The sequence below is a fragment of the Pinus tabuliformis genome, chromosome 5_2, assembly GCF_031772625.1.
Source record: "Pinus tabuliformis cultivar Carrire ecotype Pingquan chromosome 5_2, CPIR1, whole genome shotgun sequence".
Taxonomy (NCBI): Eukaryota; Viridiplantae; Streptophyta; class Pinopsida; order Pinales; family Pinaceae; genus Pinus; species Pinus tabuliformis.
The window spans coordinates 18261476-18333564 of NC_142306.1; the positions used below are offsets into that span (position 1 = coordinate 18261476).

Consider the following 72089-nt stretch of genomic DNA (forward strand, 5'->3'; position numbering starts at 1 on the left):
GGGTTAAGGGTTTATGGTATGGGCTTTAGGGTTTAGGTTATGGGGTTTGGGGTTAAGGTTTACTATTTAGGGTTTATAACAATTTAGTAATTCTTTTAATAAAAACTTATATAAAAATTACAAAATACTTTTTTAAATGTTATAAAATGCTTAGGGTTTAGGGTTTAGGGTATGGGGTTTAGGGTTAACGTTTAGTATTTAGGGGTTATAACAATTTAGTAAATTCTTTTTTTTTCTAAGTAAAATTAGTCTATTAATATGTACAGAAAATTATAGAGAGGACAAAGCCTCGACCAAGTATATCATGTAATATCAACAAAAACGCCACTGCCCCAACATTTGGGAAACCAGTCCAGCAAGAGTATAAACTCCAAAAATGGAAGCAAATCTTGAGTCAAGACCCCACAAAAGACAGTGAGATGTTACCATGATAGGATACCAGAAGCCAAGGAAAACTATCAAAAAACAAAAAGACCAGTTAAAAAACACCTGGGCAGCCACAGCTGGTGACATGCTAACTCCCGGCAGCCTCTGCCGATTCTCTGTCTGTCGCATCTTGCTACCCGGAAGCCACATCATAGTAGATGAAATCATCAGAGATGGGTTCCTCGATGATTGGGCATGCCCACTCATCTGACACGTTCCTGGAAACACTGCCATGTGGCTCTCTGCCACCGCCATCGTGAGTATCACCCCCATTGCTAGGTGCAACCTGCATGGTATACCCTTCATGACTCGAACCACCAGAGGGGCACGTGGCAACAGAGCTGCCACCTTCACCCTGCTGAATGCCACTGAAGTTCAGACCATGCAAGTTGAATAGGCTATCATCCATGCCATTCTTACCAGTATCCCTGCAGTTACTACATCTGGGAGCAACCTCCAGCGGCAAGTTGGAATTGTCAACCTGAGAGACAATTAGAGTGTTTTCTTCAGAGAAGAAGATGGATATAGTAGAAGTAATGATAGGCCTGTTCAGGGAGATACAGAACTTGAATTGGGCAGAGTGGGGAGCGAGCAGAAGGGATGGAGGAAAATCATCTATGTGGATAACAAAGTCACCATGAGCAACCCCGGAAGAACGAGCCCGACCTCGCCTACGTCTGGTATTAGGATATCTACCCTCCCTAAGAATTGGAGGGTGATGCAGTTCAGGAGAGGGAGAGGATGTGGCGCACTCAAACAAAGGACGAGAACTTCCTCCCCTAGTACCTCCCCTACGACTTCTCATTCGGTGCCTAACCATGCTGATGTTGCTGGCTGAGCATGCTACAGGAGCAGTGATAGGAGGGACAATGACAAAGGGAGCACGAGTAGAGGGAATGTGAGGTGAAACAGGGTAGAGCTGGGTAGAGATTAGAATGTAAAGAGCCAAATGAGAGTGATGAAACCCATTACCAAAATCCGCACAGCAAACAATCCAACATCGACGGCCAGTTGCAGTGTGAAGGCTGGGCTCATAGGCCTGAGGCGGACAGATGCTGTAGAACAGGGGAGATGGTGCAGGAATGAAATGAGGTAAATCCATAACCCAACAATGCATACCTTTTTTTCGATTCGGACCTGTATTGAATACAACATGCAGAGAGTCTTGAAGGCACCTGTGGGAGATATGGGGAGGGGCGCCATCAGACAAGTGGCCCGTCCCCTCACCACCATCCTTCAGTAAATGCATTAATTCCGTAACGTGTCACCCACATCCGGGAAACAATTTAGTAAATTCTTTTAATAAACACGTAAATAAAAATTAATAAACACTTTTTAAAATGTTATAAAATGATTAGGTTTAGGGTTTAGGCTATGGGGTTTAGGATTTAGGGTTGATAACAATATAGTTAATTCTTTTAATAAACACTTAAATAAAAATTACAACTCACATTTTAGAATGTTAAAAAATTCTTAGGGTTTAGGGTATGCGATTTAAGGTTGAGGTTTGGGATTTATGGTTTATAAGAACTTATAAAAACTTAAATAAAAATTACAAAACACTTTTAAAAATGTTATAAAATGCTTAGGGTTTAGGGTTTAGGGTATGGGCTTTAGGGTATAGGATATGTGGTTTGGTGTTAAGGTTTTGGATTTAGGGTTTATAACAATTTAGTAAATGCTTTTAATAATCACTTCAATAAAAAATACAAGACACTTTTTAAAATGTTATAAAATGCTTAGGTTTTATGTTTAGGGTTTGTGATTTAGTGGTTAGGTTTTAGGGTTTAGGGTTAATAACACTTTAGAAAATTATTCTAATAAACATTTAAATAAAATCTACAAAACACTTTTTTAAATGTTATAAAATTCTTAGGGTTTATGGTTTAGGATTTAGCGTTTAGGGTTTAGCATATGGACTTTCGGGTTTAAGGTATGGGGTTTAGGGCTAAGTTTTAGGATTTAGGGTTTATAACAATTTTGTATATTATTTTAATAAACACTTAAATAAAAATTACAAAAAACTATTTAAAATGTTATAAAATGCTTACGGTTTAGTGTTTATGGTTTTGTGTATGGACTTTAGGGTTTAGAGTATGTGGTTTAGGGTTAATGTTTAGGATTTATGGTTTACAAAAATTTAGCAAATTCTTTTAATAAAAAATTAAGGAAAAATTACAAAACACTTTTTAAAATGTTATAAAATGCTTATGGTTTAGGATTTAGCGTTTAGGGCTTAGGGTATGGGGTTTAGGGTTAAGTTTTAAGATTTATGTTTTATAACAATTTAGTAAATTCTTTTAATAAACACTTAAATAAAAATTACAAAACACTTTTTAAAATGTTATAAAATGATTAGGGTTTAGGTTTTAGGGTATGGGCATTAGTGTTTAGGGTACAGGTTCAGGATTGAGGGTTTATAACAATTTAGAAAATTGTTTTAATAAACACTTAAATAAAAATTACAAAACACTTTTTAAAATGTTATAAAATGCTTAGGGTTTAGGGTTTAGGGTTTATCGTATGGGCTTTAGGGTATGGGCTTTAGGGTTAAGGTTTAGGATTTATGATTTATAACACTTTAGTATATTATTTTAATAAATACTTAAATAAAAATTTCAAAACGCTTTCTAAAATGTTATAAAATGCTTAGGGTTTAGGGTTTAGGGTATTGGGTATGGTCTTTAGGGTTTAAGGTATGGGGTTTAGGGTTGAGGTCTAGGATTTATGGTTTATAATAATTCAGTAAATGCTTTTAACAAACACTTAAAAAATTTACAAAATACATTTTAAAATGTTATGAAATGCTTAGGGATTAGGGTTTAGGGTTAAGGTTTAGGATTTAGGGTTTATAACAATTTAGTAAATTCTTTCAATAAACACTTAAATAAAAATCACAAAACACTTTTTAAAATGTTATAAAATGCTTAGGGTTTAGGGTTTGGGCTATGGGGTTTAGGGTTGAGGTTTAGGATTTAGGGTTGATAACAATTTAGTCAATTCTTTTAATAAACACTTAAATAAAAATTACAAATCACATTTTAGAATGTTATAAAATGCTTAGGGTTTAGGGTTTAGGGTATGCGGTTTAGGGTTGAGGTTTAGGATTTATGGTTTATAACAACTTAGTAAATTCTTTTAATAAAAACTTAAATAAAAATTACAATTTTTTTTTTAAAATGTTATAAAATGCTTAGGGTTTAGGGTATGGGCTTTAGGGTATAGGGTATGGGGTTCAGGGTTAAGGTTTTGGATTTAGGGTTTATAACAATTTAGTAAATTCTTTTAATAAACACTTAAATAAAAATTACAAAACACTTTTTAAAATGTTGTAAAATGCTTAGGGTTTAGGGTTTAGGGTATGGGCTTTAGTGTTTAGGGTATGGGGTTTAGGGTTTATAACAATTTAGTAAATTATTTTAATAAACACTTAAATAGAAATTACAAAATACTTTTTTAAATGTTATAAAATTCTTAGAGTTTATGGTGTAGGGTTTAGGATATGGGCTTTAGGGTTTAAGGTATGGGGTTTAGGGTTAAGTTTTAGGATTGAGGGTTTATAACAATTTTGTAAATTATTTTAATAAACACTTCGATAAAAATTACAAAACACTATTAAAATGTTAAAAAATGCTTAGGGTTTATGGTTTAGGGTTTTGTGTATGGACTTTAGGGTTTAGGGTATGGGGTTTAGGGTTAATGTTTAGGATGTATGGTTTATAACAATTTAGTAAATTCTTTTAATAAAAAATTATGTAAAAATTACAAAACACTTTTTAAAATGTTATAAAATGCTTATGGTTTAGGGTTTAGCGTTTAGGGTTTAGGGTACGGGGTTTAGGGTATATGGTATGGGGTTTAGGGTTAAGGTTTAGGATTTAGGGTTTATAACAATTTAGTAAATTCTTTCAATAAATACATAAACAAAAATTACAAAACACTTTTTAAAATGTTATAAAATGCTTAGGGTTTAGGGTTTAAGGTATGGGCTTAAGTGCTTAGTGTATAGGGTTTAGGGTTAAGGTTCAGGATTTAGGGTTTATAGAAATTTAGAAAATTGTTTTAATAAACACTTAAATAAAAACTACAAAACACTTTTTATCACGTTATAAAATGCTTAAGGTTTACGGTTTAGGGTTTAGGGTTTAGATTTTAGGTTTTAGGGTATGGGCTTTAGGATTTAGGGTTAAGTTTTAGGATTTATGGTTTATAAAAATTTAGTACATCCTTTTAATAAACACTTAAATAAAAATTACAAAACATTTTTTAAAATGTTATAAAATGCTTAGGGTTTAGGGTTCAGGGTATGGGCTTTAGTGTTTAGGGTATGGGGTTTAGGGTTAAGGTTCAGGATTGAGGGTTTATAAAAATTTAGCAAATTGTTTTAATAAACACTTAAATAAAAATTACAAAACACTTTTTAAAATGATATTAAATGCTTAGGGTTTAGGGTATGGGCTTTAGTGTTTAGGGTATGGGGTTTAGGGTTAAGGTTCAGGATGTAGGGTTTATAACAATTTAGTAAATTGTTTTAATAGACACTTAAATAGAAATTACAAAACACTTTTTCAAATGTTATAAAATGCTTAGGGTTTAGGGTTTTAGGTATGGGCTTTAGGGTTTAGGGTTTATGGTTTATAACAATTTAGTAAATTATTTTAATAAACACTTGTTAAAATGTTATAAAATGCTTAGGGTTTAGGGTATTGGGTATGGTCTTTAGGGTATGGGGTTTAGCGTTAAGGTCTAGGATTTATGGTTTATAACAATTTATTAAACTCTTTTAATAAACACTTAAATAAAAATTACAAAACACATATTAAAATGTTATAAAATGCTTAGGATTTAGGGCTTAGGGTTAAGGTTTAGGATTTAGGGTTTATAACAATTTAGTAAATTCTTTTCATAAACACTTAAATAAAAATTACATAACACTTTTTAAAATGTTATAAAATGCTTAGGGTTTAGGGTTTAGGGTATGGGATTTAGTGTTTAGGCTATGGGGTTTAGGGTTAAGGTTCAAGATGTAGGGTTTGTAACAATTTATTAAATTTCTTTAATAAACACTTAAATAAAAATTACAAAACACTTTTTAAAATGTTATAAAATGCTTAGGGTTTGGGGTTTAGGGTTTAGGGTTTATAACAATTTAGAAAATTCTTTTAATAAACACTTAAATAAAAATTAAAAAACACTTTTTAAAACCCTATAAAATGCTTAGGGTATAGGGCTTAGGGTTTAGGGTATGGGGTTTATGGTTTATGGTATGGGGATTAGGGTTAAGGTTTGGGGTTTAGGGTTTAGGGTAAATGCTTAGGGTTTAGGATTTAGGATTTATAAGAATTTGGTAAATTCTTTTAATAAACACTTAAATAAATATTAGAAAACACTTTTTAAAATGATATAAAGTTCTTAGGGTTTAGGGTTTAGGTTTTAGGGTATGGACTTTAGGGTTGAGGGTATCGGGTTTAGGGTTAAGGTTTAGGATTTAGGGTTTTACAATAATTTAGTAAATTCTTTTAATAAACACTTTAGTAAAAATTACAAAACACTTTTTAAAATGTTATAAAATGCTTAGGGTTTAAGGTTTACTATTTAGGGTTTAGGGTATGAACTTTAGGGTTTATAATAATTTAGTAAATTCTTTTAATAAACGCTTAAAAAAATAATTACAAAACATTTTTTAAAATGTTATAAAATTCTTAGGGTTTAGGGTTTTGGTTTTAGGGTATGCGCTTTAGGGTTTAGGGTATGGGGGCTAGGGTTAAGGTTTAGGATTTAGAGTTTATAACAATTTAGTAAATTCCTTTAATAAACACTTAAATAAAAATTACAGAAAACTTTTTAAAATGTTATAAAATTCTTAGGGTTTAGGGTTTAGGGTACGGGGTTTAGGGTTAAGTTTTACGATTTAGGGTTTATAACAATTTAGTAAATTCTTTTAATAAACACTTAATTAAAAATTACAATTTCGCTTTTTCAAATGTTATAAAATGCTTAGGGTTTGGGGTTTAGGGTATGGGGTTTAAGTTAAGGTTTAGGATTTAGGGTTTATAAGAATTTAGTAAATTCTTTTAATAAACACTTCAATAAAAATTACAAAACACTTTTTAAAATGTTATAAAATGCTTTGGGTTTAGGGATTAAGGTTTAGGGTATGGGGTTTAGGGTTAAGGTTTAGGATTTAGTGTTTATAAAAATTTAGTAAATTATTTTAATAAACCCTTAAATAAAAATTACAAAACACTTTTTAAAATGTTACAAAATGCTTAGGGTTTAGGGTTTAGGGTATGGGCTTTAGGGTTTAGGGTATGGGGTTTAGGTTTAAGGTTTAGGAATTAGGGTTTATAAAATAAACACTTAAATAAAAACTAAAAAACACTTTTTAAAATTTTATAAAATGCTTAGGTTTTAGGGTTTAGGGTATGGGTTTTAGCGTTAAGGTTTAGGATTTAGGGTTTATAACAATTTAGTAAATTCTTTTAGTAAACACTGAATTAAAAACTACAAAAACTATTTAAAATGTTATAAAATGTTTAGGGTTTAGGTTTTAGTGTTTAGGGTATGGGCCTTAGTGTTTAGGGTATGGGATTTAGGGTTATGGTTTATAATTTAGGGTTTATAACAATTTAGTAAATTCTTTTAATAAAAACATATATCAAAATAACAAAGAACTTTTTAAAATGTTATAAAATGCTTAGTGTTTAGGGTTTTGGGTTTGGGCTTTAGGGTTTAGAATATGGGATTTAGGGTTAAGGTTTAGAATTTAGGTTTTATAACAATTTAGTAAAAAATTTAATAAACACTTAAATAAAAATTACAAAATAAGTTTTTAAAATGTTATAAAATTCTTTGGGTTTAGGGTATGAACTTTAGGGTATGGGATTTAGGGTTAAGGTTTAGTATTTAGTGTTTATAACAATTTAGTAAATTATTTTGATAAACAGTTAAATAAAAATTACAAAACGCTTTTTAAAATGTTATAAAATGCTTAGGGTTTAAGGTTTACTATTTAGGGTTTAGGGTATGGGCTTTGGGGTTTAGGGTATCGTGTTTAGGGTTAAGGTTTAGGATTTAGGGTTTATAATAATTTAGTAAATTCTTTTAATAAACGCTTAAACAGAAGTTACAAAACACTTTTTAAAATGTTATAAAATTCTTAGGGTTTAGGGTATGGACTTTAGGGTTTAGGGTATGGGGTTTAGCGTTAAGGTTTAGGATTTAGGGTTTATAAAAATTTAGTAAATTATTTTAATAAATACTTAAAGAAAAATTACAAAACTCTTTTTGAAATGTTATAAAATGCTTAGGTTTTAGGGTTCAGGATTTGTGCTTTAGGGTTTAGGGTATGGGGTTTAGGGTTAAGGTTTAGGATTTAGGGTTTATAAGAGTTTAGTAAGTTATTTTGATAAACATTGAAATAAAAATTACAAAACACTTTTTAGAATGTTATAAAATGCTTAGGGTTTTGAGTTGAGGGTTTAGGGTATGGGGTTTAGGGTTAAGGTTTAGGATTCAGGGTTTTATAACAATTTAGTAAATTATTTTAATAATCACTTTAGTAAAAATTACGAAACACTTTTTAAAATGTTATAAAATGCTTAGGGTTTAATGTTTGCTGTTTAGGGTTTAGGGTATGGGCTTTAGTGTTTATAATAATTTAGTAAATTCTTTTAATAAACGCTTAAAAAAACTTACAAAATACTTTTTAAAATGTGATAAAATTCTTAGGGTTTGGGGTTTGGGGTTTGGGGTTTAGGGTATGGGATTTAGGGTTTAGGGTATGGGGTTTACGGTTAATGTTTAGGATTTAGGGTTTTATAACAACTTAGTTAATTCTTTTAATAAAAACTTAAATAAAAATTAGAAAACACTTTTTAAAATGTTATAAAATGCTTAGGGTTTAAGGTTTACTATTTAGGGTTTAGGGTATGTGCTTTAGGGTTCAAGGTTTACTATTTAGGGTTTAGGGTATTACCTCCCCTACGCTTCTCATTCAGTGCCTAACCATGCTGATGTCGCTAGCTGAGCATGCTATAGGAGCAGTGACAGGAGGGACAATGAGAGAGAGAGCACCAACAAAGGGAATGTGAGGTGAAACAAGGTAGATCTGGGCAGAGATTAGAATGCAGAGAGATAAATGAGAGTGATGAAACTCATTAACAAAATCCGCACAGCAAACAATCCAGCATCGACGGCCAGTTGCAGTGTGAAGGCTGGGCTCATAGGCCTGGGGCAGACAGATGCTGGAGAACAGGGGAGACGTTGCAGGAATGAAATTAGGTAACTCCATAACCCAACAATGCATACCTTTTTGCCAATCTGGACCTATATTGAATACAGTGTGCAAAGAGTTTTAAAGGCACCTGTGGGAGATATGGGGAGGGGTGCCATCAGACAAATGGCTCGTCCCCTCGCCACCATCCTTCAGTAAATGCATTAATTCCGTAAGGTGTCACCCGCATCCGGGAAACAATTTAGTAAATTCTTTTAATAAACACTTAAATAAAAATTAATAAACACTTTTTAAAATGTTATAAAATGCTTAGGGTTTAGGGTTTATGCTCTAGGGTTTAGGGTTAAGGTTTAAGGTTGAGGTTTAGGATTTATGGTTTATAACAACTTAGTAAATCTTTTAATAAAAACTTAAATAAAAATTACAAAAAACTTTTAAAAATGTTATAAAATGCTTAGGGTTTAGGGTATGGGCTTTAGGGTATAGGGTATGGGGTTTAGTGTTAAGGTTTTGGATTTAGGGTTTATAACAATTTCGTAAATGCTTTTAATAATCACTTAAATAAAAATTACCAAACACTTTTTAAAATGTTATAAAATGCTTAGGGTTTAGAGTTTAGGGTATGGGCTTTAGTGTTTAGAGTATGGCGTTTAGGGTTTATAACAATTTAGTAAATTATTTTAATAAACACTAAAATAGAAATTACAAAACACTTTTTTAAATGTTATAAAATTCTTAGGGTTTTTGGTTTAGGATTTAGGGTTTAGGGTTTAGGATATGGGCTTTAGGGTTTAAGGTATGGAGTTTAGGGTTAAGTTTTAGGATTTAGGGTTTATGTTGGACACCTAATCCTAAGTGGGTTAGTGTGGAAGTCGAATGGACAAAAGGAGTCCAAGAGACCTTGGGATCTGAAACCCAAGAGTCACATATTTGTACTATAAATGTATATCTATTGTTAATAAAAAATGTACTGAATGATTTATCTTTCATATTGTCTTTACTGTCCATATGTGTTTAACATGGTATCAGAGTAGGCGTATTCCTACCCTGCATAATTAATGTGAGCCATTTGTCTTATGGCCTTTCTGTGCAGTCATTTCTACCATCAATTCTGCATCTCAGGAATATTTTCTCACGAATATTTCTTCAGCTAAATGTTAGCTGCTCCTGGTGCTGTCCAGCACTGTCCAAGCGGTTCTTCTGACATGTCTGTCTGCCATATTTTTACCTGCGCTCTCTGTCCATAAGCGTTTCATGCTCTCTCACTGATTCATAAAACGTCTCTGACTATTCAGCTCTCACTCATTCATAAACGTTTCTGACATAAACGCCTCTGTCCTGCGTCTCAATAATGTTGATTCTCTGCGCCCTCTGTCCTGAGCGCCTCTGTCTTGAGACTGCACATTGTCCATAGTTATGCGCTGTTGAATGTGCGTTTTCTGATATTGAATACGCACTGTCCTGGCCAGAGAGGGACTCAGTGGTAACAACTGCATAACCATGATGCTCAAATGCCCTTCCTTGAAGAATTTACATACAAGAAATCCCGGAATCTGACAGGTGCCCTGCTGTTTTCCACAACTTCTTGCTGACTGTTGCATGAACAACAAGCTGACGTGTTGCTGACTGTTGGTATATTTTAACGCTGGCTATGAACGCTGTATACCCTTCAACGTTGTGTGGTTAAAGGCTATATATTGGTTCAAGGGCGGAAGAGGTCCCAAGCGGTGGAGAATTTTGGTACCAGAACGTAAGTTTTAGTTTACATACCATGACATGGCGACGTGACAGCCCGCCGGTGTTTCGTTCCTGTCGGCCCTTCACTCACACAGGCTCCATACTTGTCTTGAAACTTTGCCTTCAATCAAATTTTCTTGATTCTTACAGGATTTCCTTATTTTGTATTTGTTGTGTTGGCATCTTCATTTCTTCTAATTTTCATCTGTTTATGAGACGTGTGACCTCCACTCCTTGATGACAGTGACATGTTTCTGAGATGATTGTGTTAACAGTGCCCGTGTGAACTACGCGGGGTTTCTTGACAGAAATCTGCCCATTTACCTGGATGTGAACTGTCAAACTCATTATGCATTAAATTGTATACACTCTCTATGAAGACCATGGTCGTGTCTTGTGCTAGGACTGTTTATGCATTGTTTTTATGTTGAAAAGGCCGATTTAGCGTCAAGACCAAGTTCATAAGATGCCCGGGTTCGGTTCCAGCGTCCCCGTCTGTATAACTTGACCTCCAGAAAAGGTGATACATGGATATAAAAACAGAAAAAAAACAGTAGTGACCTAATCAACCCACTCATGCAAAGAACTGCAGAATCTGTGTTTGGAACTATGGCAGTTACGTTGGCCGTTCGATTCTCCATTCAATGATGTAGTTTTCATTACTGGCCCTGGAGAAAATAAGTCACCTTAAAGAGGTTTTCAGGGAAGGCACTGAAGCTGAGCAGCTACATTTTAAAGGAAGGAAGGTGCTATCTGCAATACTGAAGCGTATTTGATGAATCTGCTTCTCGTGTTCGTTGTTTGATGAAGCTATTTGATGAATCTGCTTCTCGTGTTCATTGTTTGATGAAGCGTGTTTGATGAATCTGCTTCTCGTGTTCGTTGTTTGATGAAGCTATTTGATGAAACTGCTTCTCGTTTTCGTTGTTTGATGAAGTGTGTTTGATGAATCTTGCCAGTTTTGAAAGATGTGGTATATATTTGTTGGAGAGTGTTGAATATTTTAGGGCTGAATCGATAATGTGCTGGAGTGATTCTCGTTCCCTAGAGCGATGCCTCCTATGTATAATTTTCAGTGAAAATGTCGCATATATGCGATATTATGGTGAATACGATGTTGTCTGCCATTGAATGCACATAAACAATTCCGCCGGATTGTGGTACTGGGAGGTGTATGCTCTGTGAAGACCGTTTGGTATTCTATGGTATGTATGTTGCACTATATTGAACGATGATGTTTGCTTTGGTTCTTGAACTATTTTGAAGACCGTTTTACATGTGTACATTGAATAATGGTACGCTGAAAATTCATTTAAGAGGACCGTTATATTTTGACTAATGTACGTGGGAAATAGTGTGTGAAAATTGGGTGTGGTGTCATGAAAACCTATTCCTGAAAGGCTGATATATGAAAACTCTGTTGAAGCTGTGGAACATTTTCATTATATACAGATCGTTTGAAACAATGAAAAGTTTGAATTGTGCATTGGACTATGCATAAAATAAAAAAAATAAAAAATTAACGTTGTGCGTTTGAATAGTGTTGAATATTAACGCTGCGTTACTGATGGCTGTTGATATGATGTGCGTTTGAATGGTGTTGAGAAGAGTCCATGTGTTTCGTGTTGAGAATATATGAATGGTGATGAGCACATTCCAGAGATTCTTGCAGGAAATGATCTTGAATGTGATGATTTGAGATCCATTTGTGTTTCGGATTTGGGAACTTGTTGCTGATGCAGCAAGCCTTGATAAGTTGACTGCCATTGCTGGGAATTGAAGAAGAGTTGTGGGTGATGCGCACCATAAAAAGGATTTTGTACGCTGATCTTTTGGCATTCTCTCTTACAATCTATCGACCTGGAGCTGTCTTGAAAATTTTTCTTGGAGGCCGAGAATTCTGAAATGGTTTTGGGCTTATCTTCTTGTGTTATGTTTTGGTAGGGTTCCACTGGGTTTTCTCAAGTTTACTTCACAAACAGCTCTGAGAAAGATTCACACCCTGTTTTGGATTGATTCTTTCAGCATTTTGGCTTCTACTTGAAGGACAAATCTGAAGTATATTTGGGCTACAGACTACAATCAAACCGAAGTTCTTTTGGAGTGCCTCTGATAATTTTCGGCCCTTTAGGGCACCTATCTGAACAATTGCATGGACCTACGGCCTTGAATATTTGGCATATGTTTTTGAGGATTTCACTATCATACGAATGTCTAAGGCTAGTTTTCCTTCTCCAAAATTGCACAGTAAACTCTCATATGATATCTGTGATTCCTATTTTCAGGCCTGTGGTTCAATATAACTTTGTATATAAGGCAAAGAATATTAAACCTTGAAAGAGATTTGTCTATCAAAGCTTCGGTAATTTTGCACAGAATAAGTTCCTGAATATATATATATATATATCATATGGTATGAAATTACATGGTATATGGAAGTATATTGAAAAGCTACATACTTGAAGATTTTTTTTGAAGACAAAGGGGTACACCAATCAATTTTTTGCAGTGATATTATTATCAAAATGGATAGAATGGGTGTTGTATTAGAATTACTAAATACTCTAATACATTCTACCATGGACAATACAATTATGATTGATAAAGCCATTGTCGTAAACATTCAAATCTGTTTAAAAAATGTACAAGAAAATATTGAGTTTTTGCAGCTGGAAACAAAGCTACAGCAGGAAGAATTACAGCAGTGGAGTCATCATTCTGAACCTGTTTCTGTTCAGAAGATTGAAACAGACTCCCATAAACAGCGAATCAATAATGTTACAGTTCATTCAGATAAAGAAGCAAAGTTACATGCAGATGTAGAGGTTCAGTCTGCACTTCCCAAGCCCATCATCAGACCTTGTGAACAGCTTGTCCACAACAAGCACAGAACTAGTCTTGGATATGACAAGGACTTTTCCTTTCATATTCCAGACTATGCCAAGCCCATTCAGTTTCAGAGTGCTGGATTCATTTATGACAGTTCACCTGCTCCTCATGACAATTCAGCTTCAGCTGTTCCAGATTCTGCCCCTCTTCTACAGCAACAACAACAACAAAAACAACAGATCGTGAAATGCCAACACTGTGATCGAGTTGGCCATTTGAAAGATCACTGTTTTGATCTTCAACCATGTAAGCACTGTCATAAAACCAGTCATTCTTCACACAGATGCTTCAGAAACAAACGTCCTGCAAGAACAAAGATTCATCTTGGATGGATCGCTTCTTGGCAATGGGCATCACCAGCCAAGAAGATATTCCAAACACATGTCAAAACTTGTTCCAGAGTATTGAACAACCTTGCAGTTGAGTTTTCTCCATCTTCTCACCTTGTATCTGACAGGGGGGGAAATGATGGTCATCTACAAGCTTCAAAGTCACATCAAGCGAGCCTGAGCCACAACCTGCCACACCAGTTTCAGAGTTGTAGCCAGAGACAAAGATGCCCGTGAATAGATTGAGAACACTTCCTCTAACAGAAGACTCCAGCTTCTTGCCAGTTTTGGAAGAGTTCCAGGAATTGCATTAAGCATTCTAGAGTTGTTGGTTATCCTTAAACCATCACAGGTTGAGACTTCCCTTTTCAGGTTGAAGTTTTACCTTTTATGTGGGGTGAAACCTCCCTTTTATGGTTGAAGGTTTCCCTCTTTAAAACAATAGGATCACTTCCTCTTGCAGAAAACTTCAGTTTCTTGCCAGTTTTGGAAGAGTTCCGGGAACTGCACTAAGCGTTCCAGTGTTGGTGGTCATCCTTAAACCATCGCCCTTTATACCAACATTTCAGAGAGCACATTCAGCCTAGTGCTGCCATGCATTTTTTGCACATTTTGTATTACACCTCTCTTCTTGGAATCATACATAACCCTTCGGATTAAGGGGGGGAATGTTGGACACCTAATCCTAAGTGGGTTAGTGTGGAAGTCGAATGGACAAAAGGAGTCCAAGAGACCTTGGGATCTGAAACCGAAGAGTCACATATTTGTACTATAAATGTATATCTATTGTTAATAAAAAATGTACTAAATGATTTATCTTTCATATTGTCTTTACTGTCCATGTGTGTTTAATCGTTTATAACAATTTTGTAAATCATTTTAATAAACACTTAAATAAAAATTACAAAACACTATCTAAAATGTCATAAAATGCTTAGGGTTTAGGGTTTAGGGTTTTGTGTATGGACTTTAGGGTTTAGGGTATGTGGTTTAGGGTTAATATTTAGGATTTATGGTTTATAACAATTAAGTAAATTCTTTTAATAAACAATTAAGTAAAAATTACAAAACACTTTTTAAAATGTTATAAAATGCTTATGGTTTAGGGTTTAGCATTTAGGGCTTAGGGTATGGGCTTTAGGGTATAGGGTATGGGGTTTAGGGTTAAGTTTTAAGATTTATGGTTTATAACAATTTAGTAAATTATTTTAATAAACACTTAAATAAAAATTACAAAACACTTTTTAAAATGTTATACAATGCTTAGGGTTTAGGGTTTAGGGTATGGGCTTTAGTGTTTAGGGTATGGGGTTTAGGGTTAAGGTTTAGGATTGAGGGTTTTTAACAATTTAGCAAATTGTTTTAATAAACACTTAAATAAAAATTACAAAACACTTTTTTAAATGTTATAAAATGCTTAGGGTTTAGGGTTGAGGGTTTAGCGTATGGGCTTTAGGGTATGGGCTTTAGGGTTAAGGTTTAGGATTTACAGTTTATAACAATTTAGTAGATTATTTTAATAAATACTTAAACAAAAACTTCAAAACACTTTCTAAAATGTTATAAAATGCTTAGGATTTACGGTTTAGGGTATTGGGTATGGTCTTTAGGGTTTAGGGTATGGGGTTTAGGGTTAAGGTCTAGGATTTATGGTTTATAACAATTTAGTAAATTCTTTTAATAAACACTTAAATAAAAATTACAAAAAACATTTTAAAATGTTATAAAATGCTTAGGGTTTAGGGTTTAGAGTTAAGGTTTAGGATTTAGGGTTTATAACAATTTATAAATTCTTTCGATAAACACTTAAATAAAAATTACAAAACACTTTTTAAAATGTTATAAAATTCTTAGGGTTTAGGGTTTAGGGTTTATTGTATGGGCTTTAGTGTTTAGGGTATGGGGTTTAGGGTTAAGGTTCAGGATGTAGGGTTTGTAACAATTTAGTAAAATGTTTTAATAAACACTTAAATAAAAATTACAAAACACTTTTTAAAATGTTATAAAATGCTTAGGGTTTATAACAATTTGGAAAATTCTTTTAATAAACACTTAAATAAAAATTAAAAAACACTTTTTAAAATCCTATAAAATGCTTAGGGTATAGGGTTTATGGTTTACGGTATGGCGTTTAGGGTATGGGGATTAGGGTTAAGGTTTAGGATTTAGGGTTTATAACAATGTAGTAAATTATTTTAGAAAACACTTACATAAAAATTACAAAGCACTTTTTAAAATGTTATAAAATTCTTAGGGTTTAGGGTTTAGCGTTTAGGGTATGTGGTTTAGGGTTAAGGTTTAGGGTTTAGGGTTTACAAAAATTTAGTAAATTATTTTAATAAACACTTTAATAAAAATTACAAAACACTTTTTAAGTTTTTATAAAATGCTTAGGGTTTAGGGTTTAGCATTTAGGGTTTAGGGTATGAGGTTTAATGTTAAGGTTTAGGATTTAGGGTTTATAACAACTCAATACATTCTTTTAATAAACACTTAAATAAAAATTACAAAACACTTTTTAAAATGCTATCAAATGCTACAGGTTTACGGTTTAGGGTTTAGGGTATGGGATTTAGGGTTTAGGGTATGGGGTTTAGGGTTACGATTTAGAATTTATGGTTTATAACAAATTAGTAAATTCTTTTAATAAAAAACTAAATAAAAATTACAAAACACTTTTTAAAATGTTATAAAATGCTTAGGGTTTAGGGTTTATGGTTTGTGGTATGGGCTTTAGGGTTTAGGGTTAAGTTTTAGGATTTAGTGTTTATAACAATTTAGAAAATTCTTTTAATAAACATTTATATAATAATTACAAAACACTTTTTAAAATGTTATAAAATGCTTAGGGTTTAGGGTTGAGGGCATGGGCTTTAGGGTTTAGGGTATAGGTTTAGGATTTAGGGTTGATAACAATTTAGTAAATTCTTTTAATACACACTTAAATAAAAATTACAAAACACTTTTTTGAATGTTATAAAATGCTTAGGGTTTAGGGTTTAGGGTACGGAGTTCAGGGTTAAGGTTTAGGATTTATGGTTTATAACATTTTAGTAAATTCTTTTAATAAACACTTAAATAAAAGTTACAATTTTGTTTTTAAATCTTATAAAATGCTTAGGGTTTAAGGTTTGGGGTATGGGCTTTAGGGTTTAGGGTGTGGGGTTGAGGGTTAAGGTTTAGGAGTTAGGTTTATAACAATTTAGTAAATTCTCTTAATAAAAACTTAAATAAAAATTACAGAACATTTTTTAAAATGTTATAAAATTCTTAGGGTTTAGGGTTTAGGGTTTAGCGTATGGGCTATAGGGTATGGGGTTTAGGGTTAATGTTTAGGATTTACAGTTTATAAAAATTTAGTGAATTATTTTAATAAATACTTAAATAAAAATTACAAAACACTTTTTAAAATGTTATAAAATGCTTAGGGTTTAGGGTTTAGCATTTAAGGTTTAAGGTTTAGGTTTTAGGGTATGGGCTATGGGGTTTAGGATTTAGGGTTAAGTTTTAAGATTTAGGGTTTATAACAATTTAGTAAATTATTTTAATAAACACTTAAATAAAAATTACAAAACACATTTTAAAATGTTATAAAATGCTTAGGTTTACGATTTATGGTTTAGGGTATGGGCCTTAGGGTTTAGGGTATGGGATTTAGGGTTAAGGTTTAGGATTTAGGATTTATAACAATTTAGTAAATTTTTTTAATAAACACTTAAATAAAAATAAAAAACACTTTTTAAAATGTTATAAAATGCTTAGGGTTTAGGGTTTAGGGTATGGGGTTTAGGGTTTTCGGTATGGGGTTTAGGGTTAAGGTTTAGGTCTAGGGTTTATAACAATTTAGTAAATTCGTTTAATAAATACTTAAATAAAAATTACAAAACACTTTTTAAAATGTTATAAAATGGTTAGGGTTTAGGGTTTAGGGTTTAGGATATTTGCTTTAGGGTTTAGGGTAAGGGGTTTACGGTTAAGGTCTAGGATTTACGTTTTGTAACAATTTAGTAAATTATTTTAATAAACACTTAAATAAAAATGACAAAACACTTTTCAAAATGTTATAAAATGCTTAGGGTTTAGGGTTTAGGGTATGGGATTTAAGGTTTATGGTATGGGGTTTAGGGTTAAGGTTTAGGATTTAGGTTTTATAACAATTTAGTAAATTCTTTTAATACACACTTAAATAAAAATTAGAAAACACTTTTTTTAATGTTATAAAATGATTAGGGTTTAGTGTATGGGCTTTAGGTATGGGATTTAGGGTTAAGGTTTAGGATTTAGGGTTTATAATAATTTGGTAAATTCTTTTAATAAATGCTTAAACAAAAAATTACAAAACACCTTTTTAAATGTTATAAAGTGCTTAGGGTTTAGGTTATGTGCTTTAGGGTTTAGGGTTAAGGTTTAGGATTTAGGCTTTATAACAATTTGGTAAATTGTTTTAATAAACACTTAAATAAAAATTACAAGACACTTTTTAAAATGTTATAAAATGCTTAGGGTTTAGGGTTTAGGGTTTAGTGAATGGGGTTTAGGGTTAAGGTTTAGGATTTAGGGTTTATCACAATTTAGTAAATTCTTTTAATAAGAACTTGAATAAAAATTGCAAAGCACTTTTCAAAATGCTATAAAATGCTATGGGTTTACAGTTTAGGATTTAGGGTATGAGCTTTTGTGTTTAGGGTATGGGCATTAGCGTTAAGGTTTAGACTTTAGGGTTTGTATCAATTTAGTAAATTCTTTTAATAAACACTTAAATAAAAATTACAAAAATTTTTAAAATGTTATAAAATGCTTAGGGTTTAGGCTTTAGGGTATCGGCTTTAGGGTTTAGGGTATGGGGCTTAGGGTTAAGTTTTACGATTTATGGTTTATAACAATTTAGAAAATTCTTTTAATAAACACTTAAATAAAAATTACAAAACACTTCTTAAAATGTCATAAAATGCTTAGGGTTTAGGGTATGGGGTTTAGGGTTAAGGTTTAGGATTTTGCGTTTATAACAATTTAGTAAATTCTTTTAATAAACACTTAAATAAAAATTACAAAACACTTTTTAAAATGTTATAAAATACTTAGGGTTTAGGGTTAAGGTTTAGGATTTAGGATTTATAACAATTTAGTAAATTCTTTTAATAAAACCTTAAATAAAAATTCCGAAACACTTTTTAAAATGTTATAAAATGCTTAGAGTTTAGGGTTTATGGTTTATGTTATGGGTTTATTGTTTTTGGTATGGGGTTTAGGGTTAAGGTTTACAATTTAGGTTTTATAACAATTTAGTAAATTGTTTTAATAAATACTTAAAGAAAAATTACAAAATACTTTTTAAAATGTTATAAAATTCTTTGGGTTTATGGAATGGGCTTTAGGGTATGGCATTTAGGGTTAATGTTTAGGATTTACTGTTTATAACAACTTATTAAATTATTTTAATCAAAACTTAAATAAAAATCACAAAACACTTTTTAAAATGTTGTAAAATGCTTAGGGTTTAGGGTTTAGGATTTGCACTTTCGGGTTTAAGGTTAAGGTTTCAGATTTAGGGTTTATAACAGTTTAGTACATTCTTTTAATAAACACTTAAATAAAAATTCAAAACACTTCTTAAAATGTTATAAAATTCTTTGTGTTTAGGCTATGGGATTTAAGGTTAAGGTTTAGGATTTACGGTTTATAAAAATTTAATAAATTATTTTAATAAACAATTAAATAAAAATTACAAAACACATTTTAAAATGCTATAAAATGCTTAGGGTTTAGGGTTTAGGATTTTCGCTTTAGGGTTTCGGGTTTATAACAGTGTAGTAAATTCTTTTAATAAACACTTAAGGGTTTATATTGGGTATGGGCTTTAGAGTTTAGGGTATGGGGTTTAGGGTTAAGGTTTAGGATTTAGGGTTTATAACAATTTAGTAAATTCTTTTAATAAAAGCTTGAATAAAAGTTACAATTTTTTTTTTTAAATGTTATTAAATGCTATGTGTTTATGGTTTAGGGTTTAGGGTATGAGCTTTAGTGTTTAGGGTATGGGGTTTAGGGTTATGGTTTATAATTTAGGGTTTGTATCAATTTAGTAAATTCTTTTAATAAAGACTTAAATAAAAATTACAAAACATTTTTAAAATGTTATAAAATGCTTAGGGTTTAGGGTATGGGGTTTATGGTTAAGGTTTAGGATTGATGGTTTATAAGAACTTAGTAAATTCTTTTAATAAAAACCAAAATAAAAATTACAAAACACTTTTAAAGATGTTATAAAATGCTTAGGGGTTAGGGTTTAGGGTATGGGCTTTAGGATATAGGGTATGGGGTTTACAATTAAGGTTTAGAATCTAGGGTTTATAACAATTTAGTAAATGCTTTTAATAAACACTTAAAAAATTACAAAACACTTTTTAAAATGTTATAAAATACTTAGGGTTTAGAGTTTAGGGTATGGGCTATAGTGTTTAGGGTATGGGGTTTAGGGTTTATAACAATTTAGTAAATTTTTTTAATAAACACTTAAATAGAAATTACAAAACACTTTTTTAAAATGTTATAAAATTCCTAGGGTTTACGTTTTAGGGTTTAGGGTTTAGAGTTTAGGATATGGGCTTTAGGGTTTAGGGTTAAGGTTTAGGATTTATTTTTTATAACAATTTTGTAAATTCTCTTAATAAACACTTAAATAAAAATTACAAAACACTATTTAAAATGTTACAAAATGCTTAGGGTTTAGGGTTTATAGCAATTTAGTAAATTATTTTAATAAACAATTAATTAAAAATTACAAAACACTTTTTAAAATGTTATAAAATGCTTATGGTTTAGGTTTTAGGTTTTAGGGTTTAGGGTATGGGCTTTAGGTTATAGGGTTTGGGGTTTAAGGTTAAGGTTTAGGATTTAGGGTTTATAACAATTTAGTAAATTCTTTTATTAAACACTTAAATAAAAATTACAAAATACTTTTTAAAATATTATAAAATGCTTAGGTTTTAGGTTTAGGGTATGGAATTTAGTGCTTAGGGTATGGGGTTTAGGGTTAAGGTTCAGAATTTAGGGTTTATAACAATTTATAAAATTGTTTTAATAAGCTCTTAAATAAAAATTACAAAACACTTTTTAAAATGTTATAAAATTCTTAGGGTTTAGGGTTTAGGTTTCGGGTTTGGTCTTTAGGGTTTAGGGTTAACTTTTAGGATTTATGGTTTAGAATAATTTAGTAAATTCTTTGAATAAACACTTAAATAAAAATTATAAGCCACTTTTTAAAATGTTACAAAATGCTTAGGGTTTAGTATTTAGGGTTTATGGTTTAGGGTATGGGCTTTAGGGTATAGGGTATGGGGTTTAGGGTTAAGTTTTAGGATTTAGGGTTTATAACAATCCAGAAAATTCTTTTAATAAACACTTAAATAAAAATTACAAAACAGTTTTTAAAATGTTATAAAATGCTTAGGGTTTAGGGTTTAGGATATGTCCTTTAGTGTTTAGGGTATGGGGTTTAGGATTAAGGTTGAGGATTGAGGGTTTATAAAAATCTAACAAATTGTTTTTATAAGCACTTAAATAAAAATTACAAAACACTTTTTAAAATGCTATAAAATGCTAAGGGTTTAGGGTTTAGGGTATGGGCTTAAGGGTTTAGGGTATGGGGTTTAGGGTTAAGGTTTAGGATTTAGGGTTTATAACAATTTCGTAAATTCTATTAATAAACACTTAAATAAAAATTATAAAACACAATTTAAAGTGTTATAAAATGCTAAGGGTTTAAGGTATTGGGTATGGTCTTTATGGTTTAGGGTATGGGGTTTACGGTTAAGGTTTAGTATTTATGGTTTATAACAATTTAGTAAATTCTTTTAATAAACAGTTAAACAAAAATTACAAAAAAAAAATTAAAATGTTTTAAAATGCTTAGGGTTTACGGTTTAGGGTTAAGGTTTAGGATTTAGGGCTTAGTATTTATAACAATTTAGTAAATTCTTTTTATAAAAACTTAAAGAAAACTTACAAAACACATTTTAAAATGTTATAAAATGCTTAGGTTGTAGGGTTTATAACAATTTAGAAAATTCTTTTAATAAAAACTTAAATAAAAATTAAAAAACACTTTTTAAAATCCTATAAAATGCTTGGGGTATAGGGTTTACGGTTTAGGGTATGGGGTTTCTTGTTTAGGGTATGGGGATTAGGGTTAAGTTTTAGGATTTATGGTTTATAATGATTTAGTAAGTTCCTTTAATAAACACTTAAAAAAACTTACAAAATACTTTTTAAAATGTGATAAAATGCTTAGTTTTTAGGGTTTAGGGTTTAGGGTTTAGGGTCTATGGTTTAAAAAACTATTGTAAATGCTTTTAATAAACACTTGAATACAAGTTACAAAACTCTTTTTAAAATGTTATAAAATGCTTAGGGTTTAGCGTTTAGGGTTTAGAGTTTACGGTTTAAGGTATGAGGTTTAATGTTAAGGTTTAGGATTTAGGGTTTATAACAATTGAGTAAATTATTTTAATAAACACTTAAATAAAAATTACAAAACACTTTTTAAAATGTTAGAAAATGATATGGGTTTATGGTTTAGGGTTTAGGGTTACGATTTAGAATTTAGGGTTTATAACAATTTAGTAAATTCTTTTAATAAACACTTAAATAAAAATTACAAAACACTTTTTTAAATGTTATAAAATGCTTAGGTTTTAGGGTTTAAGGTTTACGGTATGGGCTTTAGGTTTTAGGTTATGGGGTTTAGGGTTAAGGTTTAGGATTTAGGGTTTATAACAATTGATTAAATTCTCTTAATAAACAGTTAAATAAAAATTACAAAACACCTTTTGAAATGTTATGAAATGCTTATTGTTTAGGGTATGGGATTTAGGGTTTAGTGTATGGGGTTTTGGGTTAAGATTTAGGATTTGGGGTTTATAACAATTTAGTAAATTCTTTTAATAATCACTAAAATCAAAATTAATAAACACTTTTCAAAATGTTATAAAATGTTTTGGGTTTAGGGTTTAGGGTATGGACTTTAGGGTTTAGGGTATGGGGTTTAGGGTATGGGGTTTAGGGTTAAGGTTTAGGATTTAGGGTTTATAACAATTTGGTAAATTGTTTTAATAAACACTTAACTAAAAATTACGAAACACTTTTCAAAATGTCATAAAAAGCTTAGGGTTTAGGGTTTAGTGAATGGCGTTTAGGGTTAAGGTTTAGGATTTAGGTTTTATAACAATTTGGTAAATTCTTTTAGCAAAAACTTGAATAAAAATTACAAAGCACTTTTTAAATTGTTATAAAATGCTATGGGTTTACGATTTAGGGTTTAGGGTATGATTTTTAGTGTTTCGGGTATCGATTTTAGGGTTAAGGTTTAGAATTTAGGGTTTGTATCAATTTAGTAAATTCTTTTAATAAACACTTAAATAAAGATTACAAAACATTTATGAAATTATATAAAATGCTTAGGGTTTAGGGTTTAGGGTTTAGAGTATGGGCTTTAGGGTTTAGGGTATGTGGTTTAGGGTTAAGTTTTAGGATTTAGGGTTTATAACAATCTGGAAGATTGTTTTAATAAACACTTAAGTGAAAATTACAAAACGTTTTTTAAAATGTTTTAAAATGCCTAGGGCTTAGGGTTTAGGGTATGGGCTTTAGGGTTTAGGGTATGGGGTTTAGGGTTAAAGTTTAGAATTTAGGGTTTATAACAATTTAGTAAACTCTTTTAATAAACACATAAATAAAAATTACAGAACACTTTTAAAAATGTTATAAAATGTTTAGGGTTTAGGGTTTAGGTTACAGGCTTTAGGGTTTATGGTATGGGGTTTAGAGTTAAGGTTTAGGGTTTAGGGTTTATAACAATTTAGTAAATTCTTTTAATAAACACTTAAATAAAAATTATAAAACTCTTTAAAATGTTATAAAATGCTTAGGGTTTAGGGTTTTATAACAATTTAGTAAATTCTTTTAATAAACACTTAAATAAAAATTACAAAACACTTTTTAAAATGTTATAAAATGCTTAGGGTTTAGGGTTTAAGGTTTAGGATTGAGGGTTTAGGGTATGGAGTTTAGGTTTAAGGTTTAGGATTTATGGTTTATAACATTTTAGTAAATTCTTTTAATAAACACTTAAATAAAAGTTACAATTTTTGTTTTTAAATGTTATAAAATGCTTAGGGTTTGGGGTATGGGCTTTAGGGTTTAGGGTGTGGGGTTGAGGGTTAAGGTTTAGGAGTTAGGTTTATAACAATTTAGTAAATTCTCTTAATAAAAACTTAAATAAAAATTACAAAACATTTTTTAAAATGTTATAAAATTCTTAGGGTTTAGGGTTTAGCGTATGGGCTGTAGGGTATGGGGTTTAGGGTTAATGTTTAGGATTTACGGTTTATAACAATTTAGTGAATTATTTTAATAAATACTTAAATAAAAATTACAAAACACTTTTTAAAATGTTATAAAATGCTCAGGGTTTAGGGTTTAGGTTTTAGGGTATGGGCTTTGGGGTTTAGGGTTTAGGGTTAAGTTTTAAGATTTAGGGTTTATAACAATTTAGTAAATTATTTTAATAAACACATAAATAAAAATTACAAAACACATTTTAAAATGTTATAAAATGCTTAGGTTTACGATTTAGGGTTTAGGGTATGGGCCTAAGGGTTTAGGGTATGGGGTTTAGGGTTAAGGTTTAGGATTTAGGATTTATAACAATTTAGTAAAAAAATTTAATAAACACTTAAATCAAAATAAAAAACACTTTTTAAAATGTTATAAAATGCTTAGGGTTTAGGGTTTAGGGTTTAGGGTATGGGGTTTAGGGTTTTCGGTATGGGGTTTAGGGTTAAGGTTTAGGTCTAGGGTTTATAACAATTTAGTAAATTCATTTAATAAATACTTAAATAAAAATACAAAACACTTTTTAAAATGTTATAAAATGGTTAGGGTTTAGGGTTTAGGGTTTTGGATATTTGCTTTAGGGTTTAGGGTAAGGGGTTTACGGTTAAGGTCTAGGATTTAGGTTTTGTAGAAATTTAGTAAATTATTTTAATAAACACTTAAATAAAAATGACAAAACACTTTTAAAAATGTTATAAAATGCTTAGGGTTTAGGGTTTAGGGTATGGGCTTTAAGGTTTATGGTATGGGGCTTAGGGTTAAGGTTTAGGATTTAGGTTTTATAACAATTTAGTAAATTCTTTTAATACACACTTAAATAAAAATTAGAAAACACTTTTTTGAATGTTATAAAATGCTTAGGGTTTAGTGTATGGGCTTTAGGGTATGGGATTTAGGGTTAAGGTTTAGGATTTAGGGTTTATAACAATTTGGTAAATTGTTTTAATAAACACTTAAATAAAAATTACAAGACACTTTTTAAAATGTTATAAAATTCTTAGGGTTTAGTGAATGGGGTTTAGGGTTAAGGTTTAGGATTTAGGGTTTATAACAATTTAGTAAATTCTTTTAATACGAACTTGAATAAAAATTGCAAAGCACTTTTTAAAATGTTATAAAATGCTATGGGTTTACAGTTTAGGATTTAGGGTATGAGCTTTTGTGTTTAGGGTATGGGCATTAGCGTTAAGGTTTAGACTTTAGGGCTTGTATCAATTTAGTAAATTCTTTTAATAAACACTTAAATAAAAATTACAAAAAAAATTTAAAATGTTATAAAATGCTTAGGGTTTAGGGTTTAGGGTATGGGCTTTACGGTTTAGGGTATGGGGCTTAGGGTTAAGTTTTACGATTTATGGTTTATAACAATTTAGAAAATTCTTTTAATAAACACTTAAATAAAAACTACAAAGCACTTCTTAAAATGTCATAAAATGCTTAGGGTTTAGGGTTTAGGGTATGGGGTTTAGGGTTAAGGTTTATGATTTTGCGTTTATAACAATTTAGTAAATTCTTTTAATAAACACTTAAATAAAAATTACAAAACACTTTTTAAAATGTTATAAAATACTTAGGGTTTAGGGTATGGGGTTTAGGGTTAAGGTTTAGGATTTAGGATTTTTAACAAATTAGTAAATTCTTTTAATAAAACCTTAAATAAAAATTTTGAAACACTTTTTAAAATGTTATAAAATTCTTAGAGTTTAGTGTTTATGGTTTATGTTATGGGTTTATTGTTTTTGGTATGGGGTTTAGGGTTAAGGTTTACGATTTAGGGTTTATAACAATTTAGTATTCTTTTAATAAATACTTAAAGAAAAATTACAAAATACTTTTTAAAATGTTATAAAATTCTTTGGGTTTAGGGTATGGGCTTTAGGGTATGGAATTTAGGGTTAATGTTTAGGATTTACTATTTATAACAACTTAGTAAATTATTTTAATCGAAACTTAAATAAAAATCACAAAACACTTTTTAAAATGTTGTAAAATGCTTAGGGTTTAGGGTTTAGGATTTGCACTTTAGGGTTTAGGGTTAAGGTTTCAGATTTAGGGTTTATAACAGTTTAGTAAATTCTTTTAATAAACACTTAAATAAAAATTCAAAACACTTTTCAAAATGTTATAAAATTCTTTGTGTTTAGGCTATGGGATTTAGGGTTAAGGTTTAGGATTTACGGTTTATAAAAATTTAATAAATTATTTTAATAAACACTTAAATAAAAATTACAAAACACATTTTAATATGTTATAAAATGCTTAGGGTTTAGGATTTTCGCTTTAGGGTTTAGGGTTTATAACAGTGTAGTAAATTCTTTTAATAAACACTTAAGGGTTTATATTGGGTATGGGCTTTAGAGTTTAGGGTATGGGGTTTAGGGTTAAGGTTTAGGATTTAGGGTTTATAACAATTTAGTAAATTCTTTTAATAAAAGCTTGAATAAAAGTTACAAAACAATTTTTAAAATGTTATTAAATGCTATGGGTTTATGGTTTAGGGTTTAGGGTATGGGGTTTAGGGTTATGGTTTATAATTTAGGGTTTGTATCAATTTAGTAAATTATTTTAATAAAGACTTAAATAAAAATTACAAAACATTTTTAAAATGTTATAAAATGCTTAGGGTTTAGGGTATGGGGTTTAGGGTTAAGGTTTAGGATTGATGGTTTATAAGAAATTAGTAAATTCTTTTAATAATAACCTAAATAAAAATTACAAAACCCTTTTAAAAATGTTATAAAATGCTTAGGGTTTAGCGTTTACGGTATGGGCTTTAGGGTATAGGGTATGGGGTTTACAATTAAGGTTTAGGATCTAGGGTTTATAACAATTTAGTAAATGCTTTTAATAAACACTTAAATAAAAATTACAAAACAATTTTTAAAATGTTATAAAATACTTAGGGTTTAGAGTTTAGGGTATGGTCTATAGTGTTTAGGGTATGGGGTTTAGGGTTTGTAACAATTTAGTAAATTTTTTTAATAAACACTTAAATAGAAATGACAAAACACATTTTTAAAATGTTATAAAATTCTTAGGGTTTAGGGTTTAGAGTTTAGGATATGGGATTTAGGGTTTAGGATTAAGGTTTAGGATTTATAACAATTTAGTAAATTCTTTTAATAAACGCTTAAATAAAAATTATAAAACTCTTTTTAAAATGTTATAAAATGCTTAGGGTTTAGGGTATGGACTTTAGGGTTTAGGGTATGGGGTTTAGGGTTAAGGTTTAGTATTTAGGTTTTATAACAATTTAGTAAATTCTTTTAATAAACACTTAAATAAAAATTACAAAACACTTTTTAAAATGTTATTAAATGTTTGGGGTTTAGGGTTTAGGGTTTAGGGTATGGCCTTTAGGGTTTAGGGTATGGGGTTTAGGGTTAATGTTTAGGATTTAGGGTTGATAAAAATTTAGTAAATTCTTTTAATAAACACTTAAATAAAAATTACAAAACACTTTTTAAAATGTTATAAAATGCTTAAGGTTTAGGGTTTAGGGTTTAGGGTTTAGGGTATGGGCTTTAGGGTTTAAGGTATGGGGTTTAGGATTTAGGGTTTATAACATTTTAGTAAATTCTTTTAATAAACACTTAAATAAAAATTCCAAAACACTTTTTAAAATGTTATAAAATGCTCAGGTTTTAGGGTTTAGGGTTCAAGGTATGGGCTTTAGTGTTTAGGGTATGGGGTTTAGGGTTAAGGTTTAGGATTTAGGGTTTATAACTATTTAGTAAATTCTTTTAATAAACACTTAAATAAAAATTACAAAGCACTTTTTAAAATGCTATAAAATTCTTAGGGTTTAGGGTTTAGGGTGTGGGGTTTAGGGTTTAGGGTATGGGGTTTAGTGTTAAGGTTTAAGATTTAGGGTTTATAACAATTTAGTAAATTCTTTTAATAAACACTTAAATAGAAATTACAAAACACTTTTTAAAATGTTATAAAATGCTTAGGGTTTAGGGTTTAGGGTTTGGGCTTTAGGGTTTAGGGTATGGGGTTTAGGGGTAAGGTTTAGGATTTAGGGTTTATAACAATTTAGTAAATTCTTTTAATAAACATGTAAACAAAAATTACAAAACACTTTTTAAAATGTTATAAAATGTTGAGGGTTTAGGGTTTAAGGTTTGGGCTTTAGGGTTTAGGGTATGGGGTTTAGGGTTAAGGTTTTAGATTTAGGGTTGATATTAATTTAGTAAATTCTTTTTATAAACACTGAAATAAAAATTACAAAACACTTTTTAAAATGCTATAAAATGCTTAGGGTTAAGGGTTTAGGGTTTAGGGTATGGGATTTAGGGTTTAGGGTATGGGGTTTAGGATTTAGGGTTTATAACAATTTAGTAAATTCTCTTAATAAACACTTAAATAAAAATTACAAAACAATTTTTAAAACTTTATAAAATTTTTAGGGTTTAGGGTATGGGCTTTAGGTTTTAGGGTATGGGGTTTAGGGTATGGCATCCGTGTAAACTCGTTCGGTTGTGTCATTTAGTGTGAGGGTGTGTCAGGCACACGAGTCTGTATAAAAAATGCTAAGTTGTGACCTGGGGTGGGATTTGTGCACATTCATGCAGCTTGTTTGCCTGAATCTCCCTTGTGCCTTCATTTCGGTCATGTGGGCACCCATGTGAAGTCATTTGGACAGGTCGTTTGAGGACGTCCTTGTCAACTCCTTCGGGCGTGTCATTTGAGGGTGTCTGTGTAAACTCGTTCGGGTGGGTCGGGTGAGGGAATCCATGTAAACTCGTTCGGGCGGGTCAGGTGAGGGCGTCCATTTAAACTCATTTCGGTAGGTCGGTAGGTGGGGCATTTGTGGGCGCCCATGTAAACTCATTTGAGCTAGTCATTTGAGGGCACCCGTGTTAACTCATTCGGGCGGGTCGTTTGAGGGCGCCCGTGTAAACTCGTTCGGGTGGGTCATTTGAGGGCATTCGTGTAAAATCGTTCAGGTGAGTCATTTGAGGGTGCCCATGTAAAATTGTCTGGTCACGTTGTTTAGTGTGAGGGTGTGCTTGAGCACATGAGCCCGTATCAAAATTGGTAAGTTGAGACCCAGGGTGGGCTTTGTGCATGTTCGTGTAGCTTGTTTTCCCGACTCCCCTTGTGCCTTCGTTTCAGTCATGTGTGGTCGCCCAAGTAAAATCGGTCGGGTCGGGTCAAGTTGTGCCGTGTTGTGTTGTGTGAGGTCACCCATGAAAACTCGTTTGGTTGGGTCGGGTCAGGTCGTGTGAGGGCGCCCATGTAAACTCGTTCGGGCGTGGTCTTTCTTTTCGTGTGAAAAGTGGGCTAGTAATTGAGATGTTTATTTAGTTCTACCTGAAGGATGGCCTTGGGTCATTTGTAGGGTGGCTAATTTTCATCTACTCTCCATCCCAACTTGGTAGCACATGAGCGGTAATGTTGGCCATGCTCATCTTGGTCCCTCGTTCAGCTTTTCGTGTGAAAGGTGGGTTGGTAATTGAGATGTTTTTTTGGGTTTCACTGAAGAATGGCCTTGGGTCATTTCTAGGGTGGCCGATTTTCATCTTCTCTCCATCCCCACTTGGTAGCACATGAGCGATAATGTTGGCCAGGCTCATCTTGGAAGGCATATGTGAACAATTCCCCTTCTGTTCTCTAAGTTCTTGGAGTTGTATGAGTTGTTGTGGTGTGGCTCCCGGGCTCGTCTTGGTCCCTCGTGCCCATACAGATGATACAAGTGATAGGTTTTCTTTTCGTGTGAAAGGTGGGTCAGTAATTGAGTTGTTTTTTCGTGTTTGCCTGAAGGATGGCCTTGGGTCATTTGTAGGGTGGCTGGTTTTCATCTTCTATCCATCCCCACTCGGTAGCACATAAGTGGTAATGTTGGCCATGCTTGTCCTAGGAGGCATATGTGAACAATTCCCCTTCTTCTCTCCAAGTTCTTGGAGTTGTATGGGTTGTTGTGGTGTGGCTCCTAGGCTCGTCCTGGTCCCTCGTGCCCATCCAAATGATACAAGTGATAGGTTTTCTTTTCGTGTGAAAGGTGGGTTGGTAATTGAGTTGTTTTTTCAGGTTTTCCTAAAGAATGGCCTTGGGTCATTTGTAGGGTGGCCGATTTTCATCTTATCTCTATCCCCACTCGGTAGCACATGAGCGGTAATATTGGCCATGGTCGTCCCGGGAGGCATACGTGAAAAATTCCCCTTCTTCTCTCCAAGTTCTTGGAGTTGTATGGGTTGTTGTGGTCTGGCTCTCGGGCTCGTCTTGGTCCCTCGTGCCCATCCAAATGATACAAGTGACAAGTTTTCTTTCCATGTGAAAGGTGGGTTGGTAATTGAGTTGTTTTTTTAGGCTTGCTTGAATCATGGCCTTGGGTGATTTGTAGGGTGACCAATTTTTATCTTCTCTCCATCCCCACTCAGTATCACATGAGAGGTAATGTTGGCCATGCTTGTTCTAGGAGGCATATGTGAACAATTCCCCTTCTACTCTCTAAGTTCTTGGAGTTGTATGGGTTGTTGTGGTGTGGCTCCCTAGCTCGCCTTGGTCCCCTCGTGGTTGATTTTCATATTCTCTCCATACCCACTCAGTAGCACATGAGTAGTAATGTTGGCCATCCTTGTCCTAGGAGGCATATGTTAAAAATTCCCCTTCTACTCTAAGTTCTCGGAGTTGTATGGTTGTTGTGGTGTGGATCCCTGTGACACCTAGCATCTTCATTGTTCATCTGTTTATGGTGCCAATTTCTTGTGCTTGTACTCTTTCTGTGTTGGCATTACTGGTTGAGATGCATACATTTGAGAGGAACATGGAAGGGTTTTGGTTGTAAACCACCTACCCTCCCTCTTGCTTTCTTTTTCCGTCGGGCGATGTTAGGTGCTCTTCTCCTTATTGTAAAGTTAAGGGTTAGCATTCCTTTTAGAGTGCACATCATCCGTGGTTGCGTTGGCTTTGAGGTTTTTATAGATGTGTTGGCACATATGTTTGATCGATTGGTCCATTTTTTCCTTGCATCTTGTGTGCGTGGCATGATTTTGCGGTTGGAAATGTTAAGTCACAACGTTTATGGGCATTTGTTGTTTCAATTGTGTATGCGCTTGTGGTCCAATGGGGAGGAGGCTTGCTATGTTGATGGTGGGGGTTATCTGGAAGAAGGATTTCGAGGTGGAACGCTTCGACCTCCCTCCTTTGTGTGGAGGTGGCTGTAGGTGAAAATTATTCATTGTCCAGTTGGTAAAGTTGTGGGTAATCTCCTAGGTTGCCTATACGTAGGGTGCGTGGGTTGCGGAGCTGCCTGATCCCTCCTCCCATTTGGATATGTTCTTGTATTGTGTAGCGAGCCTCTTTATTTGATTTTATTTACTTCCTCTGCCTTCACATCATGGTTGCCGTAGGCAGTCAAGTGATTAAGGTCCACCGTTGTTGTTGTCTGGGTGGAATCCTAGGTGGCCTCGGTGCGGGGAGGGGAGGGTCGGGGGGCATTTCTAAGAGAGGTTGTGGGCTCAATTGGTCTTGTTTTATTTCCTTCCGTTTCCTTTGCATTGAGGCTGCTACAAGTGATCATGCGATCGAGGTCCATCATTGTTGCTATCTAGGTGGACTCCTAGGTGGCCTCTGTGTGGGGAGGGGAGGGTTGGGGGGCATTTCTAAGGGAGGTTGTGGGCTCGGTTTGTCTTGTATTATTTCCTTCCCTTGCCTTTGTGTCGAGGTTGCTATAGGCAATCATCTGATTTAGGTCCATTGTTGCTACTGTCCGGGTGGACTCCTAGGTGGCATCGGTGTGGGGCGAGGAGGTTTGTATGGATTCTATATGATAGGATTTGTAGTCAATCATCCTCTTTTTATTTTCCTTCCTTTTCCTTCACATCGAGGCTGCCACAGGTGGTCGGGAGATCGAGGTCCATTGTTGCTGCTGTCTGGGTGGATTCCTGGGTGGCCTCGGTGTGGGGCGGGGAGGGTTGTGGCTCATTTATAATATAGAGGTTGCGTGGTTGGTTGTTCTCCATTTGTTTCCTTCGCATCGAGGCTGCTGCAGGCGATCGGGTGATCGAAGTCCAACGTTGCTGCTGTCTGGGTGGACTCCTAGGTGGCCTCCGTGCGGGGCATGGAGGCCTTTGGAGGCATCATTTCTAAGGGAGTGGGTGAGTGATTGCTCGTTTTCTTGTTGGTTGGGCCGTGGCTGCAAACTCCGGAGTGGCCCTGGTGTGTTGTGGCTTGGCAGGTCTGCCCTTTTGTTCGCCATGTCCTTGGCATGTTGCGTGTGCTTCCTTCTTGGGATGCAAGAGGTGCAAGGCATAAAAGTTTTACATGATATTTTAACATCTCTTTGACTTAATGGGTGTTTAGGTTGGCTCTTGGTAAGAGAGTGCATCATAATGCCCTTTGAAGTGGGAGGGTGCTACCTGGTTGATCCTACTAGTAGTCATATGCTTGTCTCAAAGATTAAGCCATGCATGTCTAAGTATGAACTAATTCAGACTGTGAAACTGTGGATGGCTCATTAAATAATTTATAGTTTTTTTTATGGTACCATACTACGCAGATAACCATAGTAATTCTAGAGCTAATATGTGTACCAAGTCACAAATATTTGGAAGGCATGCATTTTTTAGATAAATGGTTGGCGCGGGCTTGCTCACTTCTTTGATGAATCATGATAACTCGACGGATTGCACAACCCTTGTGCTCGCGATGATTCATTCAAATTTATGCCCTATCAACTTTCGATGGTAGGATGGAGGCCTGCCATGGTGGTGATGGGTGACGGAGAATTAGGGTTCGATTTTGGAGAGGGAGCTTGAGAAACCACTACCCCATCTAAGGAAGGCAACATGCACACAAATTACACAATCTTGACATGGAGAGGTAGTGACAATAAATAACAATACTGGGCTCATCGAGTCTGGTAATTGGAATGATTACAATCTAAATCCCTTAACGAGGATCCATTGGAGGGCAAGTCTTGTGCCAGCAGCCACAGTAATTCTAGCCCCAATAATGTATATTTAAGTTGTTGTAGTTACAAAGCTCATAGTTGGATCTTGGGTTGTAAAGGTCGGTCTGGCTACTCGGTGTGCACCTGCCCTTCTATCCCTTTTGTCGGTTGTGTGTTCCTAGCCTTAATTGGTTGGGTCGCGGTTCTGGTGCTGTTACTTTGAAAAAATTAGAGTGCTCAAAGAAAGCTTATGCTCTGAATACATTAGCATGGAATAATGTGATAGGAGTCTGGTCCTGTTGTGTTGGCCTTCAGGAACAGAGTAACAATTAATAGGGACTGTCGGGGGCATTTTTATTTCATTGTCAAAGGTGAAATTCTTGGATTTATGAAAGACAAACCACTACGAAAGCATTTACCAAGGATGTTTTCATTAATCAAGAACAAAAGTTGGGGGCTCGAAGATGATTAGATATCGTCCTAGTCTCCACCATAAATGATGCTGACCAGGGATCAGTGGATGTTTCTTTAAGGACTCCGCCAACACCTTTTGAGAAATCAGAGTGTTTGGGTTTCAGGGGGAGTATGGTTGCAAGGATGAAACTTAAAGGAATTGATGGAAGGGCACCACCAGGAGTGGAGCCTGCGGCTTAATTTGACTCAACACGGGGAAACTTACCAGGTCCAGTCATAGTAAGGATTGATAGATTGAGAGCCTTTCTTGATTCTATGGGTGGTGGTGCATGGCTGTTCTTAGTTGGTGGAGTGATTTGTATGGTTACTTCCGATAATGAATAAGACCTCAGCCTGCTAACTAGCTACGCAGAGGTTCCCCTTCGTGTCCAACTTCTTAGAGGGACTATGGCCATTTAGGCCATGGAAGTTTGAGGCAATAATAGGTTTGTGATGCCCTTAGATGTTCTAGGCTGCACGCATGCTACACTGATGCAGCCAATGAGTTTTTCATCCTGGTTCGAGAGGATCGGGAAATCTTCTCAAATTGCATCGTGATGGGGATAGACCATTGCAATTATTGGTCTTCAATTTCTAGTAAGCACGTGTCATCAACTCGTGTTGACTACGTCCCTGCCCTTTGTACACACTGCCCGTCGCTCCTACCGATTGAATGATCCGGTGAAGTGTTTGGATTGCGTCGACGATGGTGGTTTTCCGCCGTCAACGTCGTGAGAAGTTCATTGAACCTTATCATTTAGAGGAAGGAGAAGTCATAACAAGGTTACCGTAGGTAAACCTGCAGTAGGATCATTGATAGTAGGGGTTTTCTTTTTTGGTTCAGGTTGGTTGGGTTTTGATTACAATGTCGAATTGTGTGGTGTGTCTCTAGGGGAGTGGGTTTGGTGTTTGGCGGGAACATTGTTGGTTGCTTGTCTTGAAGTAACACTTGTTTTTTTGTGTGTGTGCTTGCAAACCATGCTTTTGCTTGTCCCACCCATCCATTGTTTTTCTTTTCCACAATGTGTTTTTGTATGGGGTTCGGAAGCTTGTTTCTTGGCAGCCCTTCCAATGATCTATTCAGCTGGGCATGGTTGCTGCAGTTGAGGTGCTTGGGAAATAATATGTATAAATTTAGACTCATTCGTAGTGGCGGTGCTCAATATTTTGTTCATTGGAAGGCATGGGCCAAGGGTGTGGGCTTCCATAGTTGGTTCTCTTGAAAAGGCGACGATGGTTGATGTGTTGCTTGGGTGAGAATTTTTCTTGGTGGTTGTGTTGAGGGAGTGGTTGAGCGCACGCCTGGCAGCTCAAGCCTTCCGTGAGGGGAAATTGTCGGGGTGGGGTCAGAATGGGATGAATTAAGAGTGGTTCAACCCATTGGGCTGGCCAGCCTAGTCCTCCTAACCGTTCCTTGATATGCCCTCGCAGAAGGGTTGAGTGTCCAGGTAATGAAAAACCCCTCCCTCGATTTGAGCTCCATCGAGATCGCAATTTTCCCCACCAATGGGCATGAGGGTGGCAATCTTATCTTGTGCCTTTTCCATTGAGGGAATTCCTCATCCTCTCATGAGCCACTCCCCTACTAAGGAAAAAATAAGTAGCAGGTTGTGTCTTTGTTCCTCCCTTTGGATTGTAAGTTTTTTGTGGGACTTTGTCATTTCTTTGTTTCGTGGTGTGCACTTTGTGGATGTCTCTCTCTTTAGTGGCCTTGCACCATAACGTATTTGTGGACCATGGCTTTCTCCAGCATTGAGTATCGGCCCGTGATAACTCCTCTTTGGAGTTTGATTCTTGACCCCCATTGACATTATCCCTGGAAAGGTTGTTGGGTGTTTTGTACATGGAGGGGTGCAATAGTGGGGTGGGTTTGTTATTAGTAGTCTATTTGTCATTTGAAGCCTTGTGCCAGGTTGTGGGGTTGTTTACCTCTCAGTAACATGCTCCAGACACTGGTCTCATTGTGGCCCTTGTCTTTTCTAGTGGTCAAGTTTAGGTTGTGATTTATTTGCTTGGTTGTTTGATTGTTGTTTGTTATGTTCTAAGCTAGAAAGGGTGTTGTACCATAATGTATGTGGGAGGGTGTGAAGAGGTGGGATGCATTTTGATTGGGTGCCTTGTTTGATTTATTTTTGGTTAGAGGACATCTACTCAGCGTGCTGTTGAGCTTCTCTCTTTTCTTGGGATCTTTGTTTCTTTGGTGTTGTTTTCTTCCCTTCTTCCTTTTGCCCCTAGCTTTATGGAGAAGAGGTGGGATTGTTGTGGATTGGTGTTCGGGAAGGACGAAAAGTAGTGCGAGTTCCCGGGGTGGCCACCCTAGTCCTTCTCAACCATCATCCCTTGTAGTTCCCCCCTTTTTGCGAAGGCACAGGGTTTGGGAAGCTTGTTCTCTGTTTGAGCCTCCCCTTGTGAGCTAGTAGCCACGTTTGATATCTCTTGCTTTCATGTTGTTTTCTTCCCTTCTTGCTTTTGGCCCCTAGCTTTACGGAGAAAAGGTGGGATTGTTGTGGATTGGTGTTCAAGAAGGACAAAAAGCAATGCGAGTTCCAGGGGTGGCCACCCTAGTCCTTCTCAATCATCGTCCCTTGCAGTTCCCCGCATTTTTCGAAGGCATGGGGTTGGGGAAGCTTGTTCTCTGTTTGAGCCTCCCCTTATGAGCTGGTAGAAACGTTTGATATCTCTCTTTCTTTCATGTTGTTTTCTTCCCTTCTTCCTTTTGGCCCCTAGCTTTATGGAGAAAAGGTGGGATTATTTTGGATTGGTGTTTGGGAAGGACGAAACGTAGTGCGAGCTCCCAAGGTGGCCACCCTAGTCCTTCTCGATCATCGTCCCCTGTAGTTCCCCCATTTTTTCCAAGGCACATGGTTGGGGAAGCTTGTTCTCTGTTTGAAGCCTCCCATTGTGAGCTAGTCCCCATAGTTGATATCCCTTTCTTTCATGTTGTTTTCTTCCCTTCTTCTTTCTGGCCCCTAGCTTTATAGAGAAAAGGTGGGATTGTTGTGGATTAGTGTTCGGGAAGGACAAAACACAGTGCGAGCTCCCAGGGTGGCCACCCTAGTCCTTCTCGATCATTGTCCCCTTCAATTCCCCCCTTTTTGTGAAGGCATGGGGCTTGGGAGGCTTGTGCTTTGTTTGAGCCTCCCCTTGTGAGCCAGTAGCCACATTTGATCTCTATTTATTTCACCTTGTTTTCTTCCCTTCTTCCTTTCGGTCCCTAGCTTTACAGAGAAAAGGGGGAATTGTTGTGGACTGGTGTTTGGGAAGGATTAAAAGCAGTGCGAGCTCCCAGGGTGGCCACCCTAGTCCTTCTCGATTGTTGTTCCATGAATTTCCCCCCTTTTTGCAAGGGCATGGGGCTCGAGGAGATTGTTCTCTGTTTGAGCCTCCTCCTATGAGTGGGGTAGACACCTTTGTTTCTCTTTCTTTCATGCATTTTTCTTCCTTTCCTCCTTTTGGCCCTTAGCCTTACATTTGTTGTGGGGGGTGCCCCTATTTAGTGTTGTGGCAGATTTTTTGGTAATATGTGGAAACGACTCTCAGTAACAGATATCTCGGCTCTTGTTATGATGAAGAATGTAGCGAAATGCGATACTTAGTGTGAATTGTAGAATCCCATGAATCATCGACTTTTTGAACGCAATTTGCACTCGAGGCCTCGGTCGAGGGCACATCTATCTGGGCATCACATCCCATTCAAACGAGCTGCCTGCAATATGTTAGGGAGCAGCGGAGCTGGTCATCTGTGCCCAATGTGGTGCAGTTGGCTGAAACACCTCAAGCTATGTTTCGTGGCATGCATCATCGAGTGGTGATCTTGTCCCCTTGGATGTGTAGTCAGCATTAGCTAATGTGGGCTTTGTGTGGCATTGATTGAACTTTCTTTTCTCTCTCTTGTCCTCCCATCAGGTAGGGCAGATTTAGCTCCAACTTTGTGACCTCAGCTCAGGCGAGAACAACAACTGAGTTTAAGCATATAATTAAGCAGAGGAAAAGAAACTTACAAGGATTCCCCTAGCAGCGGCGAGAAAACTGGGAAGAGCTCAGCATGAAAATCGGGTGGCAGCGTCACCTGAACTGTAGTCTATAGAAGCGTCCTCAGTGGCAGACCTGGGCCAAGTCCCTTGGAAGGGGCCACCTGAGAGGGTGATAGCCCCGTCGGGCTGGGACCCTACCACATCATGAGGCGTTGTCGGCGAGTTGGGTTGTTTCGAAATGCAGCCCTAATTGGGTGGTAAATTCTGTCCAAAGCTAAATACGGGTGAGAGACCGATAGCGAACAATTATGGCAAGGGAAAGATGAAAAGGACTTTGAAAACAGAGTTAAAGAGTGCTTAAAATTCCCGAGAGGGAAGTAGATGGAGGCTGTCGATGCATCTCGACAGATGTGGAATGGCTCAGGCTAGTCCGCCGCTCAACTTGAGGTGTAAAATAACATGGGCTGCTGCATCGTCACAAGTGTGGGTGGATTACTGCCTGTTAGTTTGCCATTGTGGTGGCCTAGGAACAAAGCGTGCACCCTTGTGGCAGGCCGTGTGCACCTGCACGCTCATGATGTTGGTTGGTGGGCTTTCCATTCAACCTGTCTTGAAACACAAACCAAGGAGTCTAACATGTGTGCGAGTTGACGGGTTTGAAAACCTATAACGTGCAAGGAAGCTGACGAGTGAGATCCCCTCTCTGTGGGGGTGCATCATCAACCGACCTTGAGCTTATGCAAAGGGTTCAAGTGCGAGCACACCTATTGGGACCTGAAAGATGGTGAACTATGCATGAGTAGGGCGAAGCTAGAGGAAACTCTGGTGGAGGCTCGTAGTGATATTAACGTGTAAATTGTTTGGCTAAATTGGGTATAGGGGAAAAAGACTAATCGAACCATCTAGTAGCTGGTTTTTTCTAAAGTGTCCCTTAGGATAGTTGGAGCTCACGTGCGATTTTTATTGGGTAAAGTAAATGATTAGAGGCATCGAGGGCATAACGCCCTCAACCTATTCTCAAACTTTAAATAGGTAAGAGGGTGCGGCTGCTCCATTGAGCCGTGCCGTGGAATCGAGAGCTCCAAGTGGGCCATTTTTGGTAAGCAGAACTGGCGATGTGGGATGAACTGAAATTCGAGTTACGGTGCCAAATTGCATGCTAACCTAGATCCCACAAAGGGTGCTGGTTGATTAAGACAGTAGGATGATGGTCATGGAAGTCGAAATCCGCTAAGGAGTGTGTAAAAACTCACCTATCGAATCAACTAGCCCCGAAAATGGATGGCACCGAAGCGCGCAACCTATACTCGACTGTTGGAGCAATTGCCTGGCTTCGATGAGTAGGAGGACATGGGGGTTGTTGAGAAACCTTGGGCATGAGCTTGGGTGGAACAGGCCCCGGTGTAGATCTTGGTGATAGTAGCAAATATTCAAATGAGAACTTTGAAGACTTAAGTGGGGAAAGGTTCCATGTGAAGAGCACTTGGACATGGGTTAGTTGATCTTAAGAGATGGTGAAGACTTGTATCAAGGGTGCACTTTGAATGAGCATTGAAAGGTAATCAGGTTAATATACTCAAACTGGGACATGGCGGTGGGCGGAAACGTTAGGAAATCCAGAGACATCGTTGGGGGCCCTTAGAATAGTTATCTCTTCTTTTTAACAGCTTGCCCACTCTGGAATCGGTTCACCCGGAGATAGGGTCCAGCCACTGGAAGAACACCACACATCTTGCAATGTCTAGTGTACCCTCGGCATCCCTTGAAAATCTATGGGACCGAGTACTGTTCATGCCCAGTTGTACTCATAACCGCATCAGGTCTCCATGGTGAACAACCTTTGGTCAATAGAACAATATAGGTAAGGGAAGTCAGCAAAAAGGATCTATAACTTCGGGAAAAGGATTTGTTCTGAGGGCTAGGCCTAGGGGTCTGCACCCTCAACTCGTGGGCTGTCGGCAGCCTGCCTAAGCTTCTCTTGGGGCGAGGGTGGGTAGTCGCATGCCGATTGGGCTACGGGCTTAGAATGCCCCCTGCCTGGGGCTTTTCCCTAGGCGGCGAACAATCGACTCAGAACTGGTATAGACAAAGAGAATTCATCTGTTTAATTAAAAAAAATCATTGTGATGGTCCCTGCAAATGCTGACACAATGTGATTTCTGCCCAGTGATCTGAATGTCAAAGTGAAGAAATTCAACTAAGCGTGGGTAAACGGCGGGAGTAACTATGAGTCTCTTAAGGTAGCCAAATGCCTCGTCATATAATTAGTGACACACATGAATGGATTAAAAAGATTCCCACTTCCCCTATCTACTATCTAGCAAAACCACAGCCAAAGGAATGGGCTTGGCAGAATTGGCAAGAAAAGAAGACCCTGTTGAGCTTGACTCTAGTCCGACTTTGTGAAATGACTTGAGAGGTGTAGAATAAGTGGGAGCCATTTTCGGTGCAAGTGAAATACCACTACTTTTAATGTTATTTTTCTTATTCCATGGGGTGGAGGTGGGGCACTGCCCCTGTTTTTGGCCTTAAGGCACATTTCGGCGGGTCAATCCAGGCGGAAGACATTGTCAAGTGGGGATTTTGGCTAGGGCGGCACATCTGTTAAAAGATAACGCAGGTGTCCTAAGATGAGCTCAACGAGAACAAAAATCTCGTGTGGAACAAAGGGTAAAAGCTGATTTGATTTTGATTTTCAGTATGAATACAAATAGTGAAAGCATGGCCTATCGATCCTTTAGATTTTCAGAATTTGAAGCTAGAGGTGTCAGAAAAGTTACCACAGGGATAACTGGCTTGTGGTAACCAAGCGTTCATAGCGACATTGCTTTTTGATCCTTCAATGTCGACTCTTCCTATAATTGTGAAGCAGAATTCACCAAGTGTTGGATTGTTCACCCACCAATAGGGAACATGAGATGGCTTTAGACCGTCGAGAGACAAGTTAGTTTTAGCCTACTGATGAACTGCACTGCAATAGTAATTCAACTTAGTATGAGAGGAACCATTGATTCACACAATTGGTCATTGTGCTTGGTTAAAAAGCCAGTGGTGCAAAGCTACCGTGTGTCAGATTATGACTGAACGCCTCTGAGTTAGAATCCACGCTAGAAGCAGTGCATGTCACTCTTCGACTGTATCTCAATCCATTGTAGGGGCATCGCTTTGTTGCCCCTAGGGGCCTGTGTCATTTGCAAACCGTGGCTGTGAAGCATCTCAGTCGAGGTAGCTTTGAAGTTCAATTCCAAACGATCGTTGAGAAGAATCCTTTGCAGACGACTTAAATACACGACGGGGTATTGTAAGTGGTAGAGTGGCCTTGCTACCATGATCCACTGAGATTCAGCCCTTGGTCGCCTCGATTCAGAGCTTTGTTCTTGTCACAAACAAAACCAGACAACCCTCTCGCTCTCGCGCCTTTGCCTCTTCCTCTAGATGACAATTTTTTATTGTTTGGGGGTGGGAAATTTGGGGTTTCCATGCCGTGACGGAAAAGATGCCAAAGCCCGGGAAAATTTGGGTTTCCATGTTGGGCTCTGAAGCCCAAAATTTTGGGGTTTCCATGTCATGCTCCAGTGCCCAAAATTTGGGGTTTCCACATTGCGAAGAAAAAGGCACCCAAGCATGGGAAAAATTGGGGTTTCCATGGCGCTCCCCAGCACCCAAAATTTGGGGTTTCCACCTAGCACCTAAAATTTGGGGCTTCTGCCTGACAAAAAAAAATTGGTTTTTCCATGTCGTGCCCAAAATTTGGGGTTTCCATGTCTTGCCCAAAATTTGGGGTTTCCACTTGGTGCCTAAAATTTGGGGCTTCCACCTAGTGCCTAAAATTTGGGGCTTCCGTGTCGTGCCCAAAATTTGGGGTTTCCAAGTTGTGCCCTGACGCCCAAACCTAGGGAAACTTGGGGTTTCCATGTTGTGCCATGACAGAAACTGGTGGCGCCCAAGCCTGGGGAAACTTAGGGTTTCCATGTCGTGCCCTGGTGCCCAAGATTGGGAAACTTGGGGTTTCCATGTCGTGCCACGACCGAAACTGGTGGCGCCCAAACCTAGGGAAACTTGGGGTTTCCATGTCACGCCTTGGCACCTGAGCCTGGGAAACTTGGGGTTTCCATTTCGCGCCACAACGGAAAACAGCGGTGCCCAAGTCTAGGGAAATTTGGGGTTTCCATGTCCCATCCTTGATGGAACTGTAGGTTTCCACATTTTACAACACGATGGAAATGCAGGGTTTTCAAAAATGCCCCGATGCGGGGAACTTGGGGTTTCCATGACGATGCAAACAAACTATCAAGTCTGGGGAACTTGGGTTTCCATGATGGTGTAAACCAGCTTGCAAGTATGGGGAGCTTGGGTTGTTTCTAAACTGCCGCCCAAGTCTAGGGAACTCATGGTTTCCATGTCACGGCGCGGGTGGAAACATCGATAGAAGCCACCCAAGTCTAGGAAACCTGGGGTTTCCATTTCACGACACACCTTGAATCGCCCAAGAGTCTGTGGAACTTTAGATTTCCATGTCATGGGGCAATGAAAAGTCGCCAAAGTCCGGGGAACTTGGGGTGCCCATTTCTCGGATTGATGGAAACTGCTACCCAAATCAGTGGACACACAGGGTTTCCATTTTGCGTCACGACAAAAATTGCTACCCAAGTCTAGGAAACGCGGGGTTCCCATGTCACTCACACCATGGCTAAAACTGCCACCCAAGTCTAGGGAGCTTCGGGTTTCCATGTCATCGCGTGACAGGGAATGACCACCCAAGTTTGGGGAGCTTCAGGTTTCCATGTCATCACGTGATAGGGAATGACCACCCAAGTCTATCGAACATAGTGCTTTCCATTCCATGGCATGACAGAAACCTCCCAATTATGGGAAACTCGAGGTCTTCCATGTCCCACCATGATAGAAGCCACGACCTTGGTGCAGGGAACTTGGGTTTCCATGCCGCGAAATGACAGAGAACCGCCCAAGCCCGTGGAACCTCGGGGCTTCTGTTTCGTGGCATGAGGGAAACTTCCTAATTCTGGGAACCTCTGGGGTCTCCATTTCTCGCCCGAGCAAAAACCGTGGCCTTAGTGTGGGGAAATTGGGTTTCCATGTCGAAACATGACAAAAATCCCCCAAGTTTATGGAACTCATGGTTTCCATGTTGCGAAATGATGAAGAATCGCCCAAGTCTTGTGAACTCAGGGTTTCCATTTCGCGGTGCGGTGGAAACTGCTTGCTTGGTCTGTCTCTGGAACTTGGGGTTTCCATGCCTCGTTGCGATGGGAGCCATCCAAGTGCGGGGAAAGTGGGGTTTCCCTGCCCTGCCGTGATGATAGCTACCCAAGTGTGTGAAATCTAGGGTTTCCATCTCCCATCACGCCGGAAACCTCTACCACGTATGCGGGGGGGTGGCCTGGGGTGTCAGGTATTCCTATTGGGAGCACCCCAGAGAGTTGAAAGAATGAACCTATAGCATGGGTACCCACGTTCAGTTATATTCAACTCAGGTGAGTGTTCGGTTATATGTGAATACTTGGAACAACATTCACTTATGCGCGATGGTGATGGGCGCACTCATAGCAGGCGCACCATGTTGGGTAGGGTGCACGCCCCTTGATAAGTGCATGATGGGCGAGTCATCGGCGGAAGAAGCATGGGCGACACTTGTCGGGTGCCTAGATGAAAGAGGTGACCATGTGCAGATGAGTTAGGACACGGGCAGGTGTGTGACATGCGACAATGGGTGTAATCGACTAAGTGTTGGAGCTGACCCATGGGTGTGACGATGCACATGAAGGGACGCGGCAGTTCATTGTAATGGGGTATGTCGAGGTTATGTGGTAGGTCGACCAGGCATGCATGTTGATGGAGCCAACCCTTGTTATCCTCGAGAGACACAACCCTTGGGTGAAAGGATGCATATAAGTAAGGAGGATGGTGTTCGATGAAGGGACATCGAACATAGATTTCCACATCACAGAACAAGTGCGAAGGAAGGAGTTGGGAAAAAACATAAGGACGAGAAGGACGTAGGTAAGAGGGCCGTACTAGTGGGTGGATTACAGTGGGTGGGTCAGACTTGGTAGTGCGGACACGTAGAGTGGGGTGGGTTATCGATTGGGCAGGCAGCCGCACTGTGTGCGAGCCATGCGCCCTCACTATGGACTGCACTAATGGGCAGAGTTTGGGCGCCATGGAACGGAAAGTTGGGTGGATAGGTTCATAGTTCAGGTGTGGAGTTGTGTCGTGTAGACCGCGAGCAGTGAAGCACGACCACATGACACGACGGGTTGAAAGAATGAAGATAAATTGATGGTAAGTTATTTTTACTTCATTGTTAAGAACACTTATTGGAAAATTGACTGAGTGTTGAAGTAGGTGTAGACTGTGTACTCAAGTATTGGTAAAAGGAAAAGGTACGGCGGTGCTGCACCCGCTTATGTGTGGTTGAAATACTACCACTAGGTTAGGAGCATGACATGGGGTCTCCTAGTCCCTCCTCGACAAAAGTCACCAAATTGCGGGGAACCTGGGGATTCCATGTCTCGCCTTATCGAAAGCCTCCCAAGTGTGGGAAATTTGGGGTTTCCATGTCTCGTCATGATGGAAATCACCCAAGGTGCAGTAAACTTGGTGTACATCGAGTCTGCAACCTCACATCAAGAAAAAGGCTTGGTTGGTCAAGAGAATGAAGGTTTATTCATTGGTAAAGGATCTCGCTAAGGATCAAAGGTTGGAGTCTCTTCTAGAGCTAGTCCACCAAGGACTATCAAAAGTTGAAAGAAGGACACAATGTTGGGGAACGAAGTGCCAAAGAAACAAAGTGCAGAGAGGAGGAAGGACTTGACTTGTGCTTGGAGGATATTCTTGTCAAGGGTATAGGGCTTTGCAATGACCAATAAGAAGCTTCAATAAGAGAAATTTACGAAAGGGTTTTCCTCTCTGAGAGAGAGAGGTTTTGCCCTGGCAGAGAGCCAACATCTTGTGTTCTTGTTCTTATGTTTTTGGCACCATTTTGATGAAGTAAACACACATGCATTAATAAGAAGAGAAGAAGATTAAGATAACAAGATAAATTGTAAAAGAGCTTCACAAATTGTTATCAAGTTTAGAATAATCCCACTATACCCCATTTCCCCAGATTCTTCAACGCAGTACTAGAGCTAAGGTGACACCTCAAGGAAAGGGAATCTCAAGAACATTCGTAAGGTTGAAGCATCAAGCCAAGAAGTCTCAATCACATCAAGGATAGGAAGGTCTACCGTCTATCATTCATCATGGAGGACTAAAAATCAAGAAGAAATGCCTTGCATAAAGGCACCTACAAGAAGAACAAATCAAAGAGGGACCTACATCAAGCTACACCATCTTGAAAAATAAAAGGCACTACAAGTCAAGTCATCAAGAAAGTCCATTTGAAGAAAGCAACTTGAAGAACATCAAGATCTAAGGAAGGCAAGCCATCAAGTCTTCAAGAAGAAAGCAAGTTCACTGCATCTCAAACTCTATCAAGTAAGTATATGTCCCCATCTGAGTATACCTCAATGTCTTTTTGCAAGGAAAGTAACAAATTGAATGGGACCACTACATGTCCAAAGTCCAATGATTTAGATGCCAAGAATATGGATGCTACAAAAGGGATTGTCCTAATGTTATATACCTAGGGGGGATAATATGGGGTACCAAGGGAGGTACCCAAGGTAATAATATAATAATGGGATGGGCCATAGTAATAAATAAGGTGGTTAACCCATGTCATGTAAGGGACCACAAGTAGTTAATAATAATGTAATGGGCCCATGGTATTAGTTGATGGTATGAGGGAACCATGGTAATGACCCATGGTATTGTATGTATGAGGCCTATATAGAGGCTAGAGACTCCATAGGAAGATGAAGAGAAGTATTATTGTATGAACAGGCATATGGCTTGTGGAGTGCTCTCCTTCCTTAAGGAGTGAATGTATGGTGTTGCCCTACCTTAAGGGTTTTGATAATAAAGAAGCATTTCTATCTGTTTCTATCTTATTGTTCTTGGGTTTATTTCTGTTATCATATATTTTTGGATCAGATCTACAACAATGTTATATACCTAGGGGGGATAATATGGGGTACCAAGGGAGGTACCCAAGGTAATAATGTAATAATGGGATGGGCCATAGTAATAAATAAGGTGGTTAACCCATGTCATGTAAGGGACCACAAGTAGTTAATAATAATGTAATGGGCCCATGGTATTAGTTGATGGTATGAGGGAACCATGGTAATGACCCATGGTATTGTATGTATGAGGCCTATATAGAGGCTAGAGACTCCATAGGAAGATGAAGAGAAGTATTATTGTATGAACAGGCATATGGCTTGTGGAGTGCTCTCTTTCCTTAAGGAGTGAATGTATGGTGTTGCCCTACCTTAAGGGTTGAGATCAATAAAGAATCATTTCATATTATTTCTAGGTTTATTTGAATTATCTTATATTTTTGTATCTGATCTATAATATTACGGGTTAGATCTACAACAATTGGTATCAGAGCTACAACAATTGGTATCAGAGCACTTTCTTGGGCAAACCGTGGAGAATTTTTTTATTTTATTTTTGCAGGGATTTTTGGGTGGCGAAATTGCAGATCAGATCTATATGTTTTGGTGCAAGATCTACAAAATCTAATTACAGATCTATATTCCTTATGAAAAAATAGCCGATTTCAAAAAAAAAATCGGTTGAATCGGAGTCCGGATGAAGGAGATATCGCTGATCTAAAAATCAGTGGGGTTGCAGAGAATTTTTAGGGCCAGCGAATTTCCGGCGCAGATCTGGACGTCCTGGTGCTAGATCTGTAAGATCTAATTATAGATCTGGAATCCTTGTGACAAAACACCTGATTTCAAAAAAAAAATCAGGCGAATCGGAGTCCGAATGAGGAAGATATCGCTGATTTAAAATTAGCTCCTTTTTCAGAAATTTTGGGTGATGGCGGGAAAGTTGCAGCGTAGATCTGGATTTCTAGTGCCTGGATCAAAATTTCTATCACATGGGCAGATGCAGAATGATGGTTCCATTTCTAAAAATAGGTCATAATAAGGATTCTGAGCAATATTGACGAAACTGTGACAATTTCACTTTTTCGCCAATATTTTTGTGATGGCGGGCCTAGATCGCTTTGAACAGGAAGAATCTTTTTTGGGTCGTCTCGTTAAGCTCCGGCAGACTGGCACAGTGGAGGAATATATTACCGCTTTTAAAGCCTTAGCCTTCCACACTAGGGGTCTCACAGATGTATTCTTCAAGGAATGTTTTATCAACGGTCTTAAAGAAGCCATCAAAGCTCAAGTTCTACTTCACCACCCTCCCACGTGGAAGGAGGCTTGCCAGTTAGCTCGTCAGGTCACATTGCCTAGCAAAGATTTTATTTTTACAGGAAAGAAGGAAACCAAGGAACCAAAAGGGTTATATTTGGCTGGTATCTCTGTATTTTAGGTTCATGGATTGATTCAGAAGGAGAAAATCATTGTGTCTATCAATCCGAGTTGCAAACAAAATCTTATAAATATCAACTTGGCAAAGAAATTGCAAGTCCCAGCAAAACAAATTGAACATACACAGGTTGATGATAAGGATGTTCAAATCTATAAGGATTTGAAGCTTTCTATGGATAAGTATGGGTTTCATGGTGATTTTTATGCTTCAGATATGGATAACATGGATGTTGTTTTGGGATTCCTTTGGATGGAATCTGTGGGTACTATCAATATTAATGTGCAGAAGAAATTCCTGAAGCTATGGTATAAAAAGAAGAAAATTACATTACAGGATATTTCCATCCATAAACATGTAGAGCACATCGAGGCTGAAGCAGAAGATGTTCAAGGGACTGACATATCAGATGATGAGCCTTTGATGATCGACAATCAAACACAAACAGAGGCTGCAGAAGAAAAGGTTACAGGTGATGATACATCAGAGGAGGGCTCAGTGGGTGAAGTCAAGCAAAAGTCATCGTCGGTTAAAACTTCAACATATCATCACCCACATCACCCCGCAAGACAACCATCAAGATGGAAACCAAGTAGTCACATGAAGGATAGCGAGGAGAGAAGATCCACCTACTACACATAGAAGAGCTGCCACGGTCAACTTCCATCTCAAGCAAGCGAGGCACCAGCGAGATCGAGGGTTCACCTTTCTCTTGGATGGCTAGATGCACGTGCATGGTATCAGTGGACTACTCTTTTGAGTAGATCTTATTATTTGTGTTCTTCCCATGTTTCGGGGACGAAACATGCTTAGGGGGGTGGAATGTTATATACCTAGGGGGGATAATATGGGGTACCAAGGGAGGTACCCAAGGTAATAATGTAATAATGGATGGGCCATAGTAATAAATAAGGTGGTTAACCCATGTCATGTAAGGGACCACAAGTAGTTAATAATAATGTAATGGGCCCATGGTATTAATTGATGGTATGAGGGAACCATGGTAATGACCCATGGTAGTGCTCTCCTTCCTTAAGGAGTGAATGTATGGTGTTGCCCTACCTTAAGGGTTGAGATCAATAAAGAATCATTTCATATTATTTCTGGGTTTATTTGCATTATCTTATATTTTTGTATCTGATCTATAATATTTCGGGTTAGATCTACAACAATTGGTATCAGAGCTACAACACCTAAACTTAAGAAGGACAACAACAGCCAGAGAAAAAGGGAAGAAGCTCATGTAACTAAAGAAGTGAAAGAAGACAACAAGAAGAAAAAGAAGGAATATCCTCCTATGACTAAGTCAACCTCTTTGCTTAGAGTCTTCTATCAAATTTTTGAGTATTATAGGAGCATATAGAAATAGAACATATTGCATGGTTAAAGATATCTTCTAGAATACAAGAGCATGGTGTATATATAGCTCAATATATTCACATAGAAGGAGAATACCTATTATAGGGTCTCATCCACAATGAAAAAATGATTGATCATGATCAAAATTCTTAGAAGGCCTCCATCATCAAAGGAAGAAACATTTGAAAGGTAAGGGTGTTCAAGATCCTCTGGTAGAATCTTCAAAATAAGGTTCGTACATAAGGGGGTAGAAGTCTCATTGGGAGTCCCATTTATGGGATTCAAGAAAGGATGATATACATGCAAGAGAAGAAGAAGTAAGAAAGGCTACACCAATCGAGGAGAACTATCAAATAAAGCCGAGATGATAAAAGCATAATCAAGATGAGGTATGTATGCATCAAAGTTTAAGTCATGTCATCATATATATTGGGTCATGGGAAAAGTTCTATAATCATGATCAAGAATAAAAAGATCTCTTTCGCCAACGATATGCTCGGAGGCATGTACTACAATGGAGTAAAGTTCAACATGAAGAAGTGATCTCATAAGGAGTAAAGGTGGTTGACTAATCAATCCAACAAGAAGCAAATGAAGAAAGAGATCAAGCATGTGAAGGACATCGTGGTCACAAAGAATAACTATTTGACAAGATTCCTCAACATCTCTCGAAAGAAGGCATGGAAACTCTTACAAAGGAAGAAAAAGATCAAAGGACCTTTGACACCTATGAAGGCCTTGGAGATAATAAGGTGCAGATAACTGATTCAACTCTACAAATATGTCATGATTAAGAGGCCATCCAACAAAAGCACCATTTGATGTTGAAGAAATATCACGATGAAGTCATGAAGTGCCACTAAATCAAAGTATGGGAACAAGAAAGTACAACTAAGCATCCATGTGATAAGTATTATGAAGGATAGACAAGATGAAAAAAAGGACTTGATATATATCAAGAATGCCACTTTCCACGAAGGGAGCAATGACATGAAAAACTAGGAGGGAAAGTGATCGATGGCTGGTACCCTACCAAGAAGAAGTTCAAACAAAGACTTCATGACATCAAAGGAAAGAAGGAGATCAAGCAGCTGAAGGACCCACAAAGAAGATGTTGTTGATGAATGGACAAGTCCCTAGCTAAGAGGGAGTTCTAACAAATTCCCAACTACAAAGGAGCTTGGGCAAGTTCCTTGTCAGAGGAAACTTGGGCATGTCTTGCTCAATCAAGGGGAAGAGATAGACAAAACATTCTTGTCTTCAGTTGACAAGAAAGAGTGGGAGGATTGAGTAATCATCTGGCATCTGATGCTCTTTGAGGATGTGTAGGGCATCCGAGACAAGAGTAGGCAAGAGGAGCGATATTCTTTGAGGGCTGGGAACCCAAGATAAGAATTTTCCTAGAAGGTCATACTCAGGGAACGCCTAGGTGGGTATGTACCTTTAGAGACAATGACTAAGGTGTTTATAAGCCATTGGCCTTGCCAAGATTGTGCTATGATCTTATGAGAGATAAAGTTGTTAGTCAAGGCCTTGCTATGAGCAACGTTGGCTACTATGATGCTATAACAGATGGGTTACGAATTCAATTTCTCTTATGTGAATTATTCAAGATTGAAAAATAGCCAAACACCTTGTAATGATTTATTAATACCTCCCTAGTTAAGACGGGGTGTTGAAGAAAGTGTAACTGGTTTCGGTCTTCATAAATGTACTTTTGATATTTGTATTTATTCAAGAAATATATATATATATATATATATATATATATATATATATATATATATATATATATATATATATATATATATATCATTGAGTTTCTTTGTCATTGAAATAGGCCTAGCACATGTCAAAGTGTTATAGGTGAGTTGAAGAGTCAAAAGAAAATGTTGAAGACCTTAAGGGCATGTTACACTAGGTATATTTATGTATTAAAGTCAAAGATATTCCTACCCTTGTGCCTTCATTGGGTCGTGTGCCCATTCAAACCCCAAATTTCATTTGGGTGGGTCGAGTCGTGCCATGCCGTGTGTGGGTGCCCAAGCACATGTGGCCATGCCGAAAATGCTAAGTCGTGACTGCCTGTGTGTCTTCTGCACATTCGTGCAGCCCCTTTTCCCGATTCTCCCTCGTGTCTTTTTTTGGGTCGTGCACCCATGGAAACCCAAAATTTCGTTCGGGCAGGTCGGGTCAGCTTGCCCAAGGCGGGTCGGCTTGCCTAGGGTGGGTCGGTTCGTGCCATGCCATGCCATGTGTGGGTGCCCAGGCACACATGGTTGTGCCAAAAATTCTAAGTCGTCACCGCCCGTGTGTCTTCTGCATGTTTGTGCATCCAATTTTCCCAACGCTCCCTCGTGCCTTCATTCGATTCGTGCACCCATGGAAACCCCAAATTTCATTTGAGTCGTGCACCCATGGAAACCCCAAATTTTGTTTAGATGGGTCGGGTCGTGTCGTGTGTGGGTGCCCATGGAAATGCATTTAGGCAAGTGGGTTCAGGTCGTGTCGTGCCGTGTGTCGGTGCTCAGGAACATTTGGTCAGAGAAAAAATGCTAAGATGTGACCGCCCACGTTCCTTCTACACGTTCATGTGACCTATTTTCTCGACACTCCCTCGTGCCTTCATTCGGGTCGTGCGCCCATGGAAACCTCAAATTTTGTTCGGGTGGGTTAGGTCATGCCATGCATGGGTATCTCAGGCACACGTCGCAGTGCCAAAAATGCTAAGTCATGACCCCTCGTGTGCCTTCTACACGTTTGTGCAGCCCGTTTTCCCAACACTCCCTTGTGCCTTCATTTAGGTCATGCACCCATGGAAATCCCAAATTTCGTTTGGGTTGTGCACCCAGAAACCCTAAATTTTGTTTGGGTCGGGTCGTGTCGTGTCATGTGTGGGTGCTTGTACAAATGCATTCGGGTAGGTCAGGTCAGCTCTCCCAGGGCTGGTCGGGTCGTGTTGTTCTATGTGTGGCTGCCTAGGCACATGTGTCTATGCCAAAAATGCTAAGTCATGACCACCCATGTGTCTTCTGCACGTTCGTGTAGCCCGTTTGATCGATGCTCCATGTTACACAGTAATTTGTCACTGTCTCCCTGTCAGTCACCCTACTGTGTCAAGAACTCACCAAAATCAAGTTCATGCCTTCTGAACTGGCAAAAACCCACTTTTTCCATAGTTTTCCTCATCAGCGCGACTGTTCCTAAAATACCCGCGCTGACTGGCACTTCAAAACAAACCGCGCGCGCTGCCAGCGCGGAAGCACACGGGTTTTCCGCACTGATCGAATTTCATGACCAGCGCTGCCTATGTTTGTATCAACCCGCGCTGACCACAGCTTGACCGTTATTACCTCGCGATGTCAGCGCGCCAGCCCAGTTATGGACCCGCGCTGATCTAGTTTGGCGAATTTGTTCCAACAGCCAGCCTTCCAGATAACTACAAGCCTGGTTGTTGGCCTTGTGAATGTCGCCTCCCTTCTATGGCATGTCTGTTCGACCCCTTGCAACCACTTCTCTTGAAGATAAGCTCATCCTTCCACCCTTTTAGGAGGCTCTTTCTCCTATATAAACTTCCACCATTACCATGAGCAGCTAGTTGGATATAGTTTGGAATAGCTTGGATTGTATAGAGCTTATAGTGCTCAGATTGCTGCTACTATAGGTATTTGGTGTGCTAGGTGTGGAAGTGATTGATTGCTTAGGGAAGGTTGTTTTGTGTTGCTTGTGTGTGAGAGAGAGTTGCTTGTCTTGGGAGAATCATTTCCAAAGGTGAATGCTTGAGACACTTGCTGACTGGCCCCTCCTGAGAAGGTTACCGACGTCAGAACATTTGGTTGTACTCTTCTCTATTTGATTAATAATAGATGACTGCTATTATTGTTCCATTCTCATTTGTCTATGCAATGGTTAAATGTGAATTACATCTTTTCTGACCGATGTATAGTTGCTTTTATTAGATTTCACGCTTGTGTTTGTTTCCCTTTCGCGTGTGCAGGTGTCTGTTCGCGGAGATCGCGAAGGACCGTGACCAGCCGAAGCGAAGGAGCGAAGGCAACATCTCTTCGTCACACGATAAGCGCTGGAATCCAAGTAGGTGCTCTTAACCTCTTGTTTAATTGTAATTAGGAACATGCATGGTAGCATTGTTTGATTGTTGCTAGACCCCTGCTGGGCTAGTAGGGATCAATCACCTCTATCTGTAGAGGGGATTTACCTCTCCAACAATTTGGCGACTCTGCTGGGGAGGTAAATCCCCTCTACGGATAGAACTCACCAAAATCAAGTTCATGCCTTTTGAACTGGCAAAAACCCACTTTTTCCATAGTTTTTCTCATCAGCGCGACTGTTCCTAAAATACCCGCGCTGACTGGCGCCCCTACTGTGTCAAGAACTCACCAAAATCAAGTTCATGCCTTCTGAACTGGCAAAAACCCACTTTTTCCATAGTTTTCCTCATCAGCGCGACTGTTCCTAAAATACCCGCGCTGACTGGCGTTTCATAACAAACCGCGCGCGCTGCCAGCGCGGAAGCACACGGGTTTTCTGCGCTGATCGAATTTCATGACCAGCGCTGCCTATGTTTGTATCAACCCGCGCTGACCACAGCTTGACCATTATTACCTCGCAATGTCGGCGCGCCAGCCCAGTTATGGACCCGCGCTGATCCAGTTTGGGCGAATTTGTTCCAACAGCCAGCCTTCCAGATAACTACAAGCCTAGTTGTTGGCCTTGTGAATGTTGCCTCCCTTCCATGGCATGTCTGTTCGACCCCTTGCAACCACTTCTCTTGAAGATAAGCTCATCCTTCCACCCTTTTAGGAGGCTCTTTCTCTTATATAAACTTCTACCATTACCATGAGCAGCTAGTTGGATATAGTTTGGAATAACTTGGATTGTATAGAGCTTATAGTGCTCAGATTGCTGCTACTATAGGTATTTGGTGTGCTAGGTGTGGAAGTGATTGATTGCTTAGGGAAGGTTGTTTTGTGTTGCTTGTGTGTGAGAGAGAGTTGCTTGTCTTGGGAGAATCATTTCCAAAGGTGAATGCTTGAGACACTTGCTGACTGGCCCCTCCTGAGAAGGTTACCGACGTCAGAACATTTGGTTGTACTCTTCTCTATTTGATTAATAATAGATGACTGCTATTATTGTTCCATTCTCATTTGTCTATGCAATGGTTAAATGTGAATTACATCTTTTCTGACCGATGTATAGTTGCTTTTATTAGATTTCACGCTTGTGTTTGTTTCCCTTTCGCGTGTGCAGGTGTCTGTTCGCGGAGATCGCGAAGGACCGTGACCAGCCGAAGCGAAGGAGCGAAGGCAACATCTCTTCGTCAAACGATAAGCGCTGGAATCCAAGTAGGTGCTCTTAACCTCTTGTTTAAATGTAATTAGGAACATGCATGGTAGCATTGTTTGATTGTTGCTAGACCCCTGCTGGGCTAGTAGGGATCGCCTCTATCCGTATAGGGGATTTACCTCTCCAACAATTTGGCGACCATACTGGGGAATAGCCTTTTTATGTCTCTTGTGTCCTCTCTTTGTGCTTGAGTTTGATTTTTCTCTCTTTTCGAGTTTTGGGGATTGGTCTTTTCTGCTTGTAGCCTTCCTGGGTACATCTGGGAAGTGTCTTGACTGTTTGAAAGACTTTCTAATTCTGGTTTGGGAGTTTTCTGCCTTGATTCTGCCCGTTTTCATTATCATCGCGGTTTAATTTCGAACAGACGTGCTGACGTCGCGCCCCTGTTTCTTTTATATCCTTGTCATCGCGCCTGAACCTTTAACAATCACGCTGACCTCGTTTTTAGAGACAGCGCGTTTTATTCGTGTCCTTCCGTGCTGACGTCGCACACCTGCTTCTTTGTGATCTGTGTCATCGCGTCTGTGTGATTAATAGTCGCGCTGACCTCGTTTTTGTGAGACAGCGCGCTTTATCCGTGTCCTTCCGCGCTGACGTCGCAAAGTTGCTACATGCCTCCTCCTGTCAGCGCCGAGTTGCTGAAGGCTACCCGCGCTGATCCTGTAAAATTCATTCTTGATCAGATTGACCTCCTGGACCTGTTGCTTTAGCTTTCCCCTCTTCTCTCCACTTGGTTTGTGACTTGTTTTTCACTGTCTGAACTCTGAGCTGCTTGATTGCGAAGTCTGGTTCCATAGGGTTCCGTTTTCGCTCATTTTTCGGTTTTGCAAATACCTTCCTCTTTGCTTTCGCTGCTTGGTTTGTATTTACACCGTCACTTTTACAATTGCTGGATGGTTTTGAGTCTCTATATGACTGGTTGTAACTCTCATCCTTCGGGTGTTTGCCTGTTTCTATTGATTCCACACTCTAGCCCTAGGGCATCTAGTGGCCATGTGTGTGTCAAGCCTTCCGTAGGGATCTTGTTTCATTGTTTGACCACCCAACTTCAGATTTGTAGTTTGCATTTGTTCAATGATTGTTGGAGTGTCTTTGGTTGTGTTTCCGAGCAGTTCTCGCTTCCCCCTTGTTTGAATCCTTGCTTGTCTTGCTGAGCTTAGATCACATAGCTCGTGCAGAACTTGATTTTCCTGTTGATTCGAAAATCTTTGTTGGATGTTTCGGGAACTTTGTGTGCTTTCATTAGGCAATTTCATTCTTGCTTGGTGTTCTAGTTCCTCCAAATTATTTTAGATGCTTTGTGTCATTGAAAGGAAATCAAACTAGTGGCTTTGCTTTTAAGAATTGAAAAGGAAAAGAATGTTTCATTGATTTGCATTTTCAAAAGAAAAAGTTTCCTTTCCTCGCTTTTAGTTGCATTAGGCTGTTTGATTGCTTGTGTTCGTTTTGTTTGATTGAAATCTCTTTACCCTTTCATAGCTAGAATTCATCGAACAAAATGATTTTCTTTGGCATGTAGTTTGCATCTAGGTAATTGTGAGAGAACATACGATAGGACCTGAAATCGAAACTTAATCTCAAGATCAACTATAAAATGAACCGAATGAATCTAAAAACGCATTGGAACTAAACACAAACATCTAAAGGTCTAGGTTAGAGATGTGTTCCAGCGTCTTTAAACATAGTCACTGTTGTTTCACATTATGGTTGGGTGATTCCTCCTTCTGTGACTCGATAGTGGTCTAACACGGACTGTGCTCCCACGTACCGTCGCGTATATGGGGAGACCCCACTAGGCTTTTATCCTTGATCCATAGGAAGCCGAGTCTGCCGCCTTACGATTCGCAATGCAGTGAACACAACATTCACGAAGATTGACCACCCGTACCCTAAAAAGTATTATGTGGTTTTGCGAAAAGTCTGGCACACCTTTTGCCTAGAATCTCCAGAGCAGTCACTTTTGATCCTTTTCGGACTCCCTAAATGAAAAGGTGTAAGTGAGTGTCTTGTCAATTCGTGCTCATTAAACATTCGAAGGAGACTGGAGTCATCTTTTCGTCCTTTTCTCGACTCTTGAAACATGAAAAGGTCAAGTCTAATTCCAATGTCTTAAAAATTTATTCGGCCACGATAACATTTCCTGGTTAGATCTTGTGTGCACTAGCTTAAGTAGGGTTTTCTATCGTTAGTTTCCCTTAGGTTTTTGTGTGGGGTTTGTCATCCTGGCTGACCCGTCCACCCCCGATCCAAGTGATCAAGGCTCTCCACCTTCTGTTGCTCCTGAGGTACCAGTTGTAAGCGATACTCTTCCTGTCATTCCGAGTATCCAGCCTATCAACGTACGTGCCCCAGGCGACGAGGATTACGTAGAAGATTGGAGCCCTTCTTGGGAAGGCGACGAAGACCTTTTTCATACCCCTCCCGGTATGTCGTCTCCGATGTCTACCTCGGGGGAGACATCTCCCATTGTCGGTGAAACACCTGTGGTTACGAGCGTTTCAACTCCCATCTCAGCCTCTTCCTCCCTCCCTCCTCGATATCGCCAAATGAGGGATAAAATGGCTGCTAAAATGCCTGCATCGACTATGTGGGATCCTAATGTCACTCCTACCACTGGGCCTTTTGTTTCACAACCTCATACTACATTTGTTACCTCAGTTCCCACAACTCCAACTGTTTGTGTGGCCTATTCCACTCCAGTCGTTAGTGCTGTCACAGCATCTTCATCTACAAACCCAGGAGCTGGTTCCTCTCACGCTCAAGTGAGTAGTGGCCAGCCAGAGGTCTTTTCTAGAGTCATTGATCCTACCCAAAGTGCTCAACCCTCTTCTGGTGGTGTTCCAGGATCAGGGCCATATGATGCCTTTGGGCAGCCCATTACGGATCCAGATTACGAAGGTCCGTTCTTTTATTATGATGCGAATGGTCAGTACCTCAAGAACGTTTCGATCCTTCCTCATCGTCCTTACGAAGAGAACCAGGAACCATTGAATGTTACTTATGATCTGGTCACTCATATCCTTCGGGGGCGCCGGGATCCTTCCGGATAGCCCCAAGGACCGCCCAATCAAGGCCAGCCGCTTTATGTCCAAACCCCTCAAGGGCAACCACTCTATGGCCCGCCTTACCCAGGACAATCTGGGGGCCCACAGGGACAACCCTACCAGGGGCAACCCTCGGCCGTTGGAGGTCCGTCATATCCGTATCAAGGTCACCCTTCTGGGTATCCAGGGCAGCCTGGTATCCAGCAAGGTTACCCAACTGGACAACCCGGGCAACCTTACATTCAACAAAGCCAACCCGGTTTCCAGCAAGGGTACCCGTCTGGACAAACTGGGTTAGTTTATAATCCTCAAAATCAACCAGAAATCCAACAGGGCTATCCTCTTGGGCAGGGGGGCAACCCTACGTTCAGCAGGGCCAACCTACTGCTCAATTTACGCATCCTTCTGGGCAAGGGGGGCAGCCTGCTATGCAGCAAGGCCAACCCACTGCTCAGCCTATACACCAAGGAGGGCAGCCCGCTATACAGCAAGCCCAACCCTCCGCTCAGTCTATTCACCCTGGGGGGAAAACGGGCCAACCTTCTATGCAGCAAGGTCAACCCGCTGTCCGCCCTAATCATCCATCTGGCCAGACTGGTCAACCGCAAGGTCAACCAGCTGTCCAGCCTGTTCGACCTTCTGTTCCGCAAGGACAACCCTTGGTTGTTCAAGGGCAACTTGGCACCCAGCAAGTCCATCCTTCTGGGCAACCAGGTCCATCCCAAGTTCAACCAGGCCAACCTTCCGGCCAGATCGTCTCAGCTCAACCGGTTCAAGGACAATATACTAGGCCCCAAACTCAAACAGGTTATCAGATGCAAGGCGGGCCTCAGCCCCAACCTCTCTACCAGGCGCAGCCTCCTTATCAGGCTCAGTATGGCGCCCAGCAAACGTATGGCTACCAGCAACCCCAGGGGCAAAATCAATTTTCCCCTTACCAAAATTATCAACAGCCACAGGTCACTCCTTATCAAAACTATCAATATGGTGCACCTGTGGGCGAAGCTGTTAATACATGGGGTGCTGGGGGGCAGTATCAGGGTCAATCGTCTGCATATGGACAAAATCCGTATGGACAGAACCCCTCTGGACAAGGTCCCTACGCGCCAGGCCCTTTTGGGCCAGGCCCGTCGGGACAAGGTCCCTATGCACCCGGCCCTTTTGGGCCAGGTCCGTCGGGACAAACTTCTTATGCACCAGGCCCTTTTGGGCCAGGTCCATCTGGACAGGGTCCGTGGGGACAACCATCATCTGGTTGGAACCCTAATACTGCCTCGAACCCTCAGCCACGGATGTCCTTTAACCCTCAACTGCCATTTTTGGCGACGTTGGAACTTCCGGACGTGTCCAAGTTAACAAATGATCCTATTTTGCATAATCCATATTGGCCGCCGGTTCCAACTAAAATACCCGGTGATTGTCCAAAATTTGACGACAAGGCAGGAGAGGATCCTCAAGCACATGTTATGACTTATCATCTTTGGTGTTCATCGAACTCATGGCTTGATGACTCTATCCGACTTCGCCTCTTTCAGAGAACTCTCAACGGCGCAGCTGCTAAATGGTATATTGAGCTGAATCGCGGCATGTTTCAAGACTTCAACTCGTTAGCTATGGCATTTTTAACCCATTTTCAGTTGCCCATTCGGTACGAGACTGGGACTAATCTCCTCACGTCTTTAAAATAGGACACGGCTACGCACATCTCTGATCATATACATGAATGGAGAAGGCGTCGTCGCTTGATCAAATTCTGGATTCCTGATCAACTCCTGACCGATTGGTTTACAACCTCCTTTGTTCCTAAAATTGCAAAAGATATTGCCATGGGAGCTTGTGTAACTGAAGAGCAAGCGATCGCGCGAGCTTAGTACCTAGACTTAGTATATTCTCAGTCGGGTACTCTATATGAGTATTTTCTAGATGCTTCGAGGCCTGGACAGACCAAGGCTCCGCCGAAACCATCTGTAGATGGAGTCATTGGCTCTGTAAATTCGTCGTCGAAGAAATCCTTCGCGAACCCTGGAAAGCAAAAGCAAAATGCTTCCCATGAAAATGCTTCTCAGGGCCCATCGAATTTTGGTAGTACCTCAGAGTTTAACGCCATTCAGTCCACCGCGGCGGACAAATCCTCGAAAGGGAAAGGGAAGGGGAAAGGAAAAGCGAAAAATGAGAATAAACAACCCAAGCAGGAACCTTCAAAAAATTCATCTGAAGATGGAGCTAAGCGAAAACCTAAGTATCCTTGCCTCATCTGTGAGGAGGATCACTACACCAAAGACTGCCCTAGGCGGTCCGAGGTTAGTCGGTTATTGAAAGGCGCTCCTGGACCTCCTGCCGTGTTGAAAGAACCTTTCCCTTCCCAACAGACGCATCAGGTGGCAGACCCCTCTCAATCCTCTTCCTCGTTCGGTTCTCAAGTGTTCATGGCTGGCACCATTCCCATCCATGTTTCAACTCGAGCAAAAGATTATCCTTCTTCAGCCGGGAAAGAGCCGGAGGTTCCCTCCAGCGCTCCTCCATCCAGTTCTGGTCCCCTTCACATCGAACGGCCCAGCACTGAGACGATCCCCCGACCCCCTCCTAAAGGTGTACTCAGGAAGTCATCCTATAACCCCAATGCTCGTGCCGCCCAGCACTATAGCATTGTCGAGGACTTAGCTCAGGCTCTGTCTGCTATGTCCGCATTAGAAGTCCTCCAGAGCTGCCCCTCACAGAGGAAGTCCCTGCTATCAGCTATTGGTGGCATCGACCCGGCAGATTCGAATTTGATTACTTTTGATCTCGAGGGTTTTTCCCAGAGACTGCCTCACCAAGTAGAATTCCTTATCCAGGTCATCATTAATAGCAAAACAATTCATCGTACTGTTATTGATGAAGGTGCCTCAACCTGCATCATGTCAGTTGCTTGCGGGAAGGCTATTGGTTCTCCTGCTCAGATTCAGTCTCCTACGACCCTGGAAGCTTTCGATGGAAGAGAATCTCGCCCTTACGGTATTCTCCAACGTTTACCCATTTCCTTAGAAGGTAAAACAGTCGAAGTAGAGGTGGAGGTCGTTGACGCAAGTCTCACTTACAACCTCCTCCTCGGCCGCAGCTGGACATATGCCATGCAGGCCGTAGCATCCTCTTTATTCCGTGTCATTCGTTTCCCTCACCAAGGAAAGATTGTCACGGTGGACCAACTCTCTTTCTTCGCCTCTTCCTCCGAAGGTAATGTGCCATTTGTGGAGCATACCTCCAAGTCCTTAGAAAATGTGGGAGCCGGACTTTTCAAAGATCCTGCTTTGATGGGAGTTTTTCCCCTCCCACCTCCCAATTTCGCCTTCGTCAATATGATCTCTGTACGTTCAGATCCATGGGTTCTTCCTCCCCCGAATCAGGAAGACTCTTGGGGCGATATGATGCCATTGAGTCCTGCTGAGCTCAATTACATCGAGATTGTCGTTGCATCGGCTCCACCCCCCGAACCTGCTCTTCTGAGCAGTGTTCCCGATTCATATGATCATTTCCCATGGATAGGAGATGAGCCCACTTCAGACCCTTTGAAAGAGATTTTCCCGTCCGATGAGGCCATTATAGAGACTATGTCTCTAGAAGAGCTCCCTTGGTCAGATCACCACCATCGCTCTTCGTTCCTCCCTCCCCATCTGGAAATGGCCGCATGTCTCGAGCGGTTTGCTTCATGTGTCCCATCTCCGCCTCTCCAAACACCTATTCAGCTGTATCAAGTGTCGTCGGAGGGCAATTTGGGAAATATAACGCAAACCCAGCCAATCGACATCTCTGTCAAACCAGGGATCGTCGAGCATATTCACATTGGAGTCACTTGCACTCCAGAGGAAGTTCAACTTTATACCGCTCTATTTCGTGAATTTCGGGATGTCTTCGCATGGTCTTACGAGGAAATGCCCGGCATCGACCCTAGTATTGTGGTGCATGAGATACCTACTTATCCAGGAGCTAAGCCTGTTCGTCAGCGCTTACGTCCTGTGCACCCTCGAAAGGCAGCAGCCATCAAGGCCGAGGTTGAAAAGCTTCTTCGAGCTGGTTTCATTTATGCCATTCCCCTCACGGAATGGGTATCCAATATAGTCCCTGTGAATAAAAAACAGGGTACTATCCGGGTCTGTGTTGACTACCGTGATATTAATCGTGCCTGCCCAAAAGATAACTTTCCTACGCCTTTTATTGATCAGCTTATCGACGACTGTGCAGGAAGTGAGATTTATTCGTTTATGGACGGCTTCTCTGGTTACAACCAGATCAACATAGCCCCCGCAGACCAGCATAAGACAGCTTTCATTTGTCCTTGGGGCACCTTCGCTTATAAGAAGCTCCCTTTCGGTCTCAAAAATGCTGGTGCCACTTTCCAGCATGCGATGTCATATGCTTTTCATGATATCCGACACATCGTACAGCCTTACCTGGATGACCTCCCAGCTCATTCAGCTAAACGTCAAGATCATCCATCTCACCTACGCGAAATCTTCCTCTGCTGTCGACACTACCGTATTCGACTCAATCCACATAAGTGTGTCTTCTGCGTAGAAGCTGGCCGACTACTTGGGTTCGTCGTCTCCCGAGAAGGCATCCGTCTGGATCCCCTCAAAGTCGAGGCCATTTTGAACCTTCCTCCCCCTGCCTCTTTGTAGAAATTGCAGAGCTTGCAGGGAAAAGCTAATTTTCTTAGACGATTCATTCCGAATTATGCCGAGGTGGCTAAAGGTTTCACACGGTTATTAAAGCGAGACACACCCTTTCGTTGGGATGCCATCGCCCAGGAGTCTTTCTAGCGCCTTAAAGACCTTCTTGTCTCAGCCCCGCTCTTAAGACCTCTGAACTATCACCGCGATTACACTCTTTATTTAGCTGCCGCTGACACCACCATTGGCATGGTTCTAGTGCAGGATGATGATGCCGGCACCGAGCACGTTATCTATTATCTTAGCCACAACCTTCTGGATACGGAAACTCGCTATGCACATGTCGAGAAGCTGGCATTGGCAGCCGTCTGCGCCGTCCAACGATTCTGGCATTATATCCTGTTGCGCACAATGACCGTGATCTCTGATTGCAACCCCATGACCTACATTTTTCCACGTCAGCTGTTGGGGGGCAAATACTCGAAGTGGATTGTAATCCTCCAAGAGTTCGACTTGGAATTCACTGCGGCCAAGTCTAAGAAATCTCTGGTCTTTGCTGAACTGCTCTGTTCCTTACCATCTCACTCTGCACCATCTCGCTCAGAGGAGCATATTCCGGATGAAACTTTGTTTCTCATCAGCACTCTCGACCCATGGTACGGGGACATTATCGTATATTTACAAACGTCTTCGTTCCATCCCAACGTATTGAAAGATGCTCGACGACGAATTCGTCACCAAGCTCAACCATATCGCATCTTGGGCGATACCCTGTACTGCCTCGGCGTTGATTCTGTTCTTCGCCGTTGCTTAACTCTCGAGGAGGTTGAGCGGGTCTTGAATGACTGCCACTCCGGCGCTTGTGGCGGCCATATGTCCGGGTATGCTACCGCCCAGAAGATCCTCCGTGCTGGTTATTTCTGGCCTTCCATCTTTAAGGATTGCATCCTTGCTGTCCGTGCATGTCATGAATGCCAGGTTTACCACCGGAAGATGCGTGCACCTGTTGCACCACTGCACCCTGTGGTCACCGTAGGTCCATTTGCCAAATGGGGCATCGATTATACGTCCTGTAACCCTCGTTCGGCCGGGGGGCATGGGTACATTATCGTTGCTGTAGATTATTTCACCAAGTGGGCCGAAGCGATGCCTACATTGAACGAAGACGGTCACACAGCGGCGCAGTTTTTATTCAATCATGTCATTACTCGTTTTGGAGTCCCTCAGGCTGTTGTCACAGATCACGCAAAGCATTTCCGAAATCACATGATGACGGAACTAACGACCCAACTAGGCTTGCGTCAAGATAGTTCGACACCGTACTATCCACAATCTAACGGCCAAGTCGAAGCCGTGAACAAAGTTTTGATCATTATGCTTCAACGCACCGTCAATACGCACAAGTCTAACTGACATCTGATGTTGTTCCCAGCCTTGTGGGCCTACCGAACTTCTGTGAAGGATGCCACCGGTTTCACTCCGTTTCAGTTGGTTTATGGATTGGAGGCTACCCTTCCCGTCGAATGTGAGATTCCTTCATTAAAATTGGCTGTCGAGTTGCTTCCCAACACCACTCCGGTGGAGGAACGGCTTCTTTACCTAGAACGGTTAGACGAGACTCGTCGTTTGGCTTCTCTGGCTATCGAAGCACAAAAGAAGAGAGTCAAGGCTCACTTCGACCAGAATATTCATCCTCGTTCCTTTGTTGAGGGAGATCTAGTACTGCTCTATGATCAAGCTAAAGATAAGCTGGGGGCAGGAAAACTCGAGTCCATGTGGCTAGGTCCCTACATCGTGAAAAGAGTTTTACAAAAGGGCGCATATGAGTTGATTGATTATGAAGGAAATCCTCTCGACAAACCCCGCAACAGGCTGTATCTGAAGAAATATTATGCATAACTTCGCGCACTCACTTTGTACATACGCGTGTTTTGTGTGTTTTGTGCATGATTTCGTGTTTTGCTTTGGTGTGAAGGCGTGTTTGCCTCTTATTATGTCTTCTGTTTTTCTTGTGCAGATGTCTAGTGCACCTTATGTTGGTTTCGCTGATGGCACCTGCCGCAGCACTTGCAATTTGTCTTCTGCGGCGTGGGTGATCTACGATCCTCACGGAGAATTGTTAGACCTTCAGGGTGTCTGCCTAGGCCGTACCACTAACAACGTTGCCGAATACAGTGCTGTAATTGAATTACTTGCCGAAGCAGTTGACCTCGGCATCCGAGAACTGGTGGTGAACCTGGACTCCCAGCTGGTCGTCCATCAACTTAACGGGCGATATTCCGTCAGAGACCAGCGCATACTAAGGTTGTACCTACGTGTAAGATTGTTGGAACGGAATTTTGATTACATTACTTATCAACACATTCCAAGACGATTAAATACGTTGACTGATGCATTGGCAAATCATGTGTTAGATAGACATTTGCGTAACAGATAAACATCATACAGGAAAACATAGATAGCATAGTAAGACCATGAGCATATGTAAATAAATCATTCCAAGCATAGTTTGCATGTGTGTGCTTTTAAGCTTGCAAAAACATAAAAAATATATGGATCACATGTTGTGCAACTAATACATTAGATCACATTTGTACTAGGCATTTGCATAACATATTAAAAAACATCATCACATGTAGGTCCATAAAAAACCGGTATGTATATATATATATATATATATATATATATATATATATATATATATATATATATATATATATATATATATATATATATATATATATATATATATATATATATATATATATATATATATATCGTGTGGTGCACTAAGGCGCTCAAAAATAAGTGTATGTGTCAAAAATAAGAGTCACTGTTCTCCATACATTCGAGACATATGTCTCTCCAAACATCAAAAAGAAACCTAGGCGACTACTGTGCTGGGTTGTGCTCTCTGTAGCACACAGCCGCTCGTGCCATCCGCCTCAACAGGCGGTGCACCCTGGGTGCCACCCCCACTGTGTGGATCTGGTGCTCTATGGGAACCTCCTCGACTCCCTGATAGTCTGGCACCCCCTCTAGCAACCCCTCAAGGTTGCGAGCTATAGTCTCTGAAGTATCAACCCCTGGAGGAACTAAGGCCAAGGCTCCAGCGTCTGCTCCTTGCCCCTCCCTCCGTGCCGATGGTGCCAAGCCTATGGGTCTCGCAGGTCCCACATCTGCATACATCAACATCTGTCAAAGACATGTACATGAAAAACCAAAACATTAAAAAATTTTAAAAAGAGATCAAGTGACATACCTCCGTCATCCCAGTGCTCTCCTGCGGGCAGTGGCATATCAGGGTCGTTGCGGAAGTCCATACCCACATACGGCCAATCCTCGACAAAGATAACCTGTCGCTCCAACCACTCCCTGAAGTACACCCGCCAAGCCACTGGGCGACCACCACCTCCACGTGGCATGACGCGGGCCCATCGACTAGCCCTCGTCTCCCGAGGATCTCGAGGTGGATCCACAGCCATAGTCTGAAGCTGTAAAGCCGGCACCCGCTCCAGCATGAGCGGCAGAAGAAGCGACCCATAAGCAAACTGCTTCGCCTCTCCACGATGGCAGTTGCTTAGTTGCCTCTTCATGCTAGCCATCACATCAGTCGCCCAGTCAAAGATAGTGGGCTGCAGGCACTCCAGAGCTAACAACAGTTGGTTCTTCGAGGCCTCATGGTTGGCCAAGGAACCCGCTGCCCGTGTCACCAGAAAGAGTATCGTGCGGAGAGGCATGTCCCACACCGTCGGGATACCAACCTTCCCGCTTCGTGTCTTTTCAGCTCCTGGGCATACTCTAGCCATCAGCTGGTCCAGAGTCTCGCCGCTGGGTCGCGCCCCCTCCAATATGGGCCTCCGACCCCGGCGCGACAAACCAGTCAAAAAATAGATATCCGAGGCATCAAACTCGATATCTTGCCCACGGATAGTGAATTTCCCGTCTATGGGGTTCCATGCTCTAATCAGGAACTCCAGCAAGTCAGGTTGCGCCCTCAAGCACCGCGTCAGGAAGAACTTTAGAAAACCGCATGCCCGCATTGCATTCCAGCATTCGGCAAGCGCATATGCGGCTATATCTTCATTATCGTGGGCCCTCTCTTGCCACACAAAAGCCATTGTGCCCTGCAAAGCCATGAAAAAGCATTAGGTCCCTGTTTGTGGAAAAATTTACGTTCAATTTCAAAAAATTCATATTTTTTCGCGCCAGCGCGACTGTTTTAGAAACAGTCGCGCTGAAAATGGTGCCTCAGTTGTTTTTTCATTGGGTCAACGCGGAAGAACACGAGTTTTCCGCGCTGACCAAAAAACTGGTACGTGTATTTCTAAATCGGTCAGCGCGGCCCCAAGCGGGAAACCCGCGATGACCGAGAGCGCACCCATGCTCAAAGAATTCGCCCAATCGGGCGAATTCCACCGTTAAAATCGTGCTAAATATAATCAAAATGTAGGGCAAGGAGAAGAGAACCTACCTGGAAGAAGCTGTCCGAAGAATGGTGTCCGTACGGGCTGGAAATCGCTCCGTCAACTTTCTGGCTTCTCCACGTGCTTCACGTCCCGAAATGGTAAAATGGTAAAAAATGATTTTTCACCCCCCCTATTTATAGTAAAAACTCATAAATGACCGTATTTTGGGTTTCTGCCATCTTTTGCCATAGATTTAGCCCTAACCTTATTGGATGCATGTTTTAATATGTTTTTTTACACATATCGAACGGATTTATGCGGGTAGTGTTCTTGTGCAGGTTCGGATAACCGGCGTGATCATAACGATTCATAACGCACTTGATCTCAAAAATGTCGTCTTTGAGCTCTTTTCCGACATGAAACAAGAAAAGATGGCCGAGCCCCCTTTCAGCTTGTTAAAGGGAACGAGAGGCGGTCGTTTTAAGCTCTTTTTCGACCGTGTAACTTAAAAAGATTGCCGGGTGTTTGTCGTTTCGCACTCGATATTGGCTCTAAAACGACGTGTTTCCGACCGCTTTTTTACTTTTTCGGGTCGAAGGCACTATCCACGAAAAGTAATCCTCGATCATAATGGTCAAGCGGTTCTTTCAAGCATAGTTTTATACTTTTTCGGGCTCGAGAGACACAACTGTACGAAAAAGGACCCCCCCTGGAGTCTCCTTTTCCGCGATCTTTTCAGACTCCCTAAACCAGAAAAGATGTCGAGTTTTTCCTTTGTCAGGCTCGTTAAACACTTGATGACATCGGGTATCATCGAAATGACACCTTCATCAAGCATATGCTATCCCCGTCAAGCTTGTCATCCAAAAATAATCGGGGTACCTGCCAGAAATGGTGGGGAAAATGGAACTATGATTACAGTCGTGTCGGCAGTATGTCGCTCTTGAACATGGCACTCTGCTGCTTCATGTCTGGGTGGGACCATCTCATCTTGTTTTTCACTGGCCTCTGTGGGTTTGGGTTATCCTATTTGGCCTCTCATTTGCTCATTGCCATCATCACCATACCCTCTGCTCATTTGATGTCAAATACTGCCAAACCCGCTTTAGTGCCGCCGATATGTTCAAGAGAAGTTGACCTCTGCGATAATACAACCTCATCTGCTATCTCACACAAATCATTTTTTACCTCTGTCTCGTGTCGATGATGTGGGAAACATTATGGCCCACCTTCGATCAAGGTCACCTCCCGTCGACTCCAACTCATTATCCGGGAAGGCAACTTAGAGACTCCCTTCAGGTGCCTTAGAGCCTGCATGCCTCAATGGTAGGTTCTTCGTGTTCGACGCGAGGTTTACATCATTGGCCTCCGATCGAATGATTCTGTGGGTGTTCGACACCAGCTCATTGATTCACACACCGTGGATTGTACCTATAGTACCTTGCGGGCCATTGTCATTATTGGTGGTACCTCTCGCGTCTGTTAACAGTTTTCATCATTGACTGGTAATCAGACGATGTTCATGCATGTTCGACTTCAGCTCATGTATTCACATGCTTGGACTTGTACTTTGTTCGGGTCGAGATGGAGCGCAAGACCCTGGATCCCTGTCTGTTATGGTCCAGGTTGCGATTTGTGGATGATCATTACATGACTCATTGATGGATGGCTGCGCCCATACCTGAGTCTTCATGGATGGCTGCGACCATACCTTGTCATTATTTCTAGTCTCTTTAGCTGGATGGCTGCGTCCATTCCACAGACCTTTTCACATGTCGTTGGATGGTTGTGCCCATGCCTAGACTGCATGTACTTGATTATCAGAGATTTCCGGTCCTTCCTGGTGGTGTTCCAGTTCGGCCTGTGTTGTAAAGCATTTCACCCCTCCCACTCTCTCGGTCTTCATGCTTTAGGGGGCATCTGTTACACAGCAATTTGTCACTGTCTCCCTGTCAGTCACCCTACTGTGTCAAGAACTCACCAAAATCAAGTTCATGCCTTCTGAACTGGCAAAAACCCACTTTTTCCATAGTTTTCCTCATCAGCGCGATTGTTCCTAAAATACCCGCGCTCACTGGTGCTTCATAACAAACCGCGCGCGCTGCCAGTGCGGAAGCACACGGGTTTTCCGCGCTGATCGAATTTCATGACCAGCGCTGCCTATGTTTGTATCAACCCGCGCTGACCACAGCTTGACCGTTATTACCTCGCGATGTCAGCGCGCCAGCCCAGTTATGGAACCGTGCTGATCCAGTTTGGGCGAATTTGTTCCAACAGCCAGCCTTCCAGATAACTACAAGCCTGGTTGTTGGCCTTGTGAATGTCGCCTCCCTTCTATGGCATGTCTGTTTGACCCCTTGCAACCACTTCTCTTGAAGATAAGCTCATCCTTCCACCCTTTTAGGAGGCTCTTTCTCCTATATAAACTTCCACCATTACCATGAGCAGCTAGTTGGATATAGTTTGGAATAGCTTGGATTGTATAGAGCTTATAGTGCTCAGATTTCTGCTACTATAGGTATTTGGTGTGCTAGGTGTGGAAGTGATTGATTGCTTAGGGAAGGTTGTTTTGTGTTGCTTGTGTGTGAGAGAGAGTTGCTTGTCTTGGGAGAATCATTTCCAAAGGTGAATGCTTGAGACACTTGCTGACTGGCCCCTCCTGAGAAGGTTACCGACGTCAGAACATTTGGTTGTACTCTTCTCTATTTGATTAATAATAGATGACTGCTATTATTGTTCCATTCTCATTTGTCTATGCAATGGTTAAATGTGAATTACATATTTTCTGACTGATGTATAGTTGCTTTTATTAGATTTAACACTTGTGTTTGTTTCCCTTTCGCGTGTGCAGGTGTCTGTTCGCGGAGATCGCGAAGGACCGTGACCAGCCGAAGTGAAGGAGCGAAGGAAACATCTCTTCGTCAAATGATAAGCGCTGGAATCCAAGTAGGTGCTATTAACCTCTTGTTTAATTGTAATTAGGAACATGCATGGCAGCATTGTTTGATTGTTGCTAGACCCCTGCTGGGCTAGTAGGGATCGCCTCTATTCGTAGAGGGGATTTACCTCTCCAACACTCCATCTTGCCTTCATTTGGGTCATGCACCCATGGAAACCACAAATTTCATTTAGGTTGTGCACCCATGGAAACGCCAAATTTCATTTGGGTGGGTCAGGACATGTCGTGTGTGGGTGCCCTTGCAAACACGTTGGGGAAGGTCGGGTCAGGCCAAGTCGTGTCGTGTCATGTGAGCGTTCCCAGGGCACACGTGGCCATATTAAAAATGCTAAGTTGTGACCGGGGTTGGGCTTTGCACACATTCGTGTGGCCCATTTTCCCAACTCTCCCTTGTGCCTTCATTTCGGTCGTGTGTCGGAGCCCATGTAAACATGTTCGGGCAGGTTGTTTGTCATGTAAACTCATTCAGGTAGGTCGTTTGCCCATGTAAACTCATTCGGGAGGGTCATTTGCCTATGTAAACTCGTTTGGGAAGGTCGTTTTCCGTGTAAACTCATTCGGGCACATCGTTTCAGGGCGCCCATGTAAACTTGTTTGGGTGAGTTGTTTGCCATGTAAAATTGTTAAGGCGGGTCGTTAGAGGGCACCCATGTAAACTTGTTCAGGAGGGTCATTTAGCATGTAAAATCGTTTGGTTGGGTTGTTTGAGGGTCATTTGCCATGTAAACTCATTCGAGCGGGTCATTTTCCATGTAAATGCGTTCGGCCGGGTCATTTGAGGGCACCTGTGTAAACTCATTCAGGAAGGTCGTTTGCCATGTAAACACGTTCGGGCGGGTTGTTTGAGGGTGGCCATGTAAACTTGTTCACATGAGTCATTTGAGGGCACCCGTGTAAACTCATTCAGGCGGGTCATTTGAGGGAAGCCATGTAAACTCGTTCGAGCGGGTCGTTTGAGGGTGCTCATGTAAACTTGTTTGGGTGAGTCGTTTGAGGGAAACCATGTAAACTCGTTCGGGCGGGTCTTTCAAGGGCGGCAGTGTAAACTCATTGGGGCGAGTCATTTGCCATGTAAACTCATTCAAGCGGGTTGTTTGCCATGTGAAACCATTCGGGCGGGTCGTTTGCCATGTGAAATCATTTGGGCGGGTCGTTTGAGGGCACCTGCGTAAACTTGTTCAGTCGTGTCATTCAGTGTGAGGGCGCGCCCGGGCACATGAGTCTGTATCAAAAATACTAAGTTGTGACCCAAGGTGGTCTTTGTGCACGTTCGTGTAGCTTGTTTGCCTGGATCTCCCTTGTGCCTTCATTTCAATAGTTTGGGTGCCCATGTAAACTCGTTCGGGTGGGTTGTTTGAGGGCGCCCATGTAAACTCATTCAGGTGGGTCCTTTGAGGGCATCCGTGTAAACTCATTCAGGCAGGTCGTTTGAGGGCATCTGTGTAAACTTGTTCGGGCAAGGTCATTTGAGGGAGTCTGTGTAAATTAGTTCGCATAGGTATTTTGGGCGGGTCGTTTGAGGGCATCCATGTAAACTCATTCAGGCGGGTCATTTGAGGGCATTCGTGTAAACTCGTTTGGGTGGGTCATTCAAGGGCGCTCATGTAAACTTGTTCGGGAAGGTTGTTTGAGGGCATTTGTGTAAACTCATTTGGTCGAGTTTTTCAGTGTGAGAGCGCGCCTGGGCACATGAGCCTGTATAAAAAATGCTAAGTTGTCACCCGTGGTGGGCTTTGTGCATGTTCATGCAGCTCATTTTCCCGACTCTCCCTTGTGCCTTCTTTTCGGTCATGTGGGCACCCATGTAAACTTGTTCGGGTGGGTCATTTGAGGGTGTCCGTGTAAACTCATTTGGGTGCGTTGTTTGAGGGCGACTGTGTAAACTCGTTCAGGCAGGTCAGGTGAGGGTGTCCATGTAAACTTGTTTGGGCGGGTCAGGTAAGGGCATTCATGTAAACTCGTTCAAGTGAGTCATTCAGTGTGAGGGTGTGCCCAGGCCCACGAGCCTGTATCAAAAATGCTAAGTTGTGACCCGAGGTGGGCTTTGTGCACGTTCGTGTAGCTCATTTTCCCAACTCTCCCTTTTTCCTTCATTTCAGTCGTGTGGGCACCCATGTAAATTCTTTCGGGCGAGCAGTTTGAGGGTTTTTGTGTCAACTCATTCAGGCGGGTCATTTGAGGGCATCTGTGTAAACTCATTCAGGCAGGTCACAACGTGCATAAAGACCACCCCAGTCACAACTTAGCATTTTTGATACAGGCTCCTGTGCCTTGGCGCGCCCTCACACTAAATGACCCAACTGAATGAGTTTACACGAACGCCCTCAAACGACCCACACGAAAGATTTTACACGGGCGCCCCCAAACGACCTGCCAGAACGAGTTTACATGAACGCACTCAAACGACTTGCCCAAACGAGTTTACATGGATGCCCTTAAATGACTCACCTGAACGAGTTTACATGGGTGCCCACACAACCGAAACAAAGGCACAAGGGAGAGCCGGGAAAACAAGCCGCACGAACATGCACAAAGACCACACCGGGTAACAACTAAGCATTTTTGATACGAGTTCGTGTGCCCGAGCATGCCCTCACACTAAACAACCCAACCAAACGAGTTTACATGAACACCCTCAAATGACCTGCTCGAATGAGCTTACACAGGTTCCCTCGAACAACCTGCCCGAACGAGTTTACATGAATGCCCTCAAATGACTTGCTCAAATGAGTTAACATGGACGCCTTGAAACGAACAACCTAAATGAGTTTACATGGGTGCCCACACGAATGAACGTGCACAAAGCCTACCCTGGGTCACAACTTAGCATTTTTGATACTAGCTCATGTGCCCAGGTGTGCCCTCACACTAAATGGCCTAACCGAATGAGTTTACATGCACACCCTCGCCTGACCTGCCCAACTCGCCAAAATGAGTGTACACAAACGCCCTCCCCCGACTTGCCTGAATGACCCACCCGAAAGAGTTTACATGGACACCCTAAAACGACCTACCCGAACGGGTTTACATGGATGCCCTCAAATGACTCGCCTGAACAAGTTGACATGGGTGCCCTCAAATGACCCACCTAAACAAGTTTATATGGGCACCCACATGATTGAAACGAAAGCACAAGGGAGAGCCGGGCAAACGAGCTGCACGAACATGGACAAAGCCCACCCTAGGTCACAACTTAGTATTTTTGATATGGGCTCATGTGCCTGGGCACGCCCTCATAGTGAACAACCTGACCGAATGAGTTTACATGGATGCCCTCGCTCGACCCGCCTGAATTACCCACCTAAACGAGTTTACACAGACACCCTCAAATGACCGACCCGAACGAGTTGACATGGACACCCTCAAATGACCCACCCGAATGAGTTTACATGGGTGCCCACACGACTGAAATGAAGGCACAAGGGAGAGATAGGTAAACTGGTGAGCTCCAATATTGCAGCAATGATGCTGCAACTCTTGGGACTCCCTACTTTACTTTTATCAACCCAGTAGT

At 40.2% G+C, this 72089-nt stretch overlaps 2 non-coding genes and 1 pseudogene across 2 annotated transcripts; all 3 read left to right on the forward strand.

The window, feature by feature from the left end:
* Positions 1-32369: 32369 nt before the first annotated feature.
* On the forward strand, positions 32370-34174 carry LOC149157279 (18S ribosomal RNA; annotated as a pseudogene).
* A 2715-nt stretch (positions 34175-36889) lies between these two features.
* Positions 36890-37043, forward strand: LOC149157280 (5.8S ribosomal RNA). Its single transcript, XR_016262096.1, has one exon. It is a non-coding gene; the product is annotated as a 5.8S ribosomal RNA (ribosomal RNA).
* A 247-nt stretch (positions 37044-37290) lies between these two features.
* On the forward strand, positions 37291-40699 carry LOC149157281 (25S ribosomal RNA). Its single transcript, XR_016262106.1, has one exon. It is a non-coding gene; the product is annotated as a 25S ribosomal RNA (ribosomal RNA).
* Positions 40700-72089: the final 31390 nt, after the last annotated feature.